Source organism: Nicotiana tabacum, chromosome 18 (assembly GCF_000715075.1).
Source record: "Nicotiana tabacum cultivar K326 chromosome 18, ASM71507v2, whole genome shotgun sequence".
Lineage (NCBI taxonomy): Eukaryota > Viridiplantae > Streptophyta > Magnoliopsida > Solanales > Solanaceae > Nicotiana > Nicotiana tabacum.
In genome coordinates, this window is record NC_134097.1 from 83,796,182 (window position 1) to 83,868,270 (window position 72,089).

Consider the following 72,089-nt stretch of genomic DNA (forward strand, 5'->3'; position numbering starts at 1 on the left):
TCTGGGGCATTTGTCAACCCAAATGCTATCACTAGGAATTCATAATGCCTATACGGAGTCTGGAAAGCTATCTTAGGGATATCAAATGCCCTAATCTTCAACTAACAGTAGACAGATCGCAAATCAATCTTCGAAAATACTTTGGCACCCTGAAGCTAATCATATAAGTCACCAATTATCGGTAATGGATACTTGTTCTTGATAGTCACATTGTTCAACTATCGATAGTCTATACACATCTCATCAAGCCATTATTCTTCTTCACGAACAACATAGGAGGCGAGACACTAGGTCTAATGAATCCTTTATCAAGAAATCTTGCAACTGCTCCTTCATTTCCTTCAACTCAGGTGGCGCCATACGATATGGTGGAATAAAAATAGGCTGAGTGCCTAGAACTAAATCAATACAGAAGTCAATATCCCTGTTGGGTGGCATCCCCAGTGGATCGACAGGAAAAACCTCTAGAAACTCATGCATAACTGAATCCATGGAAGGAACCTCCGCACTCAAATCACAAATATAGACAAATATGCTAGATACCCCTTCTCGACCATATTTTGAGCCTTCACATAAGAAATAACCTTACTAGTGGAATGGACAAGAGTCCTCCTCCACTCTAATTGGGGCAACCCGGGCATGGCCAAGGTCACCGTCTTGCATGATAAGGTGACATCCCATATATACCCAAGATAACATCAAAGTCCACCATATCAAGAAGTCAGAGATCTACACTAGTCTTAAGGATCCCGATAGAAACCACACACAAGCGATAAACGCAATCTACAACAATAGAATCTCCTACAGCAATGGACACATATACAAGAGCACTTAAAAAATGACGAGGCATAATTAGATAGGAAGCAAAATAGGATGACACATAGGAATAAGTAGAGCCCGGATCAAATAGAATTGAAGCATCTCTATGGCAAACTGGAATAATACTTGTGATAATGGCATCAGATGAGTCGGCCACAAGTCTAGCTGGGAATGCATAAAATCAGGGCTAGGCCCCACCACCCTAACCTCCATCTCTCAAACGGTCTCTAGCTGGCTGGCCTCCACCTTTAACCGCCTAACCTCCACCTCTAACAGCCTGACACTTACCTATTGCTGGTTGAGCAGGAAGTGAAGCAACCGGTGCCAGAACCATGACACGAGAACTCTATTGTGGCACGCTGCTCAAAAATCTCAGACAGAACCTCTTGATATGACTAGTACCCCCACACTCAAAGCACCTATCATGTTGTTGTGGCTGCTGAAGCTGAAACTGACTCGAAAGGCAAGATAACCTCAGTGGTAGCTTTAGATCGGAGGCGCACTAATATGAGCTGATGGTATACTATAGGTTGGCTGGCCAAAATTGAGATACATAAGGGCCATGACTACCCGAAGCACTATGGGATACCTGAAACGCTAACTGAAATGGCCTAGGAGGATGGCCTCTACCGAAAGTACCCCTACCTCTAGATGAGGCACCATCGAAACCATCGGAATAAGGAGGCTTCTTATCAAACACTAGCCCCCTCTCCTAACCACGAACCATCTCGATTCATCTAACAATATCCACGGCCATCTGAAAAGAGATATCATCTTCAGTCTCCTTGGCCATCTGTAGCCTAATACTAAAAGTGAGCCCATCAGTGATTCTCCTCACTCTCTCCCTATCATTGGGGAGTAAAGCAATGGAATGACAAGCTATGTCTACAAATCGAGTCTTATACTGGGTAACAGTCATACTACCCTGCTGAAGATTGTTGGTTCCCCAAGTACATGCAAGTATACGTGGCCATCAAGTAATAAAGTGATACAAAAGTCAGATGTCGACCCCATAGAGACTTAGATTATTCGTTAACTAAGCAAACTAAAATTAAATAATTGTCCAAGATAATCAAAAATATTGTTTATCTACTAAACATCTCTTGCAAATATTGAACCAGTAATTAGCTAATTTATTAGAGATGTAAATGGGTGTTTTGGATTTTTCTCAGAGGAGATAAAGATTCCAGGGTTGTGGTCGGTTTGTCAATCCTATTGGGTTCGAAATTACACATATTAATCCACATTACCTATGATTGCTAGTTGACTGGATCGTTTATATAAATAGTATGTTCCTACAATACTATTCATGTCTATCCATAATATATCAACCCTATATTTCTATGGTATTGAATCTATAATGAACGAATATAATACGGTATTCAACTAAGCAAGACTATTAGGTATATTCCTATCCTAACCGCGAAATCTTTCCCCGAGCCATGGGTTTAGAAACAAGATCTCTCTAATCCTACTCTAATCTAAACACGGCATTCCCAAGAATAGTATAGAAGTAAATAGAACTCAAATGATGGCCAAATAATTAAGCAATTGCACAGAATTGGAGAAATAACCAAAGATGATAACTCGAATTAATGGTAATGTAATTAATAAACTTCAATATTCATGACAACCACAACCCCAAAACGCGAAGTTTAGTTCTACATAGACGTGGTAGCAAAACAACAATTCATCCAAATAAATATAAAGATTACTATGTTTTATGGAAGAAAGATGGAATCTGATGAATTCTGGCCTCCACGGCGGCTCCGTGCTCTGCCTTTGTCCAAAGTCTGTCTCCAAAACATCCTCCTCCACAAGTCACGTTCTTTTTTCACAAAAGTGAGTTTAAAGACTATTTATATGGGATAGGGTTAGCATGGGGTGAAATAATACAAGCCCGCTTGGAAACAGCCTTTTTAGGTTAGCTCGTTCACTCTCTCATGCGCATGCGAGAGTAAATGAGCGAAGTTCTTCTCTTTTTCTTTTTCTCCTAGGTCTCTCGTGCATTTCCATGCCTTTTTGCTATACTTCGCTATTTATTTTCAAGCTTTTCCTCAATAGATCGTTCACTCTCTCGTGTGCACACGAGAGTGAACGAGCAAATTCCTTCTTTTGTCTTTTGGTCCTGAATCAACTTCTTTTGCTCACATTTTGTCCAACTTGCTCCTACACATAAGAATGCACATACTGAGCATAATTCACTACAAAAACTCATATAACCTACCATAACCACAAAAGTTATAAGATGAAAGTACACCGAAAAATATGTATTTTGGCCATTTATCAAAGACGCACAAACTACCTGCAGTAATCCTCTATCAGAGTGAAAGGAATGAATTGCTCCAGAAATAGTTATGAAAACTGATCCCAGGTAAGTGCAGGTGAACCAGCTAGTCTAGTCAATATATAATCTCTCCACCATCTTTTGGCAGAACTAGTCATCTAAAACACTGCAAAGTCGACCCCATTGGTCTCAACAATGCCATTGTTACACAACACCTTGTGGCAATGGTCCAACAAAATTCTGTGGGCCCTCAGAAGATGCACCGCTGAAATGAACAAGAAAGAGATTGGTGTTTTTGTCCAGCCTCAACAAGGCCTCAAAAGACATAGCGGGCCTGTCACCGGTGTGTGCTGCAACAACCGGCTGAACCACCCCAACTGGCTGGGCTGCTGGAGTTTGATATAGGGGAGTCACCTGCTCCGGGGTATGAGTAGGGGGAGTTTGTGATCCTCCCCTAGCTCGAGAGACAGTTGGTGCCACAAGAAGTGCACCGATCTAGGCCATACTCTCTATAAGGCCCACCAAGTGGACTAGAGTGTCCTGAAGCACTGTAGGGTCAATGAACCCCTTTGGGACCTGAGCTGGTCCAAGGGGCATGGTCTGAGCGGGGATCACCTCCTCATTATCAATTTGAGGCTCCCCTGCGGGTGTTGAGGCTCGAGCTCTAGGCTGAACTCTGCCTCTGCCTCTGCCTAGGCCTCTGGCTCGACCTTGACCTCGGCCTCTGCCCCTGTAGTAGCTGCAGCAGGGGGCTCTGGCTCCTATTCAGCTACACATGTTGTGTGTGTTCTCGCCATCTGCTAGAGAACAAGAATAGAATGGTTCAATCATCAATGATAGAATGAAATCGCATGATAAAAAGAAAAAGAAGTGAATTTTTTTCCTAAACTCTAGAGCTTCTAGAAGATAAGTATAGACTTCTCCGTACCGATCTTCTAGACTCTCCTAAGCTTGCTCATGATTTGTGAGACCTAGGAAACCTAGTGCTCTGATACCAACTTGTCACAACCCAGAATTCTCACCCTCGAGACCGTGATGGCGCCTAACATTTCACTTGCTAGGCAAGCCAACATTAGATATAGTTATTAACCATTTTTAACAATTCAAGCCAAATGAAGACCAATAAGCTTAATAAACTGAAATAAATAAATAAACTAACAAACAGCGATATCCAAATACAACCCCAAAACTGGTATCACGAATACACGAGCATCTAGAGTACTACAAATAATAGTTTGAATAAAAACAGAACTGTCTGAATTAAAATAAACAACTAAGGTAATGTAGAAGGGGATTTCAGGGCTGTGAAGGTTGTGTAGCTATACCTCAAGTCTCTGTCGAGCATTGGATCCGAGCAAATCTACTGACCGCCGCTAGGCCCAACTCCAAATTCTCGCTCTGCAAAAAGTCAACACAGGGCTCGCCTAGTCAAAACCTGTGTCCAATGGTATATTTTAACTATCCATGACCCCACGAGTTCATATATGTGATTAGTTTTAAAATTCGAGTCCAAATCGATCTCAAAAGTCAATTTCTTATTTTTTTTAAAACGTGACAAGGTTTCACAATTTTTTACATTGATTCACATGATTTGATGTTCAAATACAAGATAACTTGATGGAATATGATTATAAATAGGTTAGAATCACTCACCCAAAGTTTGTAGATGGAATTCCCTCTTCAAAATCATCTCCTACAGAGCCTAGGGTCCAAATTATTAAAATGAGGCTAAAAATCCCGTCCTTCAGCTTTTTGTACAGCCGCAAATGCGATGCAAAGAATTCATCACAAAAGAGAACTCTCCACATCTCTATTTTCATCGCAATTGCGATGACTAGTTCGCAAATGCGAATATTGGAACTTCGCAAAAGCGATCAACTGATCGCAAATATGATCCCCCACCGAGCCTGGATATGTAATTTGTTTCGAAATCTAACCTCAATTTGAGGTCTAAATCTCAATATTACAAATTTCCTAAATTCGACCCAAACCCCTAATTTCTACCTTAAAATTCATAGATTTGATGTTAGAAAGTAATTTAAATTGATTGAAAACTAGTTAAAGATGCTACACAATCAATTTGGGAAGAAATGTTTTTTCAAAAATCGCCTCTAGAGAGCTTAGGGTTGAAAATGCTGTAAAATGAGCTAAGTCCCGAATTTTTCAAACTTTTACCCAGCTGCAGATATCACAATTACGAACTCTTGTTCGCAATTGTGATGGACCCAAGTGCGAAATACTGATCACAAATGCGATTAGTGTATCAGTCCCCAAGAATTCGCAAATTTAAAATATACCTCGCATTTGCGAAGTCCCCATCCATCGCAAATACAGTGCATGCTTCGAAAATGCGAACCTATTCTCACCAACCACTGTGTCGAAAATGTGACTTTGAGATTGCATATACGATCCCAGACAAGTTTTCAAAAGCGAACTTTACTTCGCAAATTGCAAAGTGCCATCCCCCAGGACATGTTCGCATTTGTGAGCCTTGCATTGTCACACCAGCAATTGCATTGCTTCAACAGTTCCAAACCATTCTGCGATGCATCCGAAACTCACCCGAACCCCTCGGGCTCCGCACACAAGTGTAATAACATCCTACAAACTTGCTCGCTACCTCAAATAATAAAAATCGATCATCAAAACTCAAGAATTTCAACTTAAAACTGAATTTTGACAATCTTTCATATAATGCGCTGAAATGTGCTCAGGCCACTCCGAACCCCAATCAAACATGTGTACAAGTCCAAAAACATCATACGAACCTATTGGAATTGTCAAAATACCAATCTGAGGTTGTTTACCAAAAATGTTGACCGCTATCAACTCTAGCCTCATTTTAAGTCAAATTTTATTTTCTTCAAAATTTCACATAAAAGCTTTTTGGAAAGTGTCACGGACCATGCACGCAAATTAATAAATATATAATGAAGCTATGAGAGATCTAATACAGATAAATTAAGGTTAGTACTCAAAATATAGGTCAAAATCTCTTCATGTTGCACCGTGTAGAAGTCCAAAATATATGACTTATCCTCATGGTACTTCCGAAGCATGAAGACATAAAATATCGGATGTACCCCTGCTAGGCTAGGAGACAATGCAAGCCTATAAGCAACCTCCCAAACTCTCTCCAAGATATCAAATAGGCCAATAAACCTCGAGCTAAACTTTCCCTTCTTCCCAAATTCATAGGCAACATTCGGAGAAGAACTTTCTCACCTACCATGTAAGCCATATCTCGAACCTTCCGGTCCGTATAACTCTTTTTCCTGGACTAAGTTGTACGAAGTCGCTCCTAAATCACCTTAACCTTCTCCAAAGCATCACGGACCAAATCAATGCCACACAATCTAGCCTCACTAGGCTCAAACTAACCAATCAGCGAACAGTATCATTCCCAATATATAACCCCGTACGGAGCCAACCAGATGCTCGACTGATAGTTGTTATTGTAGGCGAACTCCACTAGAGGAAAAAATGGGTCCCATTGAGCACCAAAATCAATAGATCATGCCCGCAAAACGTCCTCCAAAATCTGAATAGTGTGCTCAGACAATCCGTCCATCTGAGGATAAAATGCGATACTCAAAAATGTTGGAAATGGGTATGCCGTGTAGGCGGATAATCTCCTAGATATTGTCATATTTCCTGAAGGTCCGTGGTAAGCCTACCATAAAATCTATAGTGATGTGCTACCACTTCCACTCCGATATCTATAATATTTGAGTCAACCCGACCTATTTATGATGTTCGTACTTCACTTGTTGACAATTCAAACACTAAGAGACATGATCAACAACACCTTTCTTGATTCTCCACCAAAAATACTGATGTTTCAAGTCATGGTACATCTTCGTGACACCTGGTGAAGGGAATAGCGTGAATCTTGAGCCTCTTCAAGGATCAACTCCCTCAACCCATCAACATTTGGAACACAAATCTAGCCTTGAAGCCACATAACACCATCATCTCCAATCACAACCTCCTTAGCACCACCCCGCTGCACTGTGTCCCTCAATACAAACAAGTGAGGATCGTCAAACTTGTGAGCCTTGATACAATTCAGCCACTAAGACTGTGCCACAATACAGGCAAGAACCAGTTTAGGCTCCGAAATATCTAACCTCACAAGCCGATTGGCCAAAGCCTAAACAACCATGGCTAGTGTTCTCTCCACTACTGATAAATATGCCAAACTGCCCATGCTCTCAGCATTCCTACTCAATGCATCAGTCACTATATTCGCCTTCCCCAGATGATACAGTATGGTAATATCATAGTCTTTCAACAACTTTAACCATGTCCACTGCTGCAAATTAAAGTCCTTCTACTTGAACCGGTGCTAGAGACTTTGATGGCCGGTATATACCTTAGATGGAATGGCATAGAGATAGTGCCTCCAAATCTTCAACGTGTAAACAATGGTTTTCAACTCTAAATCATGCATATGGTAATATTTCTGATGAATCTTCAACTGACGAGAGGTGTAGGAAATCACCTTACCATCCTGCATCAATACTGCACCAATTCCAATACACAATGTGTAACAATACACTGTGTAAGATCCCGAACCTATAGGCAACACCAACACTGGATTTGTAGTCAATGAAAACTCACCTCACACTCGTCGGACCATCTGAAAAGAGCACCCTTCTTGGTTAACCTGGTCAATAGGGCTGAGATAGATGAAAATCCTTCCACGAACCGGCGATAATATAACCCGACAAACCCATGAAGCTCCGAATCTCTATAGCTGAAGTGGGTCTAGGCTAGTTATGAACTACCTAAGTTTTATTAGGATCCACCTTAATTCCCTCAGAAGATACAACATGTCCTAAAAAGAAAACTGAGTCCACGCAAAACTCACACTTTGAAAACTAGGCATATAAATAATAATCCATCAAGGTCTGAAGTACGATCCGGAGATGTTGCTCATGATCCTCTCGACTATGGGAGTAAAAAAAATAACATCAATGAAAACAATCACAAAGGAATCTAGATAGAGCTTGAACATCCGGTTCATCAAATCTATAAAGGCTACTAGAGCATTAGTTAAGCCAAATGACATCACCAAGAACTCGTAATGACCATAACGAGTCCGAAAAGATGTCTTGGGGACATCCGATGCCCTAATCTTCACCTGATGATAGTCAGATCTCAAATCAAGCTTGTAAAGAACCTTGGCACCTTGAAGTTGGTCAAATAAGTCATCAATCCTCAAAAACGGATACTTGTTCTTGATAATGACCTTGTTCAATTGGCGATAATCTATTCACATTCGCATCGGTTCATCTTTCTTCTTTACAAACAATATTGGTGTACCCCAAGGCGAGACATTAAGTCTAATGAATTCCTTTTCAAGCAAATCATGCAACTATTCCTTCAATTCTTTCAACTCAGCTGGGCCATATGGTATGGTGGAACAAAAGTGGCCTGAGTCCCCAGAATCAAGTCAATGCAAAAATTGATATCTCTGTCGGGTGGCATCCCTAGCAAATCTATAAGAAACACCTCAGGGAACTCATGCACAACTGGAACCAAATCCATGGAAGGAAACTGTGCCCTAAAATCATGGATATAGGCCAGATACACTAGACACCCCTTCTCAACCATATGTCGAGCATTCACATGTGAAATGAACCTGCTAGTGGAATGACCAGGAGTCCTTCTCCACTCCAATCGAGGCATCTCGGCATGGCTAACATCACAATCTTGGCGTTATAATTTAATATAGCATGCTACGGTGATAACCAATCCATGCCTTAAATCACGTCAAAATCCACCATATCAAATAATAGAAGGTCAACCCTACTCTCACAGATCCTGATAGTGACCAAAAAAGCACGATAGACCCGGTCTACCATAATAGAATCCCCAACGAGCATAGACACATAAACAAGAGCACTTAAAGAATCACGAGACATATCAAAATATGAAGTAAAAAAGGATGACACATATGAATAAGTGGAACCCAGACCAAATAAAATGGATGGATCTCTATGGAAAACTGGAATAATACCTATTATGACTGCATCTCTATGGCCTCTCGATCTGCCTAGCAATCTCTATAACCATAGTGAAGGAAATATCATCCTCGATATCTCTAGCCATCTATAGCCTGATACCATAAGTAAGGCCATCTATAAACCTCCACACTCTCTCCCCATCTCAGTAAGGATCAGGATAGCTACATGGCATGATAGATTCACAAATCTGGTCTTGTACTAGGTAACAATCATGCTACCCTACTGTAGGCGCTCAAGCTAGGCGTAGGTCCTCTCTTTGAGTGACCGGTATGAACTTATCCAAGAATAGATGTGAGAAATGATCCCAAATAAGTGGAGGTAAACCTGTTGATCTGCCCTGAACATACTCCTATCACCACATCTTGGAAGAGCCAAGAATTTGAAACAGTGCAAAGTTGACTCTATTAGACTCCACTACACCCATGTTGTGCAATACCTTGTGGCAACGGTCCGAGAAATCTTGTGGATCCTCAGAAAGTGTACCACCAAAACGAATAGGAAATAGCTTGGTGAACCGGTCCAACCTCTTCATGTCCTCGGACAACATCAGAGGTCCCTCTCCAGACTGTGTAGCAACAATAGACTGAACTACTCCTACTACTGGAACTGTCGGAGTTTGATATTCGTGATCCATCTATCTGGTGTATGAGTAGCAGTAGTCTGGGCTCCTCCCCCAGCCTGAGATACGGCTAGTACCATAGGGAACACACCGTCCTAGGCCACACTCTCCATAAGTCCACCAAGCGAACTAGGGCATCCGAAAGTGCTGGGGTGGCAATGAGCCCCTCTAGGACCTGAGCTGGTCCAACAGCCACGGTTTGAACAGGGACCGCCTTCTCTTGCTCGATCTGAGGCTCTGCAATAGGTGTTGCTGCCTTTTTTCTAGGCTGAGCTCTGCCTCTACCTCTGGCTCTCTCTCGTCCTTGGCCCCTACCCTTTGTAATGGCTGCAACCTGGAGCCCTGACTCCTCATCGATTATGGATGTTGTACGTGTTCTCATCATCTATGAAAGAACAAGAATAGAATGATATAATAAAATCACACGATAGAGAAAGAAGTAAAATTTTCCTAAAGCCTTATAGCCTCTAGAAGATACGTATAGACGTCTCCATACCGATCCTCAAGACTCTACTAAGTTTGCTCATGACTCGTGAGAGCTAGGCAACCTAATGCTCTGATATCAACTTGTCACGATCCAAAATTCCAACTGTGGGTCCATGATGGCGCATAACACCGCTTACTAGGCAAACTAACACAACAGGGTAATACAGAAAGAAACAGGTAGATATCTAATAATTGAACGATAACATAACATAAAACACCCCGAGATTTGGTGTCAATAGTACATGAGAATCTAAATCTAGCTAATTAAAAGGGTTTAAAAGATTCACAACTCTATCTGAAATGAAGCAGAAACAGTACAATTGTATACGGCCAAAATCGGGGAGTTCAATTTTGGGGCAATTGTGGCACTCCACACCCGTTCTTGGGAAGCTTGAAGCAGAATTTGAAATCTGACCCCAAGGTGCGTATCTCGAGGGAGCATATCGAAAGTTCACTGTGGTTAGTCTCGGAGCAGTACAAATCGATGATCGTCATGGAAAGGCAGGAAAGTTCCGAAGGATACGTGGTTAGAGCTGACTAGGTCTGCAAGAATAGTACAAATCCGTACTGAGCCATTATACAGATATACCAATAGCATTTTCTCGTTATTATTAAACATGTACTATATTGGGATTCCCCCTTTATATATAAAGGGGACTCTTATCATTTTGTAGAAAGGGATGAATATTGAATAGAATAGAATATTCTCTGCTTTTCTTGCCTAAACGTGCTCAACAATTACTCTACAGATTTATTGCATGTTCTAGTATTGTTCTTTATTTATTGCCCATTATTAAGCGCAAAAAGCCATCCTCGAGGCCTTTGATATCTTTGTTTCTTCATCAATTGTTCATTGCTAACTGCCCTAACTAGACCCCAAGGCCCCCCTATTCCAGCCAGCTCGAGGCCCAGTCTTGTGACAACATTGGTTTGCATATCTTATTCTCTTTTACGCTTAGCATCTATTGCCTAACAACTAGTATTGAAATAAATCACATATATTTAGAACCACAAAATCAAATATAATTGTTAATAGCATTTTCTAGGTAAATAGTTTGGCGCCCACCGCGGGGCTAGAAATAATAGTGATTGTTTTGGTGCTAGGTTTCTGAAAACACAAGTTATTCTTCACACTTTTTCTTGTCCAAGAATCTTTGATTTCAGGTAAAAAAAATGCCTAACTCAGCAAATGCACACGAAAACAATGGTATTAGGCTTCATGAAGAGAATGGTAGAGATGCCGGTGTACCGCCACAAAACCCTGGAGTGGCACCAACACAAATCCCCATCGACGTGAGCTTACGTAACACTGTGCATATCGATGTGAGCTCTCATACCAATGGAAGTGTGCGCGGGGAAAACCAATATGAAGCGCAAGGGACTCCAGCACGGGAGGAAAGATAAGTTATCCTTCAAGTCATTTTTGAGATGTTACAAGCACAACAAGTGGCTATTGCTCAACTACAAAATGATGAAGTTTCCAACCAAGAATGGAGCAAAAACAGTGTACGGGGAGCAGCATGCAGCAAGAGAGATGTTTGCAGTGCACGACGTGGCACCGACATCGATGCCCTCTACATCGAAGAAGCCAAAGGACAAGCAAATAGTCAAGTAGCAACCATAACCTACATTCTTGGCTGCACCCGAATGAATAAATAAAGGACCGTGCCACGTCCTTAGAGCAAGCGATTGAAACGTATCGAGGCTCAAACTCTATCATTATTAAGGTACAACCCTCTCCCTTTTCATTTATGTTTCATACTAACTTATTGCATGTGTTCGATTAAGATGAATCGAAGCACCCTCCATCTTGAAGGCCCCGGGTTTTAAAGCATGTGTTACGCCCTTTTTCCCTTAGATCGGATTTTCTCCCAAATGGGTTTTATCGGCTAGGTTTTTAACGAGGCAACACCTATATACTCCGAGGAAACAAGTATTCAAGGCTTCTTTTCAATCAGCCTCGAATACTGGAGGCATCACCCGCGGAGGTTACAATTTTGGGAAAAACATACTTCACGTCCAAAAGGGCCCTGATAGGCAAACTTCGTAATGGGCCAAACGGTCAAACAAGCCATGTCCATATAGAATAGTCGAGCCCGGGCAGCAAAACATGTACGCATGTATCGACTATTTGAAGAAACATTCAGAATATATCAAAAATTCTTTGTGTCTCATACAAGCTCTATACTTACAATCCTACGGGAAACGGCTCAAGGGCCAAAACACCCCAAAATATCCGGGGACTGTCACTGACAGACAACACGTCTGAGTCATCGAAAACTCGGACCTATAAGACCTCAAAGAGGCATCTCCCTCGAAACAAAGGCCAAGGTCACTATACTCGGGGACTAACTCTTCGGACAAGTTCGAAGAGTTATCAGGAAGCAAGTCCAAGTAACATACGCGAAGGCTACGACCATATTAAAGACTACGGTCAGATAAAGGCTACGGCCAAATAATACGGCTCGGAGACGTCCGACTTCCGCAAAAATAGGTTAAATCAGGATACCCTCGGCAAAAAGCTAAATACAAAGGGCTTCGATAAATTCAGCCCTCGAAAATTCCAAAGGCTTCGATAACATCGACCCTTGGAAACACCTCAAGAGGTGTTCGACTATGTTTACACAAACGAATTACTAATAAGGTTCTGATATGTTAAACCTTCAAAAAACCCACGGGTACGAAAAATACATGCTAAGGCATAATAAAAAATTTACTAAGTCTTTTAAGCCAAAATGAGGGGAAAATTATATAGCCATACTAAGAGGCCGAACCGGCCCAACTTAAAAGAGCCTAATGGACGAGATATAATAGCCTAAGGGCCAACTTAAAATAGCCTAAGGGCCAACCTTAAAAGAACCTAAAGGCCGAGATATAAGAGCCTAAGGGCCAATCTAAAAGAGCCTCAGGGCCGATCCACGGAGCCTAAGGGCCAATATGTTGAAAACCTAAGGGTCAACAAGCCCGAGTCAAAACTTGATTCGAGGACCGAGCCCTTAAATGGTCAACTACTATCAATTACTCATCAAGCACAACCTAAGGGTTCTTATCTTAAAGTCCAACATATCGAACTAATTATCGGCAAGCATCAAAACTCAAAACATAAACAAATACACAAGTAAGTGGAAATTTATATAAACGGAAAACCAAAGGGTTCCTTTTTTATTATAAATAATGGTACAAAGATACATTTTCAACACTCCCACAGGGAGCCCTATACAAAGAATAAGAAATAAAAACCTAATCTACGCTCGGGAACTTAGCCTTTCCCCCTTCGAGGACTATGTCTATATCAGCTCCCTCACCGGCCTCCTCCTTGTTGTCTTCAACATCGGAAACGAGGAATATGGCATCGAACTTATCCGCCTTGGCCTGCTCTATCTCCTTCGAGAGATCGAAGCCTTTACCATGAATCTCCTCAAGAGTTTCCCTCCGGGATCTGCATCAGACATATTCATTACTTCTCCCCTCTCGATTGAACCCCCCCCCCTAACTTTGTACGAGCTTCAGCAGCACCTTTCAGATAGATGGCCACCTTTTTATTGGCCTTTGCTCGGGCCTCATCCGCTTCGGCTCGAGAATCCATAACTTTGGCCTTTATCTTCAAAAGACCTATTTCAAGCCTAGCAATCCTACTCGTCTAGACCGAGTTGCTTTTTTGAGCATTATGAAGTTGTATCTCGAGGGCAGAAACCTTAGCCAAAGCGTTCCTTTTTGGCCACAACATGAACATCTATATGTGCCTTCAATTCGTTGCGTTTAGAACCTACTAGCTTCGCCCCGAAGGCGTTCCAGCATCTCTGTCTTTCTCTACAACTGAAATACCAAAACGTTAGTTTTCGAAAATGGGAAAAGAAGCATGTATTCCTTCAAAATAGAGGTTACCTGTTTCTCGAGGTTGCCTTCGTAATCATGACTTTTGTTCAACTCCGATCGAAGATGTATCAGCTCTCTTGTCTTCTTATCACAAAGAAGCCTGGGAGATTTTTCCCCATTCAAGGCTTTACGCAACTTAGCCTCACAGCAAAGTAGCTCAGACTTGAGCTTATCGAAGGCCTATGAGAAAGATGGTTCAGTTAAAAAGAAGAAAGTATGAAGTTAGAAAAGTTACAATGACTTCAAAACTCACCACAGAGTAGAGTCGTTGAGCTTCCTCGAAGGTCAATTTCGTATCTACTGACCCGGTCTCATCGACCTTGATAGAGCAACCGGAGGCGCTCTGATTGGGCGGAGATACGTCGAAGCCCATTTCCCTCAGAGTACTTCCCGACGTCTGAGAACCAGCTTCCAAATTAGGTAATGAAGGACCTTTGCCCCTTCTCTCTTGTGGAATCTCTCCCTTGAGACTAAGGGCCTCGAGCCCAGTAGGCTCAAGATTCTCGGGAGGCCTCCTGGTTCGAGCCATAAATGTAGAATCATCCTCTCCGGGTGCATTGATGTCCTCAGAACAACCGATAAATATGAGATCTTCGCCAGCGGCAACGTCCTCCTCGCGTCCCCGGGCAGGTCCTGCTTTGCTATGGTAATTATCGTCCTTCGGGGATCTTTTTCTTTTATTATCCTTCCTTTTCTCAGAAATTGAATACCCTTCCTCCTCCTCAAAAGGGGACGATCTTGCCTCAAAAAACTCACTGATGCCTACAACAAAGAAATTAGTGTACGTAAAGGAAAGTACTCCTCGAGAGAAGGACTGCATAGCACGTACCATGGTGCTTAGCCTCCCATTTGCCCTTCAACTAAACTCTCCACTTGCGCTCGTCATAAGTCAAAGAGGCCGCCAGTTTATGGGCTTATTCTCAAGATCGAGTACCTCATCTGGCATCCACGGGATCGCAGCGGAAAAGGAAAGAAAATGTTCTTACGGAATCTAGCTCCATCGAGAACAAAAAATAATAGAGTACAGTATATCACTTACGCTTGAAATTCTATTTCTCGGGCAACGGTAGTAACTCCACAGGAATAATATCAACATCCCTCACTCGAATAAACCGACTCATCCACCCTTATCCCTATCCTCGTCATCACTAGCAATAAAGGGCTTGGTGGATCGGTGTTGTAGTGTAATTAGACCTCGATGATGAAAAGGCCGGTACAATCTAATGAGGTGGCTAAGAGTGAACTCAAGCTCGGCCTTTTCAGCAAATAAATCTCATCATCAACACGATCTACCAGAAAGACAGATGGATCTGAGCCAAAGTAACTCAATATATTCTACAAAATTCAAGAACGAGTCGGTCGAGAGGACCCAACGTAAAAAGGTACGTGTACACATTCAGAAACCCCTCTACGTGGGCCATAATATCCTCTTCCCGGGAGGGTATCTGCAGCCTCACCTTTTCTCCCCATCTGCAGTATCTCCTCACGGCCTCGAGGATCTATCTTCTATTGATCGAATAAACCTCGATGCATGTTCTTGATGGCCCGGAATGTTGAGAGGTCTCTCTATTATAAAATCTCCCATCGTGATGAAGCAGTTCGAAGTTAGCTCACCAACCACCGGCGGTATACCACTGGCCGGACGGGAAGCAGAGGTGGGACTTCCCTCTTTCTAGCGAGCGAATTTGGCCATTGTAGCCATAATTCCTTCAAAACAAGAAAGGGAAGATGAAAACTCAGGCGAAATCTTTGGTCTGATGCGGCACTAGAACTAGCGCAAAAAAAGAAACTCTATAGAGAAAGGTAGTTGCACAAAGCGGCAAAGCCCTCAATGAAAGGAAAGCAAGTATATGTAAGAAGAGATGCGCTATTCATTAACTTTGATAGCTAATCAGCTCTGACAAAGCAATTATGACTTTTTGGGAAAATGTACTGATGGGGCCATTTCGATCACTTTATGGTCATGTCACAGGAATGATGTCACCATACAATGTTCGAAGGATCAAGAAGTCAAATTGATTCCTTGCCAACCCGACCTAGAGAAGGTATGCAATTGAAATAAGAACAACCCGATCTCAAGGGTCTCTGTTACTCCAAGACAGAACTCGAAGGAGTTAAATTCTATTTCGAAGCTTGAATTTGGCATGAACACTAAAAGGCAAAACTTTGAAAACATTAAACAAGAAAATCCTTTGTATTCCAAAAATATAATTAAAAAGGTGAATTTACAAAACTCCCACGCGGAGTCCACATACAAAAGAAGAAGAAGTAAAAATAGAAAAGGTGACCTATTCTTCATCTTCACCACTCCCCGAGCTACTTGCAGAGCCCTCGTCCGAAGTAGTTAGATCTGTTGACTCCTCCTCCAAGGCCTTCGCTTCAATCTCGGTAGAGAGATCGAAACCCTTGGCATGCACTTCCTCAAAGGCCTGCCTCCGAGCTTCTAATCGAGCATGTGCAATGGCGCGAGCCAGTTTGAGCTCGGACTCTTGAGATATCTCCTTGGCTCAAGTATTCGTTGTAGTAGCAACTTCCCGAAATGACAATATGAGTGCATCAGCTTCAGACTTGGCCGTGGATAACGCGACAGCTAACTCAGCATGAAGCGTCTTGAATTTGTGAGCTTTCTCTTTAGAACCTTGAAGAAGACCCTGAGTTGAGGCCAGATCCTCTCGGAGAGTATCCTTTTCCGAGGCCATGCTATCCTTGTGCCGCTTCAGCTCAAGGATTTCGGCATCTTTGGCAGCAATCTCTTCCCGAAGCTGCCCCGCTAGGGCATTTTTTCGCTCAATCTACAAATGCCGAGTCAAGGTAATAAACACCAAGTTATGAAAACAAAAGGTAAGCTCATAAATACCAAACTACCTGCTCGATGAAGTTGGGCTGCTCTTGGAGCACTTTCTACGAGCTTGCTCGAAGGTTGTTCAATTCCTCCTCCCTTTGGATGTATAGAGTCTTTAGCTTATTTGAATCTGAAGTGAGCTTCTCGAACTCCTCCGCACAATGAGTCAGTTCAGCTTAAAACTTGGAGAAGGCCTGGTCGTACAGCATCGCGACCTATAGTACGAGGGGAAGAAGTTAGAAAAACAAAGATCAAAACTCAAGTCACAAAGGTTATGTCAAAAATCACATGTTGTTGGAGTTTTGCAGCCTCCTCGAGAATGACTGGGGCATCGATATCAGCATCCTCTCCAACACCGGCAAAAAATCTCTAAATGCATCATCCTCTCCCTGTGAATCCCCTACATCGGAAGTCTCTCTGTTCTGGGCATCTCGTATTTGCCCTAGGGAAAACGACGGGGTTGGTTGAAGATCACCTATGGCATCAACCTCTATCGGGGCTTCCTCTCGCCCTCAAAGGGCCTCAGAGCTAGATTCTCTGAATGCACCAACCAAGTACTCATCGGCACAAGTTGTATCCTGTTCAATGGTCAGCTCAGGGACTGTATCCAAACCCTCCTCAATATGAGGTGGGACCGCATTGGCTATCTCTAGCCCGGTAACCTTCAAAACATCAGTGTTTTATATTGCCCTATGTACTAGTGGGCAACCGTCATCATCTTTGTCTTCAGGACGAAGACTCTCAGTAGCTGCCAAAGTTAGGATCGTTGCATTGGCCCTAGGCTTTCGAGCCTTAGCTCTCTTTGGTTTTGGGGACTCCGTCAGTGTCTCTTTTTTCTCTTTCTATCTTTGGTGGGTTTTTGGGTCTCCTTTTTCCTAGAAGAAGGCGGTCTCATTGAAACGGCTTCCCCGAGGCCTGTACAAGCATAAAATGTCAAACATACTGCCAAAAAATCTATTTATAAGGAATTTAAAAGTGATAGTGGTGAGGGTGTACCGTGATTTTTGGCCTCCCATCGAGTTTTGGCCAAATCATGCCAAACGCGCTTGTCGTATGAGGAGGTGGAGTCTAAAATTCTAACCCATCCTGGGAGGTCCTTGATTGCGTTGGGGAACCACACGGTGGCTATGCAACCGGAGGAGAATCAATTCAAAAAAGAAAGGAATTAGTTAGAAAGAGGAAAAGAGGACATCTAGATGATAAAACATGCTCGGTGTAACGACACTTATGCCTCATATTCCATTCCTCAATGAATGGCATTTTCACGGCAGGGATGAGGTCCGAAGTCCCGACTCAAACGAAGCGGCGCATCCACCCCCGGTCTTTATCTTCTTCGATACTAGCAAAAAATGCTTTGGTAGATCGATGACGTAGTTTGACTAGGCCCGCTCGATAGAGACGAGGGCTATACAATCTAATCAGATGATCGAGGGTGAAAGGCATCCCCTCGACCATGTTTGAAAAATATCTAATCAAATAGACGATTCTCCAAAAAGAGGGATAAATTTGACCAAGCGTCACTCGATATTTTTGACAAAAATCGAGGATCAAGGGGTCTATCGATGGAGAAGAAGAATCTACGGGACCTAAGGTAAAGGGATACGTATATACGCTGAGGAAACCAGCCCTATGTGTAGTTATATCCTCTTCCGATGAAGGGATATCTACTTGAACCCCCTCTCCCTAATGGCAATCTATTTTCACCTTCTTTGTGTCGGTTATTAGACTAATGTACCGATACATGGGCTTGCATCATCCCGGTACCGAAGAAGGTCTATTAATTTTGAAATCGAAGGATGTCTTGAGGGGCCCAGAAATACACTCCTCAATACGAGGAGGCGCTATCTTTTTGCTCTTAGACGAGCGTGACGAATAAGGGGCTTCCTCTTTTTGAGGTATTGTCTTAGCAGTTTTGGCCATGGTTATAACAAAGTTTCAAGGTAAGCTGACGAAGAAGTGAACACAGAAGAAGGATGAAGACAGGGAACTGTTAACAAAGATTTGAAGATTTGAAGATGTTGTAAAGGTTTAAAAGATAGAGAATTGGAGTATTTATAAGATTCATCCAAGTGTATTGGAGGAGTTGAAATAACGACCAATAGCGGTTCGTGGGCTTTTCGAGAACCGTGTTGACAAGACTTGTGATGACCTTTTGGGTCATCACTTATTTTAGAAATAAATTTTGTATTCTGAGGCCTTAAAAACCTCTTTTTATCTCAACTCAATTTGCGTGCGCAGTCCGGTCATGTATCTGGAAAGCCATTCTGTGAAAATCTGTAAAAACAAATGATAAATTTTGCTTTTAAAATGAATTTAAGTTGACTTTGGTCAATATTCTTGGTAAACGGACCCGGACCTGTGATTCGACAATCTCGTAGGGTCCGTAGTAAAATTTGGGACTTGGGCATATGCCCAGAATCGAATTCCGAGGTCCCAAGCCCAAGAAATAAATTCTTAAAGAAAATTATTTTCTGGAATATATAAGAGTTTTTGGAAATGAAATATGTTTGAAATTGATGGTATCGGGCCCGTATTTTGGTTCCAGAGCCCGATACAAGTTTTAAATAATAATTAGGTTGAATCTATAAAATTTGGTAAAGATCGGAATTGGTTTGGTATAAAACAGACTTAAAGTTGAGAAATTGGAAATTTTACTTAAAGTTTAGAAATTGGAAATTTTGGTGTTCTTGAATGATCTCATGAATTTGGGGTTTAATTCATAGTTGTTGATGTTATTTTGATGATTTAATTATACAAGCAAGTCCGTATGATATTTTTTAGGTTGGTGTGCATGTTTGGTTTGGAGCCTCGAGGGCTCGAGTGAGTTTTGGATAGGCCACGGAGTGGGATTGAACCTAGGAAGTTGTAGGTTTCAGCTGGTATGTGTTGTAGGCCCTAGTCTCGCAATTGCATGGTCAGGTGTCGCAATTACGAGCCTGGCAGGCTTGGGAATTGCGAGGGTCACTTCACAATTGCGAAGTATGACCTGGCCAGCCTTTCTCGCAATTGCGAGCAATTCTTTGCAAATGCGAATAACCCAGATATCTCCTTCGCAAATGTGAGTTCGCAATTGCAAACATCTGATCACAAATGCGAAGATAGCAAGTTCCTTAAGGGTTCGCAATTGCGAACCCTGGTTGCAATTGCGACATCTGCAACCTGCTAAATCATAACTTAAACGCATTTTCAGCCCTTTTTCAAACCTTTTCAAAACCTAAACACCTTTGGGTGATTTTCAAATACAAGTACTCATCCAAATCGATTGTAAGTCATTTCTAACTCGTTTTCATTAATCTTTAACATCTTTTTCACATGATTTCAACTCAAAATCAAGGGTTTTCATGGTGGAAATTGGGTGTTTTGGGTAGAACTTAGGTTTTTCAAATTTTGGGGATTTGGACCTCGATTTGAGGTCCGATTTCAAAACAAATTATATATTTGGGTTCGTGGGTGAATGGATAATCAGGTTTTGGTTCGAACCTTGGGTTTTGACCATGTGGGCCCGGTGTCGATTTTTGACTTTTTGGAGAAATCATTGGAAAACTTATTTTCATGTATTGGAATTGATTCATTTAGCATTTATTGATATAGTTAAGTAACTTGTGGCTAGATACAAATGAATTGGTGGTGGAAACGAGAGGTAAAGCGGTAGTTGAGGCTTGAATTGTGTTCGTGGCATCGAGGTAAGTGTTTGGTCTAACCTTAGCCTGAGGGATTAGGAGTTGTGTCTTATTTGCTATATGTTAATTGTGGAGTACGATGTATAGGCATGGTGATGAGTATCTATACGTCAGTGTCAAGCATGCCTGTGGGTCTAGTGTTGTAATTGTTGTGACTCCGTTGAGATTTATTCATGCTTAATAAATTGATTATCATTGTTGGTTCCCTTGCCGGGATGCTATTGTTTATGATATTGTCTCCCTTGCCGGGATGTTATTGTTTATGATATTGTCTTCCTTGCCGGGATGTTATTGTTATGACATTGTCTCCCTTGCCAGGATGTTAATGTTTACGATATTGTCTCCCTTGCTGGGATGTTGTTGTTATACTCTTGTTCCCTTACCGGGATTTTTTTGTGATTGATGTTGATTTGTAAATGGGATCGGGTTGCACGCCTTTAACAAGATATATGAAATGGGAGTGGGTGGCATGCCGCCACAGAGATATTTGAAATGGGATCGGGTCGCACGCCTACAACAAGATATATGAAATGGGAGCGGGTGGCACGCCACCACGGTGATATTTGAAATGGGATTGAGTTGCACGCCTGCAACAAGATATATGAAATGGGATCGGGTTGAACGTCTGCAACAAGATATATAAAATGGGATCGGGTGGCACGCCACCACGGTAATATTTGAAATGGGATCGGGTTGCACGCCTGCAACAAGAAAGAGATGAAAGTGAATATCATGTTTATTCTTCTTATTCTTGTTAGCAATTGAATTTTGGTTTCTTCACATTCCTCTTTGGTATTCTGTTGTTATCTGATACTCCCCGCAGCATGCTTTTCTCCTCCCATCTTTAACTGTAAATATCTGCTTTTATTTTTTCGTTGTATATGATATAATTGCACTGGTTTATTTGGTAGTCTGGTCCTAGCCTCGTCACTACTTCGCCGAGGTTAGGCTAGGCACTTACCAGCACATGGGGTTGGTTGCGTTGATACTACACTCTGCACTGTGTGCAGATCCCGGTGCTACAACTTTTGGACCGCAGTGAGGGTGCTGTCTTCAGTCCATTCAGGCGACCCGAGGTAGTCCTGCAGGTGTCCGGGGCCCTGGCATCTCCTCCTATCTTTCTATACTATTTCTTCTATGTATTTCTGAAACAACTTGTATTTATCTTTCGGACCCTTATTTGTAGTACTTTTAGACAGTCTGTAAAAGTGTGACACCAGATCTGGGTAGCTTTTTAGTTTATGGAATTGTATTGATACTAATATTGAACTGTTACATTTTGTCTCTTTCGCTTATTTAATTCCGCTGCTTATATGATGTTTGTTCACCATTGTTAAAGGATTAAAATATATAAAAAAGGTTAAGTAGTTGGAACAATTGGCTTTCCTATCCTTCATTAGTAGGCGTCATCAGGACCCCTGAGAGTGGGAAATCCAGGTCGTGACAAGACCTCTGTACAACTTTTCTATCACATCATTTAATGATCTCACGTGGCTGACATCATAATGGGGGTATCGAAGAGGCAAGAACTTAAGATCGTTTCTTATCATTTCATTCTAAGAAACGCGGGAACTATCTGTATACGGCCAAAATTGGGGAGTTCGATTTTGGGGATACTATGGCACTCCACACCCGTCCTCAAGAAGCTCGAAGCTGAATTTGAAGTGTGACCCCGAGGTGCGTCTCTCGAGGGAGCATATCAAAAGTTCACTGTGGTCAGTCTCGGAGCAGTACAAATCGATGATCGTCATGGAGAGGCAGAAAAGTTCCCAAGGATACGTGGTTAGAGCTGACCAGGTCTGCAAGAATAGTACAAATCTGTATTGAGCCATTATACAGATGTACCAATAGCATTTTCTCGTTATTATTAAACATGTACTATATTAGGATTCCCCCTTTCTATATAAAGGGGACTCTTGTCATTTTATAGAAAGGGATGAATATTGAATAGAATAGAACATTCTCTGCTTTTCTTGCCTAAACGTGCTCAACAATTACTCTACAGATTTATTGCCTGTTCTAGTATTGTTCATTTATTGTTCTTAATTTATTGCCCATTATTAAGCGCAAAAAGCATCCTCGAGGCCTTTGATATCTTTGTTTCTTCATCAATTGTTCATTGTTAACTGCCCTAACTAGCCCCCAAGGCCCCCCTGTTCCAGCCAGCTCGAGGCCCAGTCTTGTGACAGCATTGATTTGCATATCTTATTCTCTTTTACGCTTAGTATTTATTGCCTAACAACTAGTATTGAAATAAATCACATATTTTTAGAACCACAAAATCAAATATAATTGTTAATACCATTTTCTAGGTAAACAACAATGAAATAGGAAAGTGACTTCTAAGGCCTACAAATGGGATGCAGCTTTACCTTGAGTGACTGTCTGGTATCCACTAAGTACCTCTCAGGACTCCGTTGGTACCAACATTAAAATTTGCACAAGAAGTACAAAAGCGTAGTTTGAGTACAACCGACCCAATATACTAAGTAAGTGTCGAGCTTAACCCCGATGAGGTAGTGACCAGGAAAATACAGAAAAAACATGTAAGGTATCAAAAGAAATAACATGGTAGGGACTTATAAAAGAGGAAACAATCGGAACAATAAGTAAAGAATCACCAAGTCTTTTTCCGAAATAAGCAATGAAACTGCCAAGTTAAATTCACAATCCAAGTATCAAGTAAAACAATCAAGCCAACAAAATGTACGGCATCACCCTTCATGCTAATACTCTCATCCTCTCCATATAACATAAATAAAGCATGTGCACGGTATCACCCTTCGTGCTTTTACTCTCATCCTCACATGATAATGATAATAGCAAGCAAGTGCACGATATTACCTTTCGTGCTTTTACTCTTTTCCTCACAAGATAATATAAATGCAATTGCACGGCATCACCCTTCATGCTTTTCACTCTTCCTCACCAAGCAATTACAACAATGGAAGCAATCCAATTCCAATAACGACATTTGAATACGACTCATATATAAGGTTCTTTCAACATTTAGTGCCAACAAACAACCAGCAACTTCCACATTCTCATCACCCAAGGACACAACAATCTTAATATAAAAAATAATATGAAAGCGGAAAATCAAGTAATTAACAAACTATTTATGCATGGGAGACATATTTTACGAAATAACATGGTGCAAGTAAGAAAACTTTTACCCGCATGTTTAACCCATGACCCGTGCATATACACCGGCCAAATTGCATATACTCCGCCCCCAACACATAATTCACATAGCAATTAGACTCAATTCTACCTTATTTCCTTCGAATAAAAGTTAACCAAGACACTTACCTATTTTCACAATCAAATCAACAATCAAGCACGGCTTTGCCTTTCGAACAAGTCTCCAAACCAATTACCAATCAAACAATTCAAAACAAGCTTTAAAAACAACCCATAAATGAAAAATATTCAATTGATCATTTTTTAAAATGTCAACAAAAGTCAATCAGGGCCCGCTTGGTCGAAATTCGAGATTCGGACCAAAACTTGATCGATCACCCATTCACCCCCGAGCCCAAATGTGTGATTTGCTTTGAAATCCTACCCAATTTGAGGTCTAAATCTCAATTTATAAAATTTCTAAATTCCACCCAAACCCCTAATTTCTACCTTGAAATTCAAAGATTTGATGCTAGAAATTCATGAAAAGTAATTAAAATTAACTGAAAACTAGTTAAGGATGCTTACCAATGAATTTGGAAAGAAAAAGTTCTTCAAAAATCGCCTCTAGAGAGCTTAGAGTTAAAAGAATAGTGTAAAATGAGCTAAGTCCCGATTCTTTCAAACTTTTACCTGGCTGCAGATATTGCAATTACGAACCCTTGTTCGTAATTGTGATGTCCACAAATGCAAAACTGTGAAGTCGCAAATGCTACATATACCTCACATTTGCGAAGTCTTCATATCGCAAATGTGGTGCATACTTCGCAAATGCTAAGTTGTTCTCACCAACCACTATGTCGCAAATGCGATCCCATACAGGTTCGCAAAAGCAAACTCTACTTTGCAAATGCGAAGTGCCAGCCCCAGCCCATGTTCGCATTTGCGAGCCTGACATCGTAAATGCGAGACTTGCAACTTCACACCAGCAATTTCATAGCTTCAACACTTCCAAACCATTGCACAATGCATTCGAAACTCACCCGATCCCCTCGGGCTCCAAACCGAACATGTACACAAGCATAATAACATCCTACAAACATGTCTGATACATCAAATCATCAAGATAACATCAAATAACAAGAATCGATCATCAAAACTCAAGAATTTCGACTTGAAACTCAATTTTCATAATCTTTCACATAATACACCGAAATGCACTCGGGTCACCCCGGACCCCAACCAAACATGCGTACAAGTTTAAATTTTCATACAAACCTACCGGAATCATCAAAATACCGATCCAATGTCGTTTACCATAATTATTGACTGTGGTCACCTCTAGCATCATTTTAAGTCAAAAAATTTAATTTTTTTCAAAATCTCATATAAAGCTTTCTGAAAAGCCACATGGATCACGCACACAAATTAATAAACATCAAATGAAGTTATGGGAGGTCTCGAAATACAAAAATTAAGGCTAACACTCAAAACGACGTATCAGGTCATCACACTCTTTAGCATCCACTCTCATTACATATTATATACTCATACCTCTCTAATTTTATTGGAGTTATAACTGTAATAATTATTATGAAAAATAATATAACAAAATAAATCGTTAATAGTAAATGGTTTCCAAAGAAGCGTGCCAAATTAATAAAGGACGAGTAAAAGAGAACCAAAAAAGTATTTGAATAAAAAGTCAATCATGAGCTGATGATATGATGCTCAATGGACGAGTCAAATTAAGGAATCCTCCAGAGTAGAAAGAGCCAGCCACGAATCTCCCCTTCTAGAAAACAAATTGCCCCCTCCTACGACTCAATTTACAATTCCAAACTGTTGAGGTGGCTTAACTCTCTTATCATACTTACCCACCAGTCTTATTGTAGGGTGACACATAATCCCCTACTTCACAACTTTCTCGCCATATGGTCAATTAGCAATCACAAGAATCTCACAACAATCTTCAACTCATGCAATTGCTTTTTGTTTTTGTAAAAAATTATTATTATATAAGTTTAATGTTTATGTATTGGAAGAAAAAGTTTATACAATCAAATAATTACAAATAAATTTTTTGATAAAATGTTAATTGATAATATGATAAAAAATTTAATTAACTTGCTAGTATTAAATACGGTGATAGTAGTAACAAATGGTTTTATGTAACTCAAATAATATTAAATCTTTCAAATGGCAAGTACCCTGTAATAGCACCTTTTTCATGGAAAAGGAAATAGTAATAGCAATTTCGAAAAAAACAAAGCTCATGAACAAGCCATCAACCACGTCGTCACTCTCATCATTCTTTTTCCAAATATAAATACAAGTCCATACTTTTACAACTTCCCAGGAAGCAACAAGGAGAAGAAGAGAGGAAACATAGGTGTTGGTTTCCAAATATGAAGTCAAGGCAACAAGAAATGGAGCAGAAAAAGGGAAACAACAAGAAAGAAGATGGGGTTTTAGTCCATAGCCAAGTAAGAAAGATAAAGCAAGAAACGGAGAAAATGAAGGATCACCCATCTCTGCAACTGCAACAGGCGGAGAAGAAGACGGCACTTGGCGAGATCACTGGAAAACAACAGCACCATAGATCACCTTTAGGCTTAGCTCTTAGAAACTGATAACTTCTAGAGCTTCATGTTTTTGGGATTTTTTTCTTCTCGTTCTTCTTTAGTAGAATAAATCTATAGTAGCATCGCTAGTCTTTCTAGGTTCAATCACACTCTACTGCCCCCCAGATCCCCTGTATAATTGCAAAAACAAAATCCTACTTCTTTCCTTTAGTTTTACTTTTATTTTCTTGTAAGAAAATTGTTATGCATATTTTCTTTTTACTTTTTTCAATATTTTTCGTCACCATATTGTTTCAGTTTGAATTAAGCACTACAAAAAGCAAACGTATAAACCTGAGAATATGCTTAAGCTATGATTTCAAATTTAAGGAATATCATGAATATGAAGTTGTTTAACAAGAAAACGAAACGCCTTTCGAATTTCATTGGCTAACTTCGCTTTTCATGTTCAACTCTCCAAATTCTAGAAATCAGGGGTACGTAATTCCAAATTTGGAGGGGGAGTTGTTCATTTCTGCTGAATGGGGTTTTCTTTTTCCACTGGTATTTTCCAACTTTTCATTTTTTATTTTCGGGTTGTGGGGGGATAAGGAGCAGGTTTAGAGCAGCAGCTTGTGCATACACAACAGAGAATGCTTAGCTGCAACTATGTTCATGGGAAACCAAGCAGTTTATCTTTAGCAAAGTGATACTACATATCACTTCAAAATGCACAAGTTATGAAGGAAAAATAGCTAAATCGAAGATCTTATTCATGATCTAATTCTAATCTCTGCCTGGTCATTAAAAGAAAAGAAAAAAAAGAGAGATACCATAATTAATCACTACAATTTCCAAAATTTGTGAAGGTAAAACTGAATATGGCCTCCCCAAAATGCCAGAAGAAGCAGGCAAAAGAGGTTTAAATCTATCTGAGATGTTATCGACAAGTAACTGAACTCCTCCGCAAGTTGTTGCCCTTAGCTCCTTCATGGGGCAGATTCCTTGGCAAGGAGTAACTTTACCCTCTTGCTAAGATCTCTCATAACATCCACAATGAAGGACTTCTTTTGTATTCTGAACTGGAGAGCCAACTCAGTAGTAGGAGAAACATTTTGCTTCAGCAATGACTCATCCTCCATGATTTTGGTTGGGAAGTGTCCAAGTGCAATTACACACAACGCGACAATGGTGCGAAGAGCAGCTACTTCAGTTGATGTTCCCAGAGGGACTTCGACTGTCAATGATTTGAGCGCCTCCAAGTCGTGCTGCTGCACTGTCTCCTCATCATTTGATAGGACAACTCTCAAGGCTGCTAATAATCGCCCCTCTACTAGCTCCCGGCCTCCTAATGTCACCTTTAAGATAATGCAGCCAAGAAAATCAGTTAACTGCAGAAAGTAATCTTCTGCATAGACCGAGCTCATCGCTATAGTTCAGTAGAAAGATTTTTCTTTTCATAGCAAGTACATTTGTGTAGTTCACCATAGGCATAACATTGTTCAAAAACAATAGTACAACTTCACGGAGCAGAATGAAAACAGATGAGAAGGAAAAGCATGAACCTTCAGATCAGAGTTTTGTCCGTCTAGATTTAAATGTGATAAAATCTGCTGCTGCCATGGAGACGGTGAAGAGAATTTTGGGGATGAAACCCCAGCAGCCATACTCGCAGCATCAAGAAGAGCAGCATCGTATTTAAGTTCAATGCAGTCGTAGGGGTTTGATGGAATGACAAATCCATAGTCTAGAAGAAAAAGATCACTACTTAAACAGCCATAGTTGAGTAGCAACAAATCATTTTGTTTTATCTGCCTTCCTGCAACCACCTGTTAAGCGGAAGAAAACAAAAAGCAAAAGAAAAGGCCAAGACAACATCAACTGAAATAGGAGATATACATGAACTTTACATGGACCAAATTGACACCTTCATCTATGACAAAAGAAGAACCAATCTATCAGTGCACATTTTCAAGTGAGATGCAGGCGGTTAAATACCTTTACAAGCATATTCCTATTGCGGTTCTCTTCTTCCTGTACAATCTCAGCATTTGGATCAAAGCTGTGGTTGCACATATCAATAAGTGGAAGCATCATAGGAACATTACTGCGGGTACCATCAGGACGTTTACTGCCATACAACCGGAATGCTCGAGATGAAACAGCTGACATAGCCCATCCTAGAGCAGATGAATCCACATGTTGGCCACCAAAAGGATGATCATCAGGTTTAAGATTTTCAAGTTCATGTTTCAGAATTTTATCAAATTCCAGTAAAAACCGGCATCTTTTGTTCACCTGCCAAATGAAAATGTTTACGATTTTCAACATCATGGCAACATATAGAGCTTACATGCAGAGTTAGCTTAAAGGTTGTCATGAACACTTGACTTTTTAATTCAAAACAATCTGGGAAGTCCCAATATAATTTGAGATTTCTAATTGCATTTTTATGCACTGATTTTCGGGAAAGAAATCTGGAAAGAAATTTTAGCTTCAACTGAAGTTACATGAAAGATAAGCCCAAACCAGGAGAAAATCAGCAGGACAAAAACAGCTAAAATTTCATTGTTTGGTGAAAAACTTCTAAAGTAATACTTCCATTGAGAAAAGGAATTCAGCATGTATTGACAAAAAAAAAAGGGCATTCAGCATATCCCTGCAATACCTGATAAAGAATAAGGGAATACAAATCCCAAAAGAAGTTTTGGCTAGTGTCAACTGAAATGCACGAAAGAGAAGCCCAAGCCCCGGAGAAAATCACCAGGAACAGAACTGCTAGAATTACTACTGTTGGTAAAATCCTTTTAAAGCATTATTATTTCCATTGGGAAAAACGTATTCAGCATATCCCTGCAATACCTGATAAAGAAGAGGGGCATACTGCAAGTTCTTTATATCTTCGCCCGGAAAGAAAATCGGCACTGTGTAAGTCTCTGGGAGATTGCTGATGTACGGCCACCAGAAGGAACCTTTTTTTGCTCTCTCTTGCAGAAGCTTCAAACCCAATTTCATAGCCCACAGCTCCTCTGCCAAATGCTCCAAGGTTCCAGTTTACTCCTTACATTAGATACTCAAAAGCCTAATTTTATAGAAATTTAGTTACCAACCTATACTGAGACAGAACCACTATTCCTAATAGAGATCTGAAGGGTTATCAACAGTATAGAATTTGGCCATCTAATCTGAGAAAAAGACCAATTTTATTGAAAAGTGACAGAACAGAACAGCGAGAGTAAATGACAATGAATGATTTGCAAAAACAGATAAGCAAGCAACAAGAGTACAAACCGCTGGAAACTAGTAAATAGAGCATAGAGTTTTCTCTATTTTCTTTCTATTTTGACAAGGATACAAAAAATCTTACAACATTTAAGAAATGAACTGTATGTGTGTATATATATATGCCAACTGTATAAGGTATTATGGAAGTTAGCACAGAATCCACATCATACAATCATCAATTACGGCCATATCTATCTGAATTGTTAAGGACTCATGCATGGGACAGTAAGCATATTCATTTTGCTAACACTGACCTACACTACTCAAATTTCCTCTTTTCTGATCTGTCTCTTTTGTTAGAGTTCAACTGACCGTGTTCATCTAAGAATTGATCACCTGCAGATTGCTTATTTTATTGCTAAAAGTGGTCCACTCTTGTCAGCACTCATGGTACTATCTTAGACAGGCATTTGGGTGGAATAAGTGACTAAAATACTGGTTATGAGAGGTTAAGGCAAGGGGCAACATCCCCAGCGGACTTGGTACCTCATGTTAACATGCCAAAGAAAGACATTTTAACTCAAGAGCGTCGTCTAGGACTTGCAATGGCTTGTCAGAGATAAGATTTCTCATAGCTGGTGCCCAAGCCCAAAGAAGATAATTTCCTGAGCACCTAAAGATTGTGTGTAGCCAGCAGACATGGTGCCGCAATACTGGCATCATTTGTTTTCTCAACTACACCTTAGATTGTACTAACCTTCTCGATTATGTGGACTGCAGTGTCCTCCTTACTGGCACCTTCACATTCTCCATTTATCTGCCATCAATCCTTATTTCTGTAATTACACTCATGTAACATTTTATGGTTCACTTTTACTGAAATATCCCATGTTGGCACCTTGACCTTCACAATTCAACTAGGTTGTGCTGACAGCAGTCCTGCTAGCTTGTGGGAGCTTCAGCCCTAAACAAAAGGTGCAATTTGGTTTTTGGATTAGGAAAGGGATAAAGGGAAATAGGGTTAGGCAGAAGTCTTAGGCTGGCATATGGTTCTAAGTTTGAAGGTCGATACTAGAATCCAGACTGATTAGCTTGGCTTTTGTTACCGAAAGACGAAAGTTTTAAGTAATCCTATTCCCAAGAAAAATAATTCAGGGGACGGTGGTTGAATAGCTAATCCAGTTCCATCTGGATTACTTTCAATTACACCCCTAGCCTCACAACACTGTACAACAATAATAATAACAACAACAACAACAACAACAACAATAACCCAGTGTAATCCCACAAGTGGGGAGCCTCACAACACTGTATTATCTTTGATTCTTACTCATTTGTAAGTCGTAACATTTTTTGGTTTTCAACAACAACAACAAATCCAGTGTAATCTCACAAGTGGGATCTGAGAAGGATATTGTGTACGCATACCTTACCCCTACCTTCAAGAAGTCAGAGAGGCTGTTTCCAGTAGACCCTCGGCTTGGTTTTCAATTTACAATTACTTTATTTGTGACATACAGAAATTAAATTGTGATTAAAATATATGTTCAAGCTATAACCAATACCTTAATCCCTTTGCATTAATACAGGAAAAAGAATTATCTAATATATCCATACTTCATTCATTAACAATCCCTCCAAAGCCAATCTTATGCCTAAATTGAGTGGTGACGAATTCACTTTTTAAAAAAAAAAATCCGAAGGTTGTGATCCTCCTTACCTTATAATCAAGTCAAGCATCATTTGAGAAAACTAAGGATATCTTACAAACAAACCTCTTCACTGGAACGTAGTGCTTCGGTTACACAAATTACTTATTTAGTCTCCCCGGCCACTCTGTCAATGTCAAAGTCAGCAGAGTTGATACTCAAAGAATCTGTAACAGGGACCTTTTTCTTTCCTAATTTCTTTTCCAGTAGAAAAAGGGAAACCCTTTAACTCTGCCTACATGAGTATTACAAGCCATATCCAGTCCTAGACTAGATAAGGGAGGCGGCTTGTGGTAGATTCACAGCCTGGTAAAAAATAGTGTAGCTATAATAAAAACTCTAAAAAGTTTAACTATACTAGATCAGAATGATACAAAGGTTTGAATGATTATATAGTCAACCGGACTTGTTTGCTACTAATGCGTAGTTACCTGAGCGATGTATAAAAAGGCAAATCTTTAAAATACATTACATGCTTTCATAAGTTAGATAGCTGTGGTGGGTTCATTATCAGCTTAAAAATTAAAAGGGAAATAGTCTAATTATCATGAAACATTTCAAAAATCAGTCAAATGCATATAGAGGATTATATAGTCGAATCCAACTAGTTTCAAAATGAGAAAGGAATGTGAACAAGGAAAACTCCATACCAGGAACATGTTGAGCTAATTTAATCAAAGCAGAATGGGCACCAGCATCAAGTGAAGTTTCTGCTTCTAAGGAACCAATTTTGAGGGGAATATGTTGAGGAAGGGCAATAATATCAGACCCTTTTGGGATATCCTCAGAAGCAACTAAGCCAAGGCCAAAGGAGTCTCCTTGTGCTATTTGTACGGATTTGTGAACAAACCCACCTTCGCTTTTGACCCATTTGATGAGGTCTGGCGGTTGTGGCACTAGCCGTGAACCAGCGGCGGCGGCACAAGTGAGAGGACGCACGTGTGTTAGGGAGTTAGCCATTAGCATCATTTTGGTTGACATTCTGCTGAATTAGCTAATTTGATATGAGTCCCCTTTTGTTTTGAAAGTGGGGATGGGTAAGGAAAGGAAGGGGAAAATGGGAGCACAAACTGAAAGCAAGAGTGTTTTGTTCGGTTGGCTGTGGGAAGAGAAAATGGGGAAAGATGTTTCTATACATACACGGTCCATTAAACTTGGTCTAATTTTTCATTTTGGTATTTTAACTCGCCCTTATTCCATATTGGCCTTCTAACCCTATTTCTTTTATTTCACTTTGACACAAAAGCTGACTAGATTCCATGTGTGATTTGTCTCACCCTTGTACGCGCATGAGAGCCATTTTTTAAGCCAAATTTCATACTCCCAACGTAGAGGTGGATCCAGAGTTTAAATCCTATGGATTCAATTTTAATGTTTTTAACATTGAACCCATTATATTTTTAAAGTTATGGGTTTATATCTATTTTTTTTACAATTTTAATGAATTTTTACATACAAATTTTTACTCCGCGTCGAAAGTTATGGGTTCAGTTGAACCCGTAGTTATTACTGAAAATATATAAAAAAAAATACTTTTCCATGGGAGGGGGCAGAAAAAACGAAAAAAATAATAATTTGAAATTACAGAAAAAAAAATGTGGGGAGTGGGTGAAGGGGTGGGGTGGGGGTAGCAGCTGGATATTTGTTTGCGCTGCATTTTTACCTAGGATAAAAGTTTTTGTGTCAAAGTGGAACAAAAGAACCCATTATATTTTTAAATATTATGGGCTTATATATATTTTTTTACAATTTTAATGAATTTTTACATACAAATTTTACTCCATGTCGAAAATTATGGGTTCAATTAAACCCGTAGTTATTACTGAAAATATATATATAAAATATTTTTTCCCCGGGATGTGGGTAGAAAAAACGAAAAAAAATAATAATTAGAAATTACAAAAAAAAAAAAAATTTGCTGGGGGGTGGGGGTGGGGGTTGCAGCTGGGTATTTGCACGCGCTGCATTTTTACCTAGGAGAAAAAATTGTGTCAAAGTAGAACAAAAATAAATCGGGTTAGAGGGCCAATGAAACAAAGCTGAATTAAAGTGCCAAAATGAAAAATTGGGCAAGTTTAATGGTCTGTATATGTATTTGGCCAATCTTTTTTAATATTTGTAGAGTTAGAATAAACTTCTCATGAATGTTATCATTCCGTCTTTTGTGTAAAATTGATGCTAAATTTGTGCTTAGTGGTTTATAGCCTGTTTGGCCAAGCTTTAAAAATCTACTTATTTTGAGAAGTGTTTTTCTTAAAAGTAGTTTTGATGAGAAGCAGTTTGTATTTGGCTAATTAATTTGAAAATCAATTTTGAACATCAATTAGTGTTTGGCCAAGTTTTTAAAAATTGCTTCTAAGTTTATTTTTCTCAAAAGCGCTTTTCAAAAAAGTGTTTTTGGAGAGAATCTACTTTTTCTGCTTCTCCAAAACTGCTTCTACTTCCCTTCAAAAGCACTTTTTTTCCTTCCAAAAGCTTGATCAAACACCTCAATTTTGAAAAAAGAAACTTTTGACAAAAAGAAAAAAACGCTTTTCGTCCAAAAAAAACTTGGCCAAACAGACTATTAATTGTTTGATCATCAATTGAACTGAATTCTAAATCAGACTTTATAAAGGGATAACATAATTACGATAAACAAATTTACAAGTACGGTTCTAAAACCTTGTAAATTTAATGTTCATAATTAAATCAAGGGAAAATTTCACATAAAACAACTTGCCTCCCTACTTTTCAATATTATAGCCCATATTTCAATTTACAACTAATTAATCCAAAAATAATAGGCTAATACTCAACATTCAACTCCAACATATTCTCAAAATTAGCTTTAAAGTTAATTTCGAATCAGTAAATGTGACTCAAAATATTAGTTCAACCAACCAAATCCATTTGGAAGGTAAAATTAGATTTTTAACAAGCTTAAATGGGTTTAAATTCCGAATTTGATTTTGTGAGAAATTTGAAGTAGGTATTATTTAGACTTGTTAGAAATAGTATAAAGAGATTGTATATAAAATTTAAAGTCATTTAATGGAGATTTGGATTGGTTTTGAACAAGAATTGCAACTGAAAATCGTGGAAGAAATTCGTCTATAGATGCTTGTATAAAGATGTATAAAAGTGTATAATAGTGTATAAGATGTGTTTATATACTAATATACACTATTACAAGATTATACATAATTATACAAAAAACTAATTTCGTCTTCTTCCTTGCGCTTTTTCTGAAATTTAACTCAAATCTTGCTCAAATGTACTTCAAATTTAAATTTTAAACTCTTTTTGATAGTTTCAATCAATTGGAACAATACCCAATCCAAACAACTAACAAACTCATAAAATCCTATTTTCGAAAGTAAAGCTTTGAATAGCCTTCAATGGTAGACTTCAATTTTCTTACATTGCAACCAGGTGACACAGGGGGAGAAGCACAAAATACACGGTCTTGAAGCGTATATAGAAGATGTGAGAAGAAGAGAGGGTGAAAGCAATGGTTGTGAGAACATAGATTTAACTCTATAGCTTTTAGAAGCAACAATTATAAGAACACGGATTTTGAATTTGCTAGTGCTTTCAAAATATGTACAATATGGGCTAGGTTAGGTAAAACTTAAAAACATGTGCCATTTTTTGTTATGGTGTGAAGTCATATGTATTTTCTTGTAATTTTTTCTTAAATAAAGCTAATTTGTAACTATAAGTAAGAAGTGCTATCGATATATCTGTATATTAAAGAGGGTCAAAGGATGCTTACTTGGCACCTCTCATCAACTAGAAAATGTATTTATCTAAATTCTCGATTTTGTGGATTTTTTCCTCTCATTTAAATACAATACTCAATTATTAAATTTAAAATGTTTAATTACAGTTCATCCAAGCAATTAAAGCTTTAACTGCATCTCTTTAATAGATAAAACAGGTAATGCACCGTTTCACAAGTCTCCCAAAAACAACCGTTTTAAACCAATCATATTACTTATCTTTATTTGTTTCTTTTCCTAAAAAAATTCTTCTGTTTCCTTCAACTACGTGGGGCAGCCTAATTAATTACACTTTTTTCCTTATTTCATGTCTATAAAAACTGCAGAAGATCAAATATATCCTACGTATTCTTCCATATTGTTGTGTTATAGTTTATTTTCTTTTCCTATAAAATTTCTCTCTTTTCCTCACTTTTCTTCTATTACTAGGTGTTCATCCTATTAATTATATAAACGTTATACGATGCAGAAAACTGTGGCCGGAACATCTTCGAGAGTGCTTTTGGGCATTCTTATTAACAAAAGACTAACAATGATGCACGCTCTCTCTACTTATTATTAGGAGTAGGGGTGTACAAACCTAACCGGAAACTACATCAAATCGAAAAGTCAAATCAAACCGATTAAAATACCCAATTAGGTTTGGTTTGATTTGATTTGGTATTGAGTAAAAAAAAACGAACCAAACCGACATATAAATATATATAATTTTTATATATACTTTTAAGATTTTATATAGATTTTTTTTTAAAAATGTCTAGAAATATTTGGGATTCTCTTGCGGGATATAATATTTAATAATATATGAAGTGCTTCATATTTATTAACCTTAAATAATGGGTTGTATGATCACTTTCTCATCAAGTGTTATTGAAACGCGTCAATCTCTTTGTTCTTCCATATTCATATCATATTTTAAGATCTAATAAATTTTTATTTCTTTTTCGAATGTGAAGTGATTATTATTATTTACGTATCTTATTGATTTTTATGTTTAATTACTAAATTTGGTTAACCTTGTACATCAACAAAAAATTATTGTCTGACTAAAAAATTACTATTATGTGTTGCTAAGAAAATCCTCTCATTACAATATTTTAATAGATAATATGTTTGTTAATTTTTATTTATATTTTTACTAAACATATATTTACTTATCAAAAATTTAACAAAGTTAGATTAAAATAATATTTAAGTAACAAAAAACCCGAATAACTCGAAAAATCCGACAAAACCGAACCAATCCAAACCGATATAGTTCGTTTGGTTTGATTTTGATAAAAACTGAACCAACCAGGTCTACGTACATCCCTAATTAGGTGCAGGAGAGATTGAGGATTTCAGTAGCTCTATCTATTTATTTTCCTTTCTTTATCTTTTGGGTTTGATTCTATATTTTACATGCTTTAGTTTTTAAATTGCTCGAGTGTATTTTTTTATATTGTTGAATCTATTAACTATTACCACGTCTCTTCAAAAAATAATTGACTAACTGATGATTATCTATTTATTGATTTTAGGCATTTTGCAGTGATGAAATTTTGAAAACATAATCGGGAGAATTCATCATCGATCAGTTGTTTTGTGTATGCGGATCTATTTGTCTTCTTTTTCCTTGTGATTTACCTTAGTATTTTACTTATTGAAGAGCTCGGCTTATATTATAAATATTATCCGGTCATGTATTTAAAAGGCTACAAAAAATGATCGGTATGACAACAAATTTTTTTCGATGTTTAATTCTACTCCTTAGAATTAACAAATCGATTAGCAGAATATTCATATGCATAAGCGGTGCATGAAGTATGTATTTATATCCCTCAATATTAATTTATGTTTTTTCTTGAATAATATTATCTTTGTTTTGATAGGGAAATTTAATGCTTGAAAAAGTTTTAAGCTTTAATATCCTCACTTGAAAATTATGGTGAAATTGATATGTAAATATCAAAAAATGAGTCAAATGACACTCAAATACAAGTTTGAATCCACTGCTTATGTATACAGTATACTCATCATTAATTTGAATTGGAATTGATTTTCGGAGAACTTCGTATCAATGAAGTTTTTGAGAACAGGAACACGATGTCCGTCACATTGTGAAGTTGAAGGTTTTATAGTTTTAGTAGAGAAAAATAGAATAAATTGATGCTTGATTATTATAAAAGATAAATCAACATTGAGAAAGCATTTATATTTAAGAAGGTAATTCATATTTTTCTTTATCAGATATTGTGTACTTTATATTTGTATCTTAAATAAGTAGTATACATATATTCACGCACACATTCACGCCACTAGATGTTTGCAATTCCTATATCATATTTGCAATTTCTTTCCTTTCCTTTCCATTTTATCCCAATTTCCTTCCATATTTTAAGTGTTATGGTCCTCTCATTTAATTTATGTGTGGAGTATTCTCAATATTTGAGGTTTTACACGAATTTATTTCTTTGTTTATATGTTAGGAAATATTTCGTAAGTTTAATAAGGTCCTTTATGATTGTGCGAAGTACGGACAAATTTTCTAGTTTATATACATGTGCAGGCCCACACAGGGATAGGAAGGTCACTAAAATATTTGTACATATTTAGAACACAAACTGGATGTAACCTTCAGCTCCCTCCCTCGGCAGCCGCGCAGCCACCTTGCATAGTAAAAATGGAACAGGCTAGTTAATTTTCGGAATAGTAATTGAAAAATAGTCTGCATTTACGAAGTCATTGAAAAATAATCACTATTTTGCTGAACACATGGAAAGTTCTAGCATAATATGCTAGATTATGGAGCTCCTGCGTATAAGCTTCTAGCATATTATGTTGGAACTCCAGCACACAGAAAGTTCTAGCATAATATGCGGGATTATGGAGCTCCTGCATATATACTTCCAGCATATTATGATGGAACTCCAGCACATTATAAAATTACAACATATTAGATTGGAATATTTCTGGATTTTTAAGGGCGTTTTTGTTCAGATTTATCTTTACATGAAAAGTGACTGAATGTTACACCCCATATTTTCGTACATGAGAGTATTCGTAAGTCAATTGATGTATGCTCAGAAATGAGATCAACTTTGAAAGTACATAAAGTAAGTTAATCATGTTACAATGGAGGTTACAAATATTTAAGATCATGAATACCAAGTACCAAGAGGGTTTGAAGGCTTAGAAGCTAAATGAATTGAAGAAAATAAGTTTCGTCGAAAGTCGACAAGTTGGGAATGTTGTAACATGTACTTTTGGGGCGAGAATAGGGTGTTTAAAATTATAAGGAGATTATATTATGAGTTATTTTAGTCGTATGATAGACGTGTGTTATGATTTTATATCAAGTGAGTTGTGGAACAAAAGTTGAAAAAGGTCATCACAAGTTACATTCATAAATGTGTTGAAACTTAGGTCAAATATAACTGCGATTTTCTCCCAATATACTTAGAGTTATGAGGTTTTCTACCCATAAAATTTAAGTCTATTTTCTAACGCATTAAACCGTTTATCAATACGACATCGGAATAGAAAGATATATGCAGTTTGGCGAGACTACGCAGGCTACTAGGTGACAAGTAGGTGTGTCACCTACTTGGTTAAATGAGAGCCAAAAAAGAGGCAATTTCGAGTTAGCCAAAGATCCCATTTAAGGGATTATCTCCTACAATATAAACCTCGTTATATATCACAAATAACCATACCTAAAACCCTGCAAAATTCCTCCTAACAATTACCCACAAACCCTAATTGATTTTCTCTCCCTTTCAAGTTCTAGTTGGGGGTAAAACCTAGGGTTTGAAGAACCAAGATAAGGGCTAAGTTATCCAACAAATAAGGTAAATTTACTGCTCTCTTTTATCCATTTTTTCTGCTGTAAATTCATGGTAAGTCGTTCTATAATTGTAAGAACTCACGAGACGGTGATCGAAAGTCGTGAGTTCGAGTTATTCACTTGTAGCCGACTGTTTTGTGTTGTTGTTGGGCTGCATGTTTTACTACTGTTTTGTGGAGTTTTGGAGGAGAAAGGGTGTGGAGAAAAACCATATAGATGTAGGGTGGTGGGTTGGTCGTTCGTCATAATATTTCTGGGTCGTTTGACACTAGTACGGTGGTCGTTTTGTATATGAAACGATTGGAGTGTGTTGGGTTGTTTTGTAGTATTTGATGGTGTAATATAAGGCTGGAAAATAATGTATATATGTTGTTATTGTTGTTCTTGTATTGTTGGTGTTATCTTGAATTTGGAGGAAGTAAGGATTATAGGGGAGATGCTATCCGTTTTAATACAAAATAAGTCTGTCGTTCGTTGTGCGATAGTTGTACCTTTCGTAACATAATGATAGTATTATTATCGCTGTTGTAGATTAAGGTGCAAAAATATGAGTTCAACTTCGTGATTGGAAAGATTGAGATAAGGTATGTTAAGGCTAAACCTTTCTTTCATTTGGCATGATCCAGTAACTACATGTGCTTAATAATGAGACATAAAGAGAAGTTCGTATTCTTGAACTTATGTACATTATCCTAGTCTCATAAGTTACAGTGTTCTCCCTTGGGACTTCAAATTCAGTTTAGTTTTGTCTTCTTTCAGCCAAGAGAGCAGAGAGTCTATATATATACAATATTACATTATTTTCACTACCATCGAGCTATAATCGATGGGCAGACCCCTATTGGGCAACCTCTGATCAGATGATGAGTTATATACCGAGCCTAGTATGGACGAGCGCCTATGAGCGAGCCTACTACAGTAGAGCAGTTACACATATCGAGTCTTATAGGGCCGGACAGCTATTTTACATACTATATGGAGAGAGTTGACTCAGTATCAACAGGTAAGCATATCTTCAAATTATCTTTGGCTCACAGACATTCAGTTATTATATTATCAGTTCAGTTTCAGCTTTTAGTTATTATGTTGCCTTACATACTCGGTACATTATTTCGTACTGACATCCCTTTTGCTAGGGACGTTGTATTTCATGCCTGTAGGTCCTGATAGACAACTGGATAGACCTTCCCAGTAGACGGAGTCAAACATCAGCTTGGTTGGTAAGCTCCACTTCCTCGGGGTTATCAAGTCTAGACTTTAGAGTCCATTTTATATATATATATATATAGGTTTGATGGGTAGGTCGAGGCCCTGTCCTGACCATGATATAGTTCAGCTATCGTTAGAGGCTTGTAGACGAGTCCTGCATATTTTTTTATATCAGTAGATGTTCATGGCAGCTTCATCGGCCTGCACAGTTATATATATAGCATCTTTTGGGTATGTTTACCCCACATATGAGAGGGACGTTATTTTCAGACGATTCAGAATAGGACCTCATCGGCCTAAGTTGAGGGTTACTACTTCAGAGTTCATAGTTAAGGAGTGGTGCGTTTGGGCCGAATACGACACCGGGTGCCGATCACACCTCATCGAGTTTGGGGCGTGACACTGAATTTTGATTGCTTTTAAAACTATGGCTATTTTTCAATTATTAGTTATAAATATGATTATTTCTGATTGGAAAAAGGGTCATATATACCCTTCTACTATGCAAAAAGGATCAGATTTACTCTTCGTTATATTTTCGATATAAAAGTATCCCTAATGTTAGCTAAATGGTTTAAATATACCCTTCCTCTGTTAGGATTGTCCAAGGTGGACACCTTATCCCACGTGACGCTACCATTTTGATGATGTAAATAGCACGTGGCATGCCACCTTACAACCCCAACCCCTGTTACTCTTTCCCTCCACTTCTTCCACCACTAGACCTCCTCCCCCTCTCCATCACCACTACCGTCACCACCAACATCACCATGGCCACCATATATTCTAATTTCTACCAGCTTCTAAATGAAAAGTTTTGTGGTCTTATGCACAATATTGATACTAACATCCTAGCCAGGGGCGGCTCGACACTATATGGGGCCTAAGGAGAAAATAAAAAGTGAGGCCTTAAATTTTTTAATTTTTTAACTCTTCAACTTTTTTTTTCTTTTGGATTTTTGAATAACTTGATGCATATTTTCTTGTTGACATATTTATATTCTAAAAAAAAACAATAAGTATGGAGTAAAATTAATAAAATAATAAATAATAAATAAAAATAGTACTAGAAAGATAGAAAGATATTACCTAATGACTGACAAATCCAAGAAGTTTGAAGACTTTGATTCTAAAATATCTAGTTGTTGGCTTGTTGGAGTCTTGGAGAAAGAAAGAATTCTAATAGAAAGAAGATGAGTATGAATAAAGAGGAAGGAAGAGGGGTATGTCTCAAATTTGGAATATGAGGGGTGAAATGAAAGTGAAACATTGGGATTACTTGAGAAAAAGAGTAAAAAGTAGAATTGTCAAATCAAATCAAATTGAAAACTATTTTTTTATTATTTTAAGCTTTACTTTATTAATATGTCTTAAGGGGAGCCTTGGCGTAACTGGTAAAGTTGTTGCCATGTGGCCAGGAGGTCACGGGTTCGAGCCATGGAAACAGTCTCTTGCAGAAATGCAGGGTAAGACTGCGTACGATAGGCCCTTGTGGTCCGGCCCTTCCCCGAACCCCATGCATAGTGAGAACTTAGTGCACAAAACTGTTTTTTTTACTTTATTAATATATCTAAAAAAATTTCTTTCCTTTTATGAAAAGTATAAAAGTAATATATATATATATATATTACTAAAAAATGGAGCCCCAAAATTAGGGGCCTAAGGCAATTGCCTTACCCATACACTGCGAGAGCCGGCCCTGAATTCCTAGCCAAGATTCATTGAAATGATTTTTATTCTTTGAATCTTAAAAAGGATTCAAAGAGTAACTTTTGGAAAGGAACTAACATAATATAGAGTTTTTTTTCGTTGTATCATCTTAGATCTGTTCTTTTTTCATTTTAAAATAGCTAATTTTGAATGAAATTAGAAATGTTACGGATAATTAATTACTTGATTTTCACTGGATTCAACTTAGTTGTTTGTTCAAGAATATCCACAAAAAAGAAAAGCGCAGGCAGAAACCTACGTTCGGCCTCCATCTTCTTACAGTTTTCTGTATATGGTATGATTTCCTTCTCAAAAAATTTCCTAAGAAAGAAATTTCAACGAGAAAGAAGTACACTCTTGCGTTCTTACTAAGATCCCTATGATGAAACGGCTACATGAATTTGTCTATAAAATGGTGCTAATGGTGGGAGAACAGCTACCGAACAATTGGAACGTAACTCATCTTAAACGATATTACTGCTGAGGTATGGCTCCATTTCAATTCTTTCTATTTTTTGACTAACACTTGCAGGTTATTCAACAAGAAGCGGCACGAAGCCTTTAGGCCTGAAAGCACGCGTTGCACTCTTTTTTCCTTGAACTATTTTTATACCGAATGGATTTTTCGGCAAGGTATTTAACAAGGCAACATTGGATCGTGCTAACTTAGAATAGAAGGCCGATCACGAATCGGTATCAAAGATTATGTTTATAGTATCCGAGATTTCTCTACAATCATCCTCGAATACTGGAGGGATTACCCTTGGATATTGAATTGTTCCAGCAAGGAAAATATTTCGAAATGAAAGGGTCTCAATAGGTATTTATTGTAAGGACCAAACGGTAAAAACCAATCGTGCTCGCATAGATTGCCCGAGCCTTGACATAAAACATGTACGCATGTGTGACAATTTTTTACAAGAATAAAGAGAAGTACTTTCCTTGCAACTATTTAATGTCTTGGAAAAATTTCCACTCTACAACCCCACACTTTCGATCTATTTTGGAAATGAGCCCAAGGGCCGATTGCAATCGGAATTCAGATAATTACTCCAACACTCGGAGACTATCGTCTATAAAATAAACTCGAATAGATCAAACTATTGAACGTCGAGGGCATGAGACCTCTTAGGCAGCCCTCGAATTTTAAAGGCCACAGCTATACCCACTGGGTGACTGTTATCTTAGGTAAGCCTGGATAACTCGGGAAAGTGAGCTCACTGGGCTACACCCAAACTAAAAGGCTACGACCAATTTAACATGGTTTGGAGGCGTCCGAAATCTGTAACAAATATAGTCCTTCGAAAAAGAAAAAATTCTTTCACAACCGGTTCTAAAGGCTACCCTTGGCATAATCTTAAACTTAAGATATTTTCGAGATAAAACTTCGGTAAACACCGAACCCCGGTAACGCCTTAATCCAGAAAGGCAACAAAGGCAAGGTTTGTTCGAAACCTCGAACACAACCTTATTATTTTGTGCTAAGGCATTCCAACCTTCGTGAATACAAGCAATAAAACAAAGGAAAAATTTTAGAGCCGAAAAGGGTGGAAATCCATATAAACGATCTTTTTACAAAGGCCAGATTGGCCAAATACAAATTTACAAAAGCCAAATAGGCCAAATATAAAATTTACAATGGCCTAAGGGCTACTTTTACTTCGAGTTCAAGAAATCATTCTCGCTCGACTAGAAAGCCTAAGGACTACCTTATTTCGAGTTCGAGCAGGTCCTCACTCAATCATTAAGCTTAAGGGCTACATAAACTCAAGTTCGAATAATCATTAGGGGTCCATTGCGTAGAAATGATCAAGGGCAATGCTTATTATCGGTCCTTTCCATCCCAAACCTTGAACCCTCGAACACAACTTCATGGTCTTATGCTAAGGCACTTTAGCCCTTATATGAGATAACAAAAAAGACAATAGATTCAGAAGCCATGGAAGGGAAAAAGTTTCATATATTCATCAAAATCTTTTTACAAAGGCCATATGGCCCGATCAAGAATTCTTTACAAAGGCCGACGACCTCAACATAAAAGAAAAAATTACAAAGCATAAGCATCATAGTCCTTATCGGAGGCAGCTTCTTCGCCCTCGGAGTCTTCTCCACCAGATTTGCTCAAACTCTCAAAGTCTTCCTCAGGGAAAGCCAGTTTCCGAGTCCTTGTTTCTTCTGCTCTGGAAATCTCGATTTCAACAGATATATCAAAACCCTAAACACGGGTTCCTTCGAGGGACTCCCTTCGATCTTGCAACTTTTCATGATCCACCATGCTCCTGGCTTGTGCTTGGGTAGCTTCGACATCGACCTTGTGTTGGGTCGCATTGTCTTGGGGATTGATGTTGGCCATTGCCGCCTCAGATTTAGCCAAGTTGGATAAATTGGACTAACGCTCCCCAATTTTCTTTGCTTGTACCGAGGCTTTCTCCCTTGCAGCCCGAAGCTGAGACTCGACCAACTCCAGCTCTGCTTGGATGGCCTCCTTGTTTGAAGCTAAGATGTCCATACACCCCTTGAACTTTTCAGCTTCGGCTTGTATTTCATCTATTTGTCTCTGAAGGTCCTTGATTTGTTTGATACTGTATCGAACCTGTAGAATCGAATCGTTAGTTGTTATCTCCAACTCATCCTCACTATCATGAAGCACTCGGAATAACTGCTTGGCCATCTCAGCATGCTCATCTCCAGTCGTCACCAGATCTGCCTGAAGCTTCTCACTGAGAAGTTTGTAGGTATCGCTTTTCTCAGTAAGGCTCCGAACCTCAGCCTTGCTCTCCTCTCGGATTCTAAGGAAGCTTTGAAGGCATCATGATGCAACACCAAAGCCTACAAGTAAGAAAGAAAATGTTAAAACTATCTACAATTCAAAGTTTAAAAAAAAATAATTGAATGGCCCTCGAACTTACCCGATTTAGAGCATGCTGGGCCTCATTGAACAAACAGGCAACTTCCACCTCATCTATATTGGCTTGATCTTCTTCGGTGACCAAGCATCGGATATATCTAGCCACCCCTACGGGGGAAGAAAGAACCTGAGCATCCTCTGGGACCGAGATGATAATTGATCGCTTATGCCCGGGATTGATACTGGGGGCCGGAAACTAATTAGTTAGTTTAAAGCTCGAGTAAGCCTTACTCGGTCTCTTCCTCGGTATATCCAAGTCACCCAGACCGGTGACATATTCCACTCCAACAAAATACCACGAAAAGGGTCTTCTGCTCTATGGACCCCTTCCCCGTGGCATGCCTCTACTGCCTGAGCTTCATGCGTCATCGACTCAATGAATGAAGGAAATAAAGGGGAATCTCCGATATCTACTACCCCAAGTAAATATTTTGGGGCACCGCCTTCATCTAGGGAAGACTCGAGCATGGTTTCTACACCAGCATCGACCGTCTCTTCGATAGCCGTCTTACCTCAAGTTGAAACATCTTTAGCTCTTTCAGAATCAGGGACTTCGTCAAATCGAGGTAGAGCAGTTTCAGCTCCCCTGGGCCCAGTAGTTCCTTGAATCTCGGTGCCAGCTCGCACATGGGCCACCAGCCCGGAATCTTCTTCTTCTTCTTCTTCTTCTTCTTCTTCTTCTTCTTCTTCTTCTTCTTCTTCTTCTTCTTCTTCTTCTTCTTCTTCTTCTTCGGTCTCATGACTTAGCCGTTGGACTGACTCCAAAGTTAGAGGGATGACATTCCCCTCGGGTTTATGGGATGTTTTCTTTTGGGGTTTCTTCCCATCAGAGTTCGTGGAAGTTAAAGCCCTTTTCCACTTATTCTCCTTTGTCGGCTTCGAGACAGCTGGTGGGGGAAGGATTTCTTCATCACCAGACGGGGGCCTCATTACTACATCCTTCCCGAGACCTACAAATCAAAAAAGACGAGTAAGCCCAATACAAGACCCAAACAATGACCGTTCTAAGAAAGAAAATTACTGTGGTTAAGGGCCTCCCATTGACCCTTTGATAACTCCGTCCAATCACACTCGGAGTAAGACTTCTGTGACACTAAGCCCTCGACCCATTGCCTGAGATCGAGGATTACTTTTGGCACATGGGCCACAACTGCAACACAAAAAACATAGATGAGGAAAGAAGATGAGAAGTAAACGACAAAGGTAGATGTTCAAGGTAAAGCAATACTTACGATTCATATTCTATTTTTCAGGAGATGGCATGTCTTCGGCAGAGATTAGGTCTGAAGTTCTTATTCAGACAAATTGTCCCATCCAACCTCGGTCTCGGGTCTTATCTATGCTCGAGAACGGGGGTTTGGTGGCTCAGCGGTAAAGCTTGATCAATCCTCCTCGATAAAGCTAGGGACTATAGAGATGCATAAGGTGATCGATGGTAAAATGATGCCCCTCGATCTTGTTTACAAAGAATCGGAGGAGGATCACGATCCTCCAGAATGATGGATGAATCTGGCCATGGGTCACATCGTACATCTTGCAGAAGGCAATGATGATGGGGTCTAAAGGACCCAATGTGAAAGGATAAGTGTAAACACTTAGGAACCCTTCCACATGGGTAGTGATTGATTCCTCCGGCGAGGGCACTACCACGTGCTTGTCAACCCAGTTGTAGTCCTCTTTAACTTGGTCAATGAGATCTTTTGTAATTGTACATATGTACCTCGACATCGGTTCGCAATGACCTGGTACCGATGGTGTATTCTCTACCTTAAAATCAGCAGCAGTGGGTCACTTTGTCGGAATGAAGTCCTCAAGGGGAGGTTCCGCCACGGCTCCATCACCAGCGGGCCTTGATGAAGAAGTGGTTTCCTTTTGCGCTACAGTTTTTGAAGTCTTAGCCATTTTACTTTTATGACTAAAGAAGAATGGAAACTTATAAGAAACACTTGGTATTTTGTGATAAAACAGGCGAAGAGACACCAGAGATTTGAAAACACAAAGCTTTGAGGAAGGAAAAGGAATTTTGAAGATTAGGGCAAAGAAGATTTTAAAGTATATTTTGGGCAAAAGAAGAAAGATGAATTTATAGGTATAAGATGACGGTTCAAATCCAGTAGTGCCGACAGTCGACTGGCACGCATTAAATTCCTGGAAACCTGTACCGACGAGACATTTCGGTTACCTCTGTTTCTTACGTCATGATGCTTATGTCACGATGTATTGAGGTGAAGATCAAGGGCTCAAATCGTTTCTTGTCATTACTCTACCAAAAATGAGGGGACTATTTGTATACGGTTAAAATCAGGCTTGTTAGTTTTGTGCGACTGATCGAGGGTAGAGCATGATAAGTCAAGGATCAGCTTCAATTTATATCAAACTATAGTGCAAAATTAGGTAGTCTAGCTCAAGATATTGAGACCGATTAAGCTCGGATCCTGAGACCAATTAAGATCAAGAAGGACCAAAACTGAAACTGACTAAGATTGAGATCGACCAAGATCGAGACCGAATAAGATGGAGTTCGAGGAAAACTTATTGGGTCGAATAATGGAAAGATAAAATATCCGCAATCGCACACACAACGCAAATCCTAGCACGTATCGAGAAGAGGCCAATTAATTAGCCAATCATGTGATTTCCTACTGTATTTTGAATTGTACCAAGAATAGGACTCCCATACTATATAAAAGGAGTCTAATCATTTGTAAAAGGCATCATATTCACATTTCATAAAGCAACACACTCATTTTCTCTTAAGCTTTTAGCATTTTGTTACTTTGTTCTTGTATCAATTGAATCTTCACTTGGTTCAAGGGTGATCAAAATTTGAGCGCCAAGGCTACTTGATTCATTTGGTTTGCTTTAATTCTTATTTACTATCAATTTCAATATGAATCTACGTTTTTGCTCAGTTTGTGTCAAGTAAAATCACGTATCCTTAAAACCACAATATAAATTCAATTATTATCTGTTTTTAGGGTAAACATTATGATCTTTACACTTTTCTCAAAAAGTCAACATGTGATTACCCAATAGGTCATTTTGAGATTTAGCCTTTATTTCCGTATTTTGAGACCTCAATTAGCTTCGTTGAGCATTTCTCGAATTGTGTGCGCAGTCTGTGTCTTATTCCGAAAAATCTTTATGTGAGAAATTGAAGAAAATATGAATTTTACATTTAAAATGACTTGAGTTGACTACGGTCAACATTTTGTGTAAACAAACCCGGATTAGTGTTTTGACGGTCCAAGTAGGCCCGTATCATGAATTGGGACTTGGGAGTATGCCCGAAACTTAATTCGGAAGTCCCTAACTTCTTTTGACTAATTTTTCCAAAAACTAGCATTTTTGAAAGTTGACTTCTTAGATAATGGGTTCAGATTTTGATGTTAAAACATGAAATAGTTTTGTATTGGTATTTTAAACTTGTCTGCAAAAATTTGGTTCAATTCGGAACTCATTTGACATGATTTGGGTGCTTAAACATTATTCTAGTGTTCTTGAGTTTCACTTTGAAAGTTCATTCGTTTTTAGGATTGATTCATAGATTTAGATGTTATTTTGGTGATTTTATTGCGCGAGCAAGTTCGTATGATGTTATTATACTTGTGCGCATGTTTGATTTTGAGCTCAAGGGGCTCGGGTGAGTTTCGGATAAGGTACAGATTGATTTTGGACTTTTGATATAGCTACTGCCTTCTCCGTTGCTGGTGTGGCTATAGATCTTGCATTTGCAAGGTCTGGATAGCAATTGTGAGCCTCGCTTTTGTGAGGAAGCATTCGCATTTGCAAGCATAGGTTGGACTGTGTAGCCTCACATTTGCAAATGAATAATGGTCGCTTTTGCAATTAAAGAATCACATTTGCGACTCAGTGTGTTCCTGGACAACCTTCACATTTGCGAAGGCTGAGATTTCGCATTTGCGAGACAGATGTCGCATTTTTGACTATTGGGGCTCTGAGATAGGGTTCACATTTACAACCCTTGTTTCGCAAATGTGGTGTTCGCAATTGCGAAGAAGACATCGCAATTGCGACATCCGCAGCTAGGTAAAAGAGGGAAAAAATGGGACTTAGCTCATTTCTCACAATCTCTCAACCATAAACACCTTAGTGGTGATTTCTTAAGAGATTTTTCTTCCTAAATTCATTGGTAAGTGGCTTTAATCATTTTCTTTTCAATTACCCATTACATTTCATGAAATTTCAACATCAAATTTAGGATTTCCATGGTAGAAATTAGGGATTTGGGTGGAATTGGAGATTTTTGCAAAATTAAGATTTAGACCTCGAATTAGGGTTGGATTGCGAAACAAATCACATAACTGTGCTCGGAGGTGAATGTATAATTAGGTTTTGGTCTAAATTTCGATTTTGACCAAGCGGACCCGAGGTTCACTTTTGTTTACTTTTTCAAAAATGATCTAAATTGAACCTCTTTCATTTGTGGGTAATTTATAAAGCTTATTTTGAATTATTTGGTTTGCTAGATTTGGTTGGTTTGGAGGCTTGTTCAAAAGGCAAGGTCGTGGTTGGTTTATTACTTGAGTTGCAGAGTAAGGTAAATGTTAGGTCTAATCTTGATTTGGGGGAATTAGGAACCCTTGAACTGCATGTTGTGTGTATTACACGTGAAACGGTATGTATGCGAGATGACGAGTGTATATGCATTGTTACATTACTTGCTTCCTTGTCTTTGTTACTCCATAGCATATCTTTTTTCATGACTTAATTGCTACATCCTTATTTGACTTCCATGCCATATGTGCTACTTGCCATTTAGTATTCCTTGTATTAAATTGTCCATTCTTTCCATAATTTCATACATATTTGCTACTTGTCTCTATTTTCCCTTCTTGCATATGTAAATTGTCTTATGCCATGCTTGTCTTATAGTTTTGTAACATTTGTTGCCTTCAATGAAGTAGTTCATTTGTATGAGTTATTAATTGGTAGATACCGTTGAGTTGGTAAAGTTGAGATATTCGAGTTGTTAGAGGTTCTTTGATTATCATGTTATTCTCCATTGCTTCGTACATATGCTCTCTTGATGTAGAATTTCTTGTAATCTTGGTTGTCGAACTGCAATTGTTGATTGAAATTGTTAGGGGAGCGGGTTTCACACTGCAATGAAAATTGAAAGGTAATGAGTTGAAATGGTAGAATAAGGACGGGCGATTATAATGACAGATAGTGATATAGTGGGATCGAGTTACGCGCCGCAACAGATTGTACAAAGTTATATTTATTTGTTACTATTGGATTTGCCTCGGTAATTGAGATGAGTTTATATGACTGGTTATTCTAGACTCTCTGTTAGTTAAATTAGATAAGAATTAGCTATTCATACTAGTATGTGTGAGCACGTGATTAATCGATCATAACATTTCCTGGGCCTCGCATACTATGATTCTAGTATAAATTATGACGAGCCCACTAAATCAATGAGAGCTGTCACACCTCCTTTTTACCTGCGCCCGCAAGGGCGTAAGGGGTAAGTGGAGTTTTTCCAATTAAAGGACAATCGAAACGGGATTTATTATTTAAGAATCAGAGTCGCCACTTGGGAGATTTATGGTGTCCCAAGTCACCGGTTTTAATCCCGAATCGAGGAAAGAATGACTCTGTATTACAGTCCGCCAACCAGAAATCCGGATAAGGAATTCTGTTAACCCGGGAGAAGGTGTTAGGCATTCCCGAGTTCCGTGGTTCTAGCACGGTCGCTCAATTGTCGTATTTAGCTTAATTATCTGATTTTAACAATTATGAACTTATGTGCCAATTTTAACTTTGAACCGCTTTTATTATTATTATTTTTTTTAAAAAGACTTACAATGTCGTGAAAACGGGTCTCGAACCACGTCACATCAATGCACCCGTGGTTATTGACACGTTTCGACGACGTTGAGATTTGGATTTGGGTCACATAAAGGTGCACCCGAATTTAGGGAGATAACATTATTAAAATACGCGCCTAAAGAGACTAACACATTGTTATTTTTGGGAAAAAGCCGTGAAATTCCCTAAGTGGCCGATCCCGAAGTCTATACAATTATTAACCAATTATTGAGGGCCCCGCAGCTCGTGCGTTTTATTTGGTGAGGCTCATCTCGTTTATTTTAAAAGGATAATCCTAAAGTGACTACATTTTTTCTATTTAAGTTCGTCTCTAAAAAAGAGAAAAATCCTAGTTAATTACATGCTTGAAAAGGCCGCTACTTATTTATCGGATTAAGACAAATGCAAACTGAAAATTGCAATCGAGACAAAGGGAGATTGTTTCATGCCTTATTCTATAATTGAATTTTACTAAAATTAAAATTATAAATAGAATACGGAATTTACAAATAATATTACCAAAATAAACTAATTATCCTCTAACTAATTTAAACCCACATTGTTAGATGAATTGAACCGTTGGAATTAATTGTTTACAAGTATTTGAAACTAGAATTAAACTTAATCACTAATGCTTATTCAAAAGTTTGTTAAACTTAATCGTTAACTCGTCTTGTTTGAACTCAACTCATGACTATTGGATTAATGATCTTAGCAATTACTACTACGATCCTAACTTAAAATATAGTGGGCCTACTGATTCTACGAAATTACTGGCCATTTTTGATTCTGCCTAATATTTACAGATCTCCATTACTAACATGATTAAAAGCTTTGACTCATTTCTATTCCAGTTTGCATGAATTCAGAATTATACTTCACTAATTAAACTAAATCAAAATAATTTTCAGTAATGACTATCTATCAATTCATGTACCGATAGGCATATAGAAAACAGTTCAAACTACTTAGAATAGTTCTAGGTACAGTCCAATTTTCAGTATAGTTGTACAATGTAAATACATATCTAATATGAGCATAAACATATATAATATTTCCTAATGTACATTCTAATACATTAATTGAACACACTTTAATAGGCAATCTGTTAAGCCTTTTAATTCAGCATTTTTTGCAGTTTGAAGTCACATCAGAACTAATCTCAGAAATGTGTACCTGGAAAGGGACCACAAGGAAAAGGAAGAAAAAAATCATCAGGAGCAGGAGCAGTAGCAACAACACAGCAACAACAACAGTAACGGAAACAGAACAGCCCAGTAACAGTGTTTCATAAAACCAGCAGAATTCCAGCAACACCCCAATGAAACAATAACAAATAACCAACCAAACTCAAGGAACAAACCAAATAAAAGCCCAGAAACACCAACAACAATCAACGGGCAGAAACAAAGTGAACCAGAAATGCAATAGGACAATCGATTTCTGACTCTCTGTCTTTCAGACTCTTAAGGAAAGAAACTCAGAACTTCAATTCAACAAAAAAAACCAACACTAATTCTGATTTTCAGTAGTCAAAGCAAGACCTCACTCTTTCAGTTTTTAGTTCTTAAATTACTCATCTTTTTTAGATTCAAAGACCAATTAATGTTTAACCCTTAAATTCTGACTCTCTTTCCCAAATGGCTATCTGATTTCAAGAAAATTTTCTACCCCAGTTTGATAATCTTCTTTGTGGCCATATCTTCCTACTGTCAATAATATTTCATTTCCCTGCTTCAAATCAAAGAAAAATTTGTTAGTTTAAAACATGGCGAGTGGTCGTGCCACTTCTGCTGGGGATGGTTTTTCCCTTTTTCTTTTCCCTGCTTTGCTATAAAACTTGTTGGGGATGATATTATTTGCTGGGGATGGTTTTTCTTTTCTCTTCCTTCCCCGCTCTGTGTTGTCCGACCATTGCGGAACTTGGTCGAGAATCTGTCGGAGTTGTTCCTGTATCTCGCAAATCTGCTGGGGATCCTCATAACCTTTTAATTGTTGCTTTTCCGTTTTTTCCAACTTCCCCTGGAAATTTGGTCCTCTTAGGATCTAGACCCATTCGTCATTTGGTCTTGCGACAAACTTCTTTTAGCTTTGTCGCCTTATCTTTGGCCTGTCCTATTTGCATTTTGCTTTGCACCATTTTGGCCACTAGTAGTAAGCTCTGAAAATCTTTTCCAAAAACAAACTGCTGGGGAGGTAAAGTCTTTAAACCAAGAAATGAAAAAATGATGATTTCAAAAAAATAGAAAAAGAAGAAGTCTTTCTGAACAAACGCTGGGGAAAAAGAAAGAAAAGAACTTATCTGAATGATATAACCGATCCCAATGATCATGTCGTGCATTCCGGATTAATCAACCCAGTCTATTCGTATCAATCAATCTTTCGGACGACCTCATCTTGCTGGGGATAAACAAGCACTCAACTCTTTGCCAAATGCGGACCCTTTCCGCCAATCTTGCCTTGTCGCCTTATAGTGCCCTTCAAGGGGTTTTCACTAATAAAACTCTCTCATTTCTCTCAACTCCCGTCTCCTTATGGTGCTTGTGAAGGTTTTCACCGATAAGACTCTCTCATTTTATTTTATTTTTTAGCTGGGGATTGGAGTGCTGCCGATATGACTCTCTATGCTGGGGATTCTTACCGGCTATCAATTCATTTCTAGTTCATGCTCCTCCTCTCTGCTGGGGATCAGAGTGTTATTCCCGGCTTCCGTTTGCATGACCTGACACCTCTCGGATACTGATCGGGAGGTCTTTTTGGACATCAATATGGGTTTCGTGTATGGCTAAAGAAACGGGGTATCAAGAGTTCAAAATAATTTTGATGGGTAAAACAGTACAACTCTTGGAATCACACTTTCTTTCCAAAATTACAAACACAAACCTCTGTCCCAGTTTTTCTTGCTTGGGGATTTTTACTTTTTGTTACACTATGTTACATTACGCGCGCTATGTTACACTATGACCCAGCCGTGAGGCTCCTACGTATCCTTCTTTGAGGAATCAGGTCAAACGTAGTTCCCAATTCCTTTGTTTTTCTTGTGACTTTTCTTTTGTCTTTATTATCATTATTTTTCTCTTATCTTTTTGTTTCATTTTCATTACTGATTCCAAAAGAGGGGTATGAAAGAATAAATAAGGCTCAAAAGGGAAAGCAAGGGTTAAAGTGTTTGGATAGAAGAAAGAATTGCCTCCGTCAATTCATTCTCCGATAAATGCCAAGTACAAACAAACAACAATTACAATTAAAAGAAATCATACATAATATCTCTTAACTGCGTCAGAATTGATAGCCATGTCGACGCATTTTCCTTCGATATCTGTTAAGCATAAAGCGCCATTGGATAATACTCTGGTTACAATGAATGGTCCTTGCCAATTCGGGGCGAACTTGCCCTTTGCTTCGGCCTGATGTGGCAGGATTCGTTTCAACACCTGCTGCCACACTTCAAATTTTCTAGGGCGCACCTTCTTGTCGTAGGCTCTCGCCATTCTCTTTTGATATAACTGGCCATGACACACAACTGCCAATCTCTTTTCATCAATCAGGTTCAACTGCTCCAACCGGGCTTTGACCCACTCGTCATCATCAATCTCAGCTTCAACGACAATCCGAAGGGATGGAATTTCAACTTCCGCCGGTATTACTGCTTCAGTTCCATATACCAACAAATAAGGAGTTGCCCCTACCGAAGTACGGACAGTAGTGCGATAACCTAACAATGCAAATGGTAATTTTTCATGTCATTGTCTGGATCCTTCTACCATCTTCCTCAGTATCTTCTTGATGTTCTTGTTGGCTGCCTCAACTGCTCCATTCGCCTTGGGACGATATGGTGTGGAATTACAGTGTGTAATCTTAAACTACTGACATACCTCTTTCATCAAATTGCTGTTAAGATTAGCACCATTATCCGTGATGATCACCTTTGGGATTCCAAATCTACAGATGATATGGGGGTGAACAAAATCCACCACTGCCTTCTTGGTTACCGACTTGAAAGTTTTAGCTTCAACCCACTTAGTAAAATAGTCGATGGTCACCAGAATGAACCTATGACCGTTGGTAGCTGCCGAATCAATAGGTCCAATGACATCCATTCCCCAGGCAACGAATGGCCATGGTGCTGACATTGTATGCAATTATGTCGGCGGAGAATGAATCAAATCTCCGTGTATCTGACACTGATGGCATTTCCGCACGAAACTGATACAATCACGCTCCATAGTGAGCCAATAGTACCTTGCTCGAAGAATCTTCTTTGCCAATACATATCCACTTATATGCAGCCCACAAACTCCAGCATGTACCTCTGTCATAACTGTCGTGGCTTGACTAGCATCTATACATCTCATCAATCCCAAATCTGGAGTTCTTTTGTACAACACTCCTCCACTGAGGAAAAATCCATTGGCCAATCGCCGAATAGTTCTCTTTTGATCTCCGGTGGCCTGCTCCGGGTATATCCCCATCCTGAGGTATTCTTTGACATCATAGAACTATGGCTCACCATCCATTTCTTTCTATATCATGTTGCAATAAGCATGCTGATCACGAACCTGAATATGCAACGGGTCAACATGAATTTTGTCTGGGTGGTGCAACATCGATGCTAAAGTGGCCAAAGCATCGACAACCTCATTATGAACTCTTGGGATGTGTCTGAACTCCACTGATCGAAATTGCTTGCTCAGATCATGCAAACATTGTCGATATGGTATAAGCTTTAAATCCCGTGTTTCCCATTCACCCTGAACCTAATGCACCAGGAGGTCCGAGTCTCCCAAGACGTCCTGGACATCCATGTCTGCAGCTAGTCGTAGACCCAAAATGCATGCCTCATACTCAGCCATGTTGTTGGTACAATAGAAATGCAACTGAGCCGTAACAGGATAATGACGTCCTGTTTCAGAAATAAGTACCGCTCCTATTCCAACTCCCTTCGCATTTGCGGCTCCATCAAAGAAGAGCTTCCAACCTGGTTCCTTGGTCATTTCCAACTCATCTATATACATCACTTCTTCATCAGGAAAATATGTCCTCAATGGCTCGTATTCTTCATCGACCAGGTTCTTGGCCAAATGATCGGCCAATGCCTGAGCTTTCATCGCAGTCCGAGTCACATAGATTATGTCAAACTCTGTGAGCAAAATCTGCCATTTTGCCAATCTGCCTGTCGGCATAGGCTTTTGAAAGATATACTTCAATGGATCCAAGCGTGAAATGAGGTAAGTAGTGTAGGATGACAAATAATGTTTCAACTTCTGTGCCACCCAAGTTAAGGCGCAACATGTCCTTTCCAGGTGAGTGTACTTAACCTCATAAGCTGTGAACTTCTTGCTAAGATAATAGATGGCCTGCTCCTTCCTGCCGGCGACGTCATGCTACCCCAGTACACATCCAAATGAATTTTCCAAGACTGTCAAGTAAAAAATCAAAGGCCTTCCTGGTTCTGGCGGAACCAGCGCAGGTGGGTTTGTCAAGTAACCTTTTATCTTGTCAAACGCTTCTTGACACTCATCAGTCCACTTGATCACAGCGTCCTTCCTCAACAACTTGAAAATAGGCTCACAAGTTGTTGTGAGCTGAGCAATAAACATGCTGATGTAGTTCAACCTTCCTAACAGACTCATCACTTCCGTCTTGTTCCTCGGAGGGGGCAAATCTTGTATGGCTTTGATCTTTGATGGGTCCAGCTCGATGCCTCGCCGACTGACTATGAATCCCAATAGTTTTCCGGATGGAACACCAAATGCACACTTGGCAGGATTGAGCTTGAGGTTGTACCTGCGAAGCCTCTGGAAGAATTTCCTCAAATCCCTGACGTGGTCGGATTGATGCTTTGATTTTATGATCACATCATCTACATATACCTCAATATCCTTGTGTATTATATCGTGAAAAATAGTAGTCATTGCCCTCATATAGGTTGCCCCAACATTCTTTAAACCAAATGGCATTACCCGGTAGCAATAAGTTCCCCAGGGTATGATGAATGCCGTCTTTTCTGCATCTTCTTCATCCATTAAACCTGATGATACCTGGCATAGCAATCCACAAAAGATCCGATCTCACGCTTGGCGCAATTATCGATCAAAATATGGATATTGGGCAGTGGAAAGTTATCCTTCAGACTTGCTTTGTTGAGATTGCAGTAATCGACGCATACTCTGATCTTGCCATCCTTCTTTGGCACAGGCACGACATTAGCCAACCAAACAGGATATCGGGTGACCCGGATAACCTTTGCATCCAACTGTTTGGTAACCTCTTCTTTAATCTTCACACTCATATCAGTTTTGAATTTCCTCAACTTTTGCTTAACGGGAGGGAACGCTGGATCAGTGGGCAATTTGTGGACCACTAAATCAGTTCTTAACCCTGGCATGTTGTCATATGACCACACAAAAAGATCTTTGTACTCAATGAGTGTTTTGATTAACTCTTCCCAGATTTTTGGCTCGAGGTGGACACTTATTTTAGTCTCTCGGATATTGTCTGTGTCCCCTAAATTGACGGCTTCTGTGTCATTCAGATTGGGTTTGGGTTTCTCTTCGAAGTAAATTAACTCCTTACTAATTTCTTTGAATGCTTCATCCTCATCATCATACTCTGATTCGTAATCGCAATCTACTTCTTGAACTATCATTTCAGAATCAGATTGATTTTTAAGACTAGGCTGAGAATTCCTTATGCACGCCATGTCATTAAGACCAGTATGAAGAGAACTGTACAGAAAAAGAAAAGAAGAAAACCAATAATTAAAATAAAATAAGGAATGAAGAAGAAACTTTTTTATTTTATTGAATTACGGGATAACAAGGTTTCACACTTTGATGAACACAATAAAAATAAATCTGGATTACAACCCTGGAATAATCCAAAGACAAGAAAAAAAATCAGAGCCCACTACCAAGACTCGGAGAAGGGGGTAGCCATCCAATTGTTGATATTGGCCCTAGGCCCCACAAACTGTATGTCTGCCTTACTGGAACCTTCTCCAGCTTCTATCATGTTGACATCAGCGAACAGCCTTTCAAAGCTTTCATTCAAATCTCCATCCGGCCCAATCAGTGGTCCGAGAACTTTGGGTACCGACAACTTTCTGAAGCCTGCTCTGACAAATGATCTCGATAGGTGCGAGATTGGCTTAGGAAGGACCCTGACTCTTTTCTTAAACTTGCGAGCCCGCTTTACATCCGCTGCGGTAGGCTTGAATCCTAACCCAAAAGTATCCAGGTTCTTGGGTAAGGAAACTGGCTGGACAATACCCTGCAGATCAACCCCCAAGCATTTTCCTGGTACAAACCCGCTGTTTAACATTTCCGAGGCTATCATGAAGGTTGCAGCTGCTATTCTGGGAAATGGAAGGCCCCCGCCCTCGGGAATTTTGTCTACTAAGACCATATCAAAAACCTGGTAAACCCATGGGCCCTTGTCATTGTCGGTTTCTATGAAGGGCACAATGGCATCACTAACGGCGCCTGTACCATCATCCCCGTGTACCACAATCTCTTGTCTATCCCATTCGAATTTGACCACCTGATGAAGTGTAGAAGGCACTGCTTTGGCGGCGTGGATCCAGAGTCGTCCCAACAGAAGATTATATGACACCGCCACGTCTAACACTTGAAACTCCATGGTGAACTCGACTAACCAATTGTTAACTCAAGTATGATGTCACCCACTGTGTCTGTACCACCACCATCAAACCCTCAAACACAGATGTTGTTCTTGTGAATCCGGTCACCATCGACCTTTAGTTTGTTCAATGTGGCCAAAGGACAGATATTGGCACTGGAGCCATTATTAATCAGTACTCGGGTGACTACCGAGTCTTTACACTTCACAGTCAAATAGAGGGCCCTATTATGTTCTGTACCTTCCACGGGCAACTCATCGTCTGAAAAAGTGACCCTGTTGACCTCAAATTTTTGTTTGCTATTTTCTCCAGATGGTTCACAGAGATCTTATCCGGAACGTGGGCTTCGTTCAGGATTTTCATCAATACCTGGAGATGCTCATCTGAATGGATCAACAAGGATAACAATGAGATCTGTGCCGGGGTCTTCCTCAACTGCTCCACGATGGAGTAGTCTTGCGCCTTCATCTTCTTCAAAAACTCCTCTACTTCTTCCTCCGTCACTCGCTTCTTTGTTGGTATAGGATTGGCCCTTCTCAATTCTGCAGGAGCAAAACACCTTCCCGAACGAGTTAACCCCTGGGCCTCGCATACTTGTTCCACAACCTCCTCCCCCTTATGCATCACCGTCACTTGACTGTAGTTCCATGGCACAGCTTTCTCACTTGTTATCGGCAACTGCATTACTGGCCTGATAACAATTGGTTCTACGCGGGCCGCCTTCACAACTAACACTGGTGTGCTTGGTACTCCCTGCAGCACTACCTTGTCCGGCTCTGGCTTCTTCACAACAACAGACGAACATTTCCCCATTACCACAACTGGCTTGTCATCTACCCTTCCCAACTGTACCACTGCCTTTCCACTGGTCGGCTTTTCATTTGGACTGGCACGAATCATCATTACCGTTTGTGAGGGTTTCTTGGGCTCCCCTCCTTCGTGCATTAGTTCGATCATGTGGGACTCATGGTGCACCGGCAACAGGTTCTCATTGATGTTGGGTGCCTCTGGTGCCTGAACCTCGATCCTATTTGTGTCAATAAGATCTTGTACGGCAGTCTTCAACTTCCAACACTTCTCAGTATCATGCCTGGGAGCCCCTGAACAATATTCACAGCTTACTGAGTGGTGCAGATTTTTGGGAAGGGGATTTGGCAATCTGGGCTCAATAGGACTCAATAGGCCTAACTGCCTCAATTTGTGGAACAGAGTAGTATAGGTTTCTCCCAACGGAGTGAATGTTCTCGACCTCTGCACCCTTTCGTTCTTGAAAGTCTGATTCCCACGGAAGCTTGGCCCTAAAGGATTCCTGTAGGCCCTTGGTGGTGGATATGTGTTTTGTGGAGGTGGATATGTATGTTGGGGAGCCAGCGCACACTATTGCGGGCAAGCCGGAGGCTGGGTGTAAGTTTGGGTGTGATGAATGGAGAAATGTGGCTCTTGTGGTGGATAATATGGTTGTGGAGGGTTGTATGGAGTGTGTGGATAATTTGGGTAATGGGGTCTGGGTTGGTAGCGAGGGGAAGGACCTATGGATCTGGACCAAGTACCTACTTCGACTGTTGCGACCTCCTCTCTCTTCTTTCTCCCGAGCGCACCTCCCGTGCCGCTTTGGATAGCCTAAGTTGTGGCCTTGATTGCCGAATAGCTCATTATCTTGTTGGACCTGAGTCCCTCTTCAACCATACCGCCCATTTTTACTACTTCGTTGAAAGATTTACCAACTGGCGTCACCAGGTGACCAAAGTAAGTTGGCTCCAAAGTTTGTAAGAAGTAGTCCACCATTTCACCTTCTCTCATTGGTGGATCGACTCTTGCTGCTTGTTCTCTCCAACGGAATCCGAATTCCCTGAAGCTTTCGCTAGGCTTTTTCTCAAGTTTCAACAGTGTGAGACCGTTAGGGACGATCTCAAGGTTATACTGGAAGTGACCTGCAAATGCTTGTGCTAGATCGTCCCAGGTATACCACCTGCTAGGATCCTGCCTCGTGTACCATTCTAGTGCGGACCCGCTTAAACTTTGACCGAAATAAGCTATCAGTAGCTCATCCTTTCCACCTGCCCCTCTCATCTTACTATAGAAACCTCGTAGATGTGCCATGGTATCACCATGTCCCTCATATAAATCAAACTTTGGCATCTTAAAACCTGGCGGTAATAGAACATCAGGGAAGGGACACAGATCTTTGTAGGCCACACTAACTTTTTTGCCCAATCCATGCATATTCCTGAAGGATTGCTCCAGGATTTTCACTTTATGAAGCACTTCGTCCTACTCCGGATTCTTAGCCGGCCTCTCAGTTTCTGCCGAGAGCTGAAGGTGAGGGGTGTAAGTGTATGGCTCGGGTGCTTTGAAGGTGAGTTCGGGAGGATAGTATTGGTTGTCGTGAACCTGAAACACTAGTTCATCAGATGATTTTTGCAATATGGCGGGTGGAGGTGCCACAAAAACAGGAACAATTGATGGAGGAGGGTTTTGTTTGGGTGGTGGAGCTTGGGGATTATAGGAAGTTTCCCCCTGATAGTATTGAGCAATGGGGAAGCTCGTTGATAGACCAGTGGAAGGGTGTTCCGGAATCCGAGCCGGTGAGAGGGTAGGAGTAGGGGGAAGTATTGGTGATGTTTGTCCCTTAGCCCAGGCTAAGTGCATCCCAGTTATCTCTTGTCTCAACCTGTCTACTTCCTCCTTCATCATTTGCATCTCCGTCTTTTCCTCCTCAACACTTTTGTCCGAACCAGACATACTTTCCAGAATGGGCCCTTTAGATCTTGTGTGGTAATGGTAATATGCCAGAACGTTCTAACGAGCTAACTGTTTCGAATTTCTGATAATCAACAACAAACTTGTTAGCGTTAGAGTTTAACACATATTGCAATGTCATGTTGGGGATGCAATGTTCCTAAGCAGTTTAACCATTTCTATCATGTCTTTGTTCTGACTGCATGCGTCATTCCGACTTCTTTTAAGTGCCTCCAAACTTCTCTTTTTTTAGTGGTGGTCGAATCTTATATGGATTGCCTACGTATCATGTCCCCGCATGAATCAGACCGGGCATAGTTCTGCCACAAGTGCGGAAAATAAAGACACCATTTTTGGATTTTCTAGCCTTTACTTAGCAAAACGTTTTATTACAAGACAAAACATTTTTGAAAGGGAATTGACAGACTTGATACAGACTACAGACTTTTATGCCAAAAAGGGAAATACAAACTCCGACGGACAACAGACTCTGAAGACAAGGAAAATATAGACTCAAACTATGAATGTTTCAGAGTTTTGAATTTTGGCGCCCGCGGGGCGTCGTTTGACCTCGCCGCGGGCTTTGGTGCAAGGCCCCTTTGCAGATCTTTCAAATCTTCCATGATCTGGTGGACATAAATCATTATTGAAGTAAATAAGGTGGTACATGACATATCCTCACAAGCTAGACACTTTATGGTGATGTAGTGCCTGATATCGTCGATTCTTCCCTTGATTTGTCCCTTTCCATAAGCAATCGCTCTATTTGTTGATTCTGCGTCCCCAGTATTTGCACGTTGTAAATGAGTTGATCCTGAAACACATTCATCTGTTTTCCCATTCGGGCCATTAGATCATAGTAGCGCTTCCTATCTGCTCTGGCATCTCGGGCTTGTCTGAAGATCCGCTCTTCGAGAGTGGATATTGTTTCTCTCAACAGAGCGATGCTCCTTTCGTAGTCCCTCTTCATTTGTTGCATAGTCCGTGCTCGCTCTTCTGCCTTCTTTATCCATTTCACCTGGATTCTCGCTAGACCAACTTTAGATTTTTCCAGGTCTTCTTGATACTCGAGGACTTTCTTCTTCAGACCGTTTATGAGCTTTTCATCAGCCCAGATTCTCTTCGGGTTTCTGGCAACTATTTTCATTTCCTAGTTTTGAGTTTTGAGGACCCCACTTTCCCGAGCTATTTTGTTCTTCTCTCCTTCATTGGAAGCAATTTGCACCTTGTTCTCAAATTGCAGATCCTTAATCTGTTGTTTCAGCTTGCCTATTTCGGCCCGGTATTCGCGCTCTCTGACCAACCAGTCCCACGGTTCTTATGACGCCTCAACGAACTCTTGAATGTGAGGTTTTTTGGTTGGCCGTTTTGGCTCATCTCTTACAACATCTCTCTTCCTGTACCAGGCAATATAAGCCGGTGAGACTTCACCTTTGGATAGGTCGCGCACTCGAGTGTTTACCATTAAATACTGGCATTCATTCCATATAGAACGAACGGCTTCTTCATAAAATTGGTCGTTGGTGCTAACCTCGATTGCATAAACACTGAGATCTTCATCTGGGTGTACCACCTGACACCTCCCTAACTATCTCATCACCCGGTAAGGCGCATAAGGCTGAATGCCTCGGAGTCCCATTAAGAGGAAGTAAGGAACCGTGGCGGGCATGTACAAAATTTCTTCAACAGTAAGCCAACCCAATGTCCACCCTATTTGTGCTGCAGTGATGGCGCGAAGGCAAGATACCCAGTCTTCAGACCATTCTGGTAATTTGAGCCCTGAAACCCTCGTGTTATATCCTTCAATGCAACCTTCGTTTTTAGACCTATAGCTCATATACCGAGGATGATGACACAAGTGCTCGATCATCCATATCTGCAATAACAAATTGCATCCTTCGAAAAAATCTGCCCCGGCTTTACAGGCTGTGAGAGCTCGGTATATCTCGGACACTATCATAGGGGCAAGCGTGCTTTTGTTGTTGGTAATTAGGACCTTGACGACTCCAGCCACTTTCAAATCAATATTTCTGTCTTTCCGAGGAAACACCGCAATGCCCAAGAATGCTACCATGAAGGCGAACCGCCTATATTCATCCCATTTTGTCCGATTCCCTCTACTGCAAACCCCGCTTTCCAGATCGTCGAACCCTCCTATATGCCCATACCTCTGGTATATGAACTGTAGAGTAGAAAAACCCCTATCCAATTCAGAATACTGGGACTCCCTTGCTTATCTTCAACAGATCCATGAACTTGTGCGAATTGACGGCTCTTGGAGCAATCAGATATTTGTGCCTTAGCCCCTCAGTAATGTCCGTATAACCTGCTACCTCTTCTAAGGTTGGGGTGAGTTTAAAATCCGAGAAGTGGAATACGTTGTGGGACGGGTCCCAAAATGTAACCAAAGCTTTTATGATGTCACATCTGGGTCTGACGTTTAACAAACTGGTTAGACCTCCCAGATGTGCTTTGATCTTATCTTGCTCTGACTTTTCCAAATCCTCCCACCACAAGCGCAACTCCAAAGGGATCTTGCTCCTACCCGGGCTCATTCTATATGTTTGATTGGGGTAATTAACACTTATTGGACTAAAAAAAAAACTAAAATTGACACACATTTAAATAAACTCCGGTCTTGTCAATACGACCTTTCAGCACTTCGAAGAAGATTTAAAGGTTGTGTTTTACCAACCGGACAAAACCTTGAAAATGATCAAAAGTGTCTATTTTCGCAAAAACAGCCTTCCGGCGTCTTTTTAGGGACATTCGGCTATTTTTACAAGAATGGAATCACCCGACTTATTTATGACGAAAGATTTAAAATTTTTGACATTTTTTGGCTATTTTTGCAAAAGGGGAGGTTGGACCCGATGAGGGCTGCCTACGTATCTCACATCCTGTGGGAATCAAACCGGCGTAGTTCGGGCAACAAAAATAAACCAATTCTGAAAACAAGACTTGTTTAAATAAATTACACTAGAAAAAACATTTTTTCATTTTCTCAAAATTTTGGCAGAGTTTGCTATTTGGGCATTGTTTTTTTTTAAAAAATAATTATCTCTCTACACCACTATTTTCTTTTTCTTTTTCCAATATTCCAGTATTTTCAGAAGCCGGTCAACATGCAAGTCTGCAGCAAATAAATGTGTAAAACAAACAGGATGCAGCAGGATGGTCTTTTTCATTTCAGGTTGCTTGTCCGACGGACCCAACCTCTGTGTTGAGTCCCCTAAGTCAAGTGCACATGATGCAAATAAGCGTTCCTACTAGGGATCCGGCATGAGGTTTTGTTATACTAGGTTTATCCTGGGTGTTTGTTCTAGACCTGGCTTACCCGAGCGGACAACTCGAGCTGAGGATGGGAACTGCGTACCGGTAACCAAAAGATCATCCGGTTTTGCAACTCCTCCGAATCCTCGTTCTATTTTGGGATATGACACTAACAGAAAGAAGTCACGACCAGCGTGCACTCCTCAAAAGAGAGAAGAGGGGGTTTCAGCACAGTTTATATATATACAGTTCAAATATTATCAAAGCGGTAGAAACAACATTTTGCACATTAAATTCAAAATGTAATAAAAATCAGATAACAGATAAAGTCAAATATAACAATTATTCTAAGCTCGAATCCTTGAACCCTGAACCAGAGATTCTGGGTCTGATCCCCAACAGAGAGGAGGAGCATGAACTAGAAATGAATTGATAGCCGGAAAGAATCCCAGCAGAGAGAGTCATATCGGCAACACTCCAATCCCCAGCTGAAAAATAAAATAAAATAAGAGAGTCTTATCGGTGAAAACCTTCACAGGCACCATAAGGCGACGGGATTTGAGAGAAATGAGAGAGTCTTATTAGTGAAAACCCTTCGAAGGGCACTATAAGGAGACAAGGCAAGATTGGCGGAAAGGGTCCGCATTTGGCAAAGAGTTGAGTGCTTGTTTATCCCCAGCAAGATGAGACCGTCCAAAAGATTGATTGATACGAATAGACTAGGTTGATTAATCCGGAATGCACGACATGACCGTTGGGATCGGTTATATCATTCAGATAAGTTCTTTTCTTTCTTTTTTCCCAGCATTTGTTCAGAAAGACTTCTTCTTTTTCTATTTTTTTGAAATCATCATTTTTTTTCATTTCTTAGTTTAAAGACTTTACCTCCCCAGCAGTTTGTTTTTGGAAAAGATTTTCAGAGCTTACTACTATTGGCCAAAATGGTGCAAAGCAAAATGCAAATAGGACAGGCCAAAGATAAGGCGACAAAGCGAAAAGAAGTTTGTCGCAAGACCAAATGACGAATGGGTCTAGATCCTAAGAGGACCAAATTTCTAGGGGAAGTTGGAAAAAACGGAAAAGCAACAGTTAAAAGGTTATGAGGATCCCCAGCAGATTTGCGAGATACAGGAACAACTCCGACAAATTCTCGACGAAGTTCCGCAATGGTCGGACAACACAGAGCGGGGAAGGAAGAGAAAAGAAAAAACATCCCCAGCAGGAATATCATCCCCAACAAATAATATCATCCCCAGCAAGTTTTATAGCAAAGCAGGGAAAAGAAAAAGGAAAAAACCATCCCCAGCAGAGTCGCCAAAGCTGTCACACCTCCTTTTTACCTGCGCCCGCAGGGGCGTAAGGGGTAAGTGGAGTTTTTCCAATTAAAGGACAATAGAAACGGGATTTATTATTTAAGAATCAGAGTCACCACTTGGGAGATTTATGGTGCCCCAAGTCACCGGTTTTAATCCCGAATCGAGGAAAAGAATGACTCTGTATTACAATCCACGAACCAGAAATCCGGATAAGGAATTCTGTTAACCCGGGAGAAGGTGTTAGGCATTCCCGAGTTTCATGAATCACCCGACATTGATCATAACTTAGGATTTGTCTCAATGTAACCGGTAACTTGGGACACCATAAATCTCCCAAGTGGCGACTCTGATTCTTAAATAATAAATCCCGTTTCGATTGTCCTTTAATTGGAAAAACTCCACTTACCCCTTCCACCCCTGCAGGCGCAGGTAAAAAAGAGGTGTGACAGTATGTAAAACTACAATTCTAAAAGTCTACTAATAATGAAAAATTGGAAGAAGAAAGAAAAAACTCGTTGCCGAATCTTTCACCTTGCTCCTAGCGTGTTTCTATCTCCAAAAGTGTTCTCACTCCAACGTAGTATCTCATCCTTCAAAGGGACGTTTTAGGATGTATTTATATCAATTAGAGTTTGTGTGGGGCGGTCTTCTGATCTCTTATTTCAGATTGGAAAAGCTAGAGGCACGTCTAGACGCACGACCAAACCACTTTCAATTGTTGTTTTCTTTTGCCCGATCCCGGTCTGGCGAAGTGACCTCGCTTCATTGTCCGGGACTTTTTTCTTCAACTTTTTTCATTCTAGTTTTTCTCCTATTTGATCCTTCTTCGTGCAAGTTTGTTCATATACATAAGAAACACGTAATTATCATATTTCACTTGAAAAACCATGTGCTTTCATGCAACTCACATAAAAAAAATATGCAAACATACTAAAAAACATGCACTTTTCATTATTTATCAGCGGACCCAGTAACTAAGATGAGCTATGAGTTTTGTGATAAATTCAAAATTCATAAACTTTAAATTCTGGCTCTGCCTCTGCTTCTACGGTTGATAATAGTGCAATCAGTTAGCCTCTGCTCTCAAGTCGGTACACTGTAGCTTAAGTCATCTACATATGTCAGTATAATGTGATTTCACTTTAATTTTAGTTTACTATATTTAATAAAATTGAAACAGTATAGGGAAGGTCGGGAACAAAGAAAACAAATTATTAAAGAAACAACAAAATGATTAGTGACACCTGATAAAATAGAAATCAAACAGTGTCAGAACTGGGCAGGAAGCCGACATTTTGACAAAGGGGCTTGGAGGACATGATCATGAATACTTGATAGGCAAGTTGGAAAAAATTTATTTTTTGCCTCATATAACTGACAGTAGTTGTGTGAAGCCTCTTTTTTATCTCACAATTTTATGGACCCAAAAATACAAAATATGCATCCACAAATTTGGTAAAAATTGCACGGGGCGCCCTATTTGGTTGCCCCCATTTAACCTATACCCATTTTTTTAAAAACTTTTAACTTGTACCCATTTTTTAAACAATTTCAGCTCCCTTTCTCCTCCTCCTCCTCCTCCTTCTCCTTCTCCTCCTCAAAGTTATATCCGCCTCTTCTTTCTCAAGCTTCTCCTTCTCCCTTTTCTGCAAGAAATCTATTACGGCTATGTATAAGTTTGACTATAGTTAAAACCACTAATACATCTCTGTACAAAAGTGCCAAAAATCTAGGCTTCTCGTGCTGCTTTTCTAGTGTAACTTGTTTTCTTCGTCAGTGTGAACTCTTATTTGGATGAGTAAGAAGCAGGACACTGTTGAGGATGTACCTTGTGGTAACATTGTTGCCTTGGTTGGTCTGGACCACTTTATTAACAAAAGCAACATTGACGAATGAAAAAGAAGTAGATGCCCATCCAATCATAGCAATAATATTGAAACCCCCAACAGATTTTGGATACCATACGTTTTCCCATGCTAATAGTGTTGTATATTTTCTTGTCCAGTCATTTCTTATCTTCCACGCACTCATGGATAACACTGTTGAGTTATAGCTATGCAGTTGCAGTCTTGGAACTTCAGCTCTTTGAGTTACACCTATGCAGTTGCAGTCTTGGAACTTCAACTCTTCGCCAGTTAAAAAAACAAAAACTTCAGCTCTAGAGCTGAAGTTCCCCAGTTACAAACAAAAAATTTCAGCTCTAGAGCTGAAGTTCGATAGTTAAAAAACAAAAACTTCAGCTCTAGAACTGAAGCTTACAAACAAAAAAACTTCAGCTCTAGAGCTGAAACTTACAAACAAAAACTTCAGCTCTAGAGCTGAAGTTCGATAGTTAAAAAACAAAAACTTCAGCTCTAGAGCTGAAGCTTACAAACAAAAACTTCGCCAGTTACAAAAAAAAACTTCAGCTCTAGAGCTGAAGTTCGACAGTTACAAAACAAAAACTTCAGCTCTAAAGCTGAACTTCAGGCCTGGCTACTAGAATGCTGAAGTTTTGCGCGATTGCCTTTGCTACTTCAGCCTCTTATGCTGAAGTTATGCGAAAAAGCGGGTACACTTGCAATTTTTTTTGCAAAGCGGGCACAAGTTAAAACGTGACACAAAAAGTGGGTATAGATGCAAATGCCCCACAAATTTGTGAGATAAGAAGAGACCAGTTGTGTGAGGCACACCATAAAATTTTTCGGGAAGTTGAAGATGTTTGATGTCTTCAAATTCTCAACTTGAGGGGAGTGTTGAGAGTACAAGAGGTTGAACTTAATGTACTATATGTTATGCACCACTAGTTGGACTTTAATTGATCTTGTAGGGCTCGTTTGGTACGAGGATAAGGGATAATTAATCTCGGGATTAAATTTAAAGTAAGTTTATCCCATGTTTGGTTGGGATAAAATCGTGGTATCTCTAATTCCGGGATTATAATATTTCTTTATCCCTATGAAAAAGTAGGATAACTAATCCCGAAATTGTTAATCATGAAATAACTTATTTCCCAACCAAACGACCCCATAAAGTTAATGGTTGCTGTTCACAAAAAAAAAAAAAAACGATATTAACACCTTGAAAATTATGGTTTAATGGAAAACTCGCTTAATTTGAAAATTCAAAATTGGCCATTAAGGCGTATAAGGTAGACCAAATCAGAAAGCTATCGTAGTCAACATAAAAGGAAATAAAAATACCAAAATAGGAAGATAAATAAATAAATACACCAACCGTTTCTGTGTCCCTTATGTCCGACGTTATGAGGAACGTTAATATCATGTCTGTTAATATTTAATAATAGCCCTTATCAATTAACGAACAAAAAAGTAGTCGTAATTAATTAAATTATTTAAATACCAAATTTTTGAAATTAACTTGAAAGAAACCAAAAAGTGGCCGCGCCCACTAAAAAACGTTTTCCACAAGCAAAGATCTAAGAACTGAATTATAATATAGTCTTGTCAAATTTGATATTTTGCTACTTTGTATGGTATGCAAATCGACACAAACATAAGTAAACAGTTTAATAGCAGTAGGTAGCTCGAAGCTCCTCAATCAAACACCTTTATTGCTTAACAACTAAAAGAGTATAAAATTAACAAATAAAATGTAGCGTCACACTCGTAAGACAAACTAGAATTAGGAGATCTGAATATTATAATAAGTTAATCTCTCAACTTTTTTTTATAAGGGTTATATACTTGATCGCGGTGAGAACATTCTAAAGCCCATACTTGTATTTTCTTCAATTATTCTTATTTTATTCACTTTGTTCATCATTACATTATTTTATCGAATCAGTTTAATCCAGGGATCTATAAACCTGTATGGGTGAAATTGGTTGATAACAAGTGGTCAAATGGAGAGATGATACATGGAATCGAATACAAGCAAAAGATGAGTCATCTAATAATTGATACCGGGTACGAGGGGTGTAACCGGTACGAGATCGATCCCGAAGGAAACATAGCCGATAATAGAGATTCAAAGGTTTGACATCGAGTAACATTTAATGAGCAGTTGTTGCAGAAAATATCTGCATTCAAAGCCAGTCATTATGCACCCATCAATGACGTCATTCAAGAGGAACTTGATTTTCAGATCTTGTCCCCCAATATAGAGGCTATAAATAGCAAGATTAGCATTGTAAGATATGAAACATTGTGCACACGAAAGTTATAATCTATTATTTTACGCTCAATCTAAACAGTTTCATCATTGCTTTTACTTTTGCTCTCGAAAAGATCGAGTTTGGAGTCATGCTTGTTTTCTCCTTTAATTTCAGTCGTTAATCTTATTTTTATTCCTATTTCTTTATTATTTTTAGATCAAATCGATTTGCTTGTCTATAAACTACGCTATAAATTGAAATGTAGTGTTTTACGGATAAACAACATTGAGCTTAAAAATGAGTACATGGTGAATTAGAAAAACATGATATAAAAATTTAGCCTTACACATGTTAAAAGTGGCAATATAAGTAGCAAATACAAGTGTATAATTAGGGAGAAGACCCAGGTAATTTATTTTAGGGTCGAGGCTTTATTTAAAATTTGGGGCATAACAAAATATTCCGTCCTTAATTTCTCATTAATCCACCATTCCGTATTTGGTTTAAGCTGATAATACAGTAGTTTCTAACAAAGCAAATCAAAATAAAAGTAAATCTCTACAACTCTTTCCTTTTCTTTTCCAAATAAAGAATACGAACCGCTTAATCTTCAAAAATGAATGTTTAACAACGAGAGTCCATTACATCAGACCTCGAGCCCCTAACCATCATAACCTTAAATTCCTCGAAATCGATCATCCCGTCGCCGTCACAATCAACGCCGCCGATCATTTCCCGGCACTCTTCCAGCGAACATTCTTCACCTAAACGCTTCATCACGTTCTGCAACTCATCAGCAGAGATGGATCCATTCTTGTCCACATCAAACACAGAGAAAGCTTCCTTAAGATTCTCCAAAATTTCATTCGAATCGATATTTTTGGTGTTGAGTTCGATGAATTCTTGCAAATCGATGAACCCATCTCCGTCGGCGTCAACTTCCTTAATCATATTCACCGATTCTTCCTCCGTTACGGCGTTTCCTAGGCTAGCCATGATGCAACCCAGTTCCAACGATGAAATTTTTCCGTCGCCGTTCATGTCGAACTTGCTGAACACCTGTTCTAGCTCCTCTTCGATCTTGGCCGGAGAGTTTACCGGCGGCGAACTCCTCGGCGATGGGGTTTTCGAGTTGGGCAAGCTCTTCTTCTTCTTGAAATTGAACAGAGATTTGAATCCCATACCTAAAGGGCCGGGTGAATTATTAAAGAACAGAATGCAAGAGAGAGAAGAGTTAAAAGAAACTGATTGGGAGATTTGTTTGAGAGGATTATAAAGGGATAGTTTGAAATATTTATTAAGTATTTTCTAGCAGTTCTAGACCTTTTTGGATTTTGATGAAAGTTGTGTTAGCAATTAGCATACTGGAGAGACTGCGTGAATGCACGATGAGAATCATGCCGTCCGTACCTGCCGGCTACCTCGCGACAAAAAATTAATTGTGAACTAATTTAAATTCTCGTCAAATTAACATTTATGTCCAAAAAAATTACTTCCTCACTTCCCGTTTATATGAACATATTTTCTTTTTGGTTCGTTAAAAAAAGAATGATCCCTTTCTAAATTTAGTAATAATTTAATTTAAATTTATAATTTTATCCTTAAATTTACAATTTTACCCTTAATAAGAAGCTTTTATAACCATGCAAATATTCTGGCCCCCTTTTAATTTGTTTAGGACCACAAATTTCAAAATTCTTTAATATAATATGACTCTTTAACTTATGTTGATATAGTTTGAGTTGACACGGAAAAGTAATTTTTTTTAAAATTTGAAAGCGGCGAAGCACTTTTGAAGAGGATGATAATAAGTCTGTGGATTCGATTTTTCGAATCGGTTTGTATTGTTAGATTTCAATTTTTCTAGTTTTCGATTTTAAAAATATAAAATCAAATTCAAACCAAAATAAGTTCGGTTTAGTTTGAGTTTTCTCTTTTCGATTTGGTTATTCGTTATATCATATAAGATAATTAAATAATTGAATATTTATATTTTATGATTAAAAAAATAAATTATAGAGAATAAGAAGTAACAATGTTGAATCTCTTAAATATAAATTCTAATATTAGTCACGTGTAAAACTTTTAATACTCAATAATTAAGGTAACATGTTCTAACATAAAAATACAAAGTCTAAACCATAATCCAACTTCAAATGAGATTAATTCTTGTTTGCAACTATTAAACAGTGAAACTTTTGAAGTAAAAGTGAAGCTTTTGACGAAAGTTTCGCAATCGTGATACTACCCAATAAAGACAGAGATATAAGGGGTTATATTTTAAAGATGACGAATGGGGCTTTACATACCCTAGTACAAATAGGTCATTAATTAAGTAAGTAATGCTAAAAGTGATACGGAGTATGTGTGTATATTTCTAATTTTTTTTTTTTTTTGCTTTTTCAATTTTTGTTTTTATAAATTCGCAACCAAACCAAAAATTCAAAATTTTTACCGGCCGTTTGGACATAAGAATTGTAAAATTTCGGAAAAAAGTGATTTTTTT

General features: G+C 39.3%; 2 protein-coding genes across 2 annotated transcripts; both read right to left on the reverse strand.

The window, feature by feature from the left end:
* Positions 1-27,069: 27,069 nt before the first annotated feature.
* On the reverse strand, positions 27,070-32,371 carry LOC107817921 (uncharacterized). The gene is made up of 5 exons (XM_016643818.2): positions 31,913-32,371; positions 29,191-29,357; positions 28,327-28,626; positions 27,894-28,157; positions 27,070-27,686 (listed from the first exon to the last, which is right to left on the reverse strand). Exons 1-5 carry the CDS (start codon positions 32,241-32,243, stop codon positions 27,318-27,320), a joined length of 1,431 nt encoding a protein of 476 aa, XP_016499304.2. The 5' UTR covers positions 32,244-32,371; the 3' UTR covers positions 27,070-27,317.
* Positions 32,372-70,048: 37,677 nt separating this feature from the next.
* LOC107825494 (putative calcium-binding protein CML25) lies at positions 70,049-71,030 on the reverse strand. Its single transcript, XM_016652357.2, has one exon. It carries the CDS (start codon positions 70,763-70,765, stop codon positions 70,208-70,210), a length of 558 nt encoding a protein of 185 aa, XP_016507843.1. The 5' UTR covers positions 70,766-71,030; the 3' UTR covers positions 70,049-70,207.
* Between the last annotated feature and the right edge of the window lie 1,059 nt (positions 71,031-72,089).

Coding starts and splice junctions, on each gene's coding strand:
- LOC107817921 (XM_016643818.2), bottom strand. CDS start 32,243: ATGTCAACCAAAATGATGCTAATGGCTAACTCCCTAACACACGTGCGT. Junction 29,358..31,912: donor ATTAGCTCAACATGTTCCTG/GTATGGAGTTTT, acceptor AGCATTTGGCAG/AGGAGCTGTGGGCTATGAAA. Junction 27,687..27,893: donor GACAAAACTCTGATCTGAAG/GTTCATGCTTTT, acceptor ATTATCTTAAAG/GTGACATTAGGAGGCCGGGA.
- LOC107825494 (XM_016652357.2), bottom strand. CDS start 70,765: ATGGGATTCAAATCTCTGTTCAATTTCAAGAAGAAGAAGAGCTTGCCC.